This window comes from Callorhinus ursinus, unplaced genomic scaffold, assembly GCF_003265705.2.
Source record: "Callorhinus ursinus isolate GAN/ISIS: 27379988/994484 unplaced genomic scaffold, GSC_fseal_2.0 scaffold10, whole genome shotgun sequence".
Lineage (NCBI taxonomy): Eukaryota > Metazoa > Chordata > Mammalia > Carnivora > Otariidae > Callorhinus > Callorhinus ursinus.
In genome coordinates this window covers 31,990,377-32,060,559 of record NW_027397072.1, presented here as the reverse complement: position 1 = coordinate 32,060,559, position 70,183 = coordinate 31,990,377, and the positions used below count along the sequence as shown (strand labels likewise).

Genomic DNA, 70,183 nt, shown 5'->3' with positions numbered 1-70,183 from the left:
ATCACAAGGTAATAGAAAGTAAGTTCTGAGCTGGGTGTTCTGCATCCATTGAGAGTGAACACTAACCACTGTGGGCTCAGTGAGGAACTAAGGGGACCAGAGCAGAAATGTAAGTAGGGAAAACTAGACAATGTCACAGCACCTTGAGTGGGTGTCCAAAGTAAACTGTATTTTTTGCTGTCCTAAGAATTGCTGGTAAAGTCAGATCTACCCCAATTCTGATGAACGTGTTTTTAAAAACTGTGATTTAGAGTTAAATAAATGATCCTTAGGTTTTCTGAAATTGGTTGAATTTCTGTATAACTCTTTCATTCTGTCTGCTGTTTGTCAAAGTAAAAAGTGCCCTTCTGGAAATGACCAGACAAGATAATCTTCATACCTCTCTGTTGACCCATAGGAGCCTCACCACTATCCACTGACCCTGCACTTACCTTTAATTTGCTGCTGCCTAGCCTTAAAGAATTTTTTCCATTTCTTTCAGGAAATGGCCAGCCTCAAACGACAATTCACTGAACTGTTATCAGATATAGGCTTTGTAAAGGAGGGACTCAGAGCAAGGGAAATTGAGAAAAGGGCCCAAGGAGGAGATGGTATCTTGGGCGCCACAGGAGAAGAGGTAAAGAATGTATAGTTAGTTCTTTTATTTCTCTTTAATTAGCACATGGATAGTATATTAACTCACTTAGTTTTTACTTAAGCCTGCTGAGCAGTGGGCTTAGTGAAATTCTTGATTTTCTTTCCACAAATAAGTGTCAGGAAACACTCCTAAAAACAGAAGGGTTTTTCTATTAATTGTTGCTATTATTGTTTTGTTTTTTTTAATTTCACACCAGTTCTTTTTTTTTTTTTAAGATTTATTTATTTATTTGAGAGAGAGGGAGCACAAGCGGGAGGGGCAGAGGGAGAGGGAGAGAGCAACTCAGGGCTTGATCTCACCACCCTGAGATCACGACCTGAGCTGAAACCAAGAGTCGGATGCTTAAGCAACTGCTCCGCCCAGGCATCCCCAAACCGGTTCTTGATAAGCTTGTGAGACGTAAAATAGATGTTTCAATAATGTCTTCTTAAATCACACCAGCCTTTTTCCAACCAAGAATAGTTTTTTTATATGACCAAAGGAAGAACGCTTCTTCAAGATGAACCTGATGTTCCTCTGTTCTCAGTGCAGTTAGTACTTTCTGCAGATCATGAGCATCTCATGAGCAAGAAACTCTGTCCACTGATCCTTAGGAACACTGGCTTTGTAACTGCTTTGCAGAGACCCAGAGTTACTGTGGGCTTCTTGGAGTGGGTCCTATGTGAATATGGTCTGGTAGACTTATTTTTTACTTAGAAAGAAAGAATTTTTCTAGCAAAAAGATAGAAATTAGGTATTTTAATTTAGTTTTGTTTTGTTTTAGGATAGAAATCCAATGAAATATAATGGTAAATTCCAGGGTACAAACAGAAGTAGCCACATTACTTATAAGATCAATGCTGTCTTTCTCCCATAGGCAAACTCAAATGCTGAGAACCCCAAGCTGATATCAGCAATGCTGTGCGCTGCTCTTTATCCAAATGTAGTGCAGGTAACCAAACGTTTTCCTAGTTCCTCCCACTTCTTGTTTGGTCTGTAGCCAAGGGACATAAGTTAAGACATACACGTTAATCATCTTGAAGAGATACATACAAAGACACACAGAGCCTTTTAAACTTTGTATACATTTCCAGTCCTTCAGTTCCCCAAATCTGTTCAGATAACATTGTTCAAGAACACATTTATTGTATAAAATGAGGTGCCTTTTTAATCGTTCTGACATGACATTCTAGAAATTTAAATGGACATAGATGTCACCCTGCCAGCTAACATGTGCATAACCAGCCTTCTATATTAGATAGAAGCTTAATTCTACTACAGTTTCCGTTATGGCCTCTGCTCTGGACTACAGTTAGGTAAGAACAAAATCAAACAAGCCAGGGCTCTGCCACAGGACCACCTGTGGCCAGCCTTCTGGAAAACCCTTCTATATGTGCTGTTGAACTTTTACCTAAGTTTTAATTATCCAGTCCTTGTCAAACTTAGAAAGACTATGAATTTGTCAGAGTGCTAAATTGTTTCTCATTTAACATTTTGTTAAATGCTCGGTTGACATCTGCGGATGAATTTCTGGCACATTTTCTGCTCAGTACTTGCATGCTTTTCAAACCATTTGAAATTTATTTTAGAAAATCATTTGAAGCAACAGTATGGAGACAGGAAAAAAAACAAAACAAGGATTGGGAAGAACAAATAGGCAGAGCACAGACAATTTTTAGAGCAGCCAAAAAGACTGCATGATACCATTGTAATATGTGCATGTCATTATACATTTGCATAAACCCATAGAATATACACCACCAAGAGTGAACCCCTAAGGTAAACTATGGGCTTTGGGTGATTACAATGTGACACAAGTTTTTAAAAATTTTAATACTGGTGCTGTCAGAAGCCCCTCACAATGAACCCTCTCACTCTTAGTGGGAGTATAAATTGATACACCCATTCTAGATTTCATTTCTGAGGCCTTATTGATTAGGAAATAATTGCATGTATGCATAAAAATACAGGTAGGAGAATGTTCATTCTAGCTCTGTTTATAATTGCAAACAATCTAAGGTACCAATAATAGGGAATTTATTAGTAAAATTATTATAGATCCTAACTAGGTATAGCCATTTAGAATTATGTTCTAAGAAAATATTTAACAACATGGAAAGATGTTCTCAATGTATTAAGTTTAAAAAGTAGATTGTAGAAAATGATCCTATATTAGTTTCAATATGTGTATATTTTTATTTATATTATATGTTTATAGTTTTCTTTGTGTATATAAACAAATCTAGCACCGAAAACTAAAATATTCATCAAATATAGTGCTAGTTATCTCTTAATCCTGTGGTTACAGGATATCTTTATTTTCTTCTTTTTTCCTAATATGTTACTTTCTATAGTAACAGTGCATTATTTTTGCAAAACACATATATGGATAATTCATATGTATGTATATGTGCACATAAACTTTTTTTTTCAAATGAAACAGTATGTTTATTCATATAATTCTTTCCCTCTTTTGGAAAGAAATACATTTGGAAAAGTTGAATTAGGTTTGAAGCAGGGTCCTGCTCCACTGTTCTCGGCTGGACCTCTGCAGCTGAGACTCGACACAGACCTCCAGGAGCAACGTCCGTCCACCGCCATGTGGCTGGTGTGCGGTATAGTCTCCCAGAGCTGCTGCACTTCATCCACACTTCTTGGTGGTTCAAAAAAAGAAAAGGGGGAAAAGTATGCTTATACTGCTTCCAAAAGGAAATAGGGTAGAAACAGCAAAAGCATTCAGACAAGACTGGTTTTGTGCCAAGGGATGCTTCCTCTCATGAAAAAATATATAATATATATATATATATATATCCCCCCTACCCCAAAATACCTGCTGTTTAGGTGAAAAGCCCAGAAGGGAAATTTCAGAAGACCAGTACCGGAGCTGTCAGAATGCAACCCAAATCAGATGAGTTGAAGTTTGTCACCAAGAACGATGGATATGTGCACATTCACCCTTCCTCAGTGAACTATCAGGTTGGAATGGTGGGGTACACCTATATTCACATATGGCAGGTCTTGCAGGGGTCAGCACAGTCCCTTCAAGTCAGCCAAACCTCCTTCTATTGTTCTCTGTCCCCAGCAGCACCACTGACTTGGGGAAGGTTGAATAAGCATGAACAAACTAGAAATTGGACGTTTGGGGAAAGACTGTTTCCATTTTAAGAAAATTCTACTGGATACCAAAAAAATGCTCAAACCTGCTTTCAGATGTAAAATTGTTTCTGTGCAGTGGTGATTGAAGAAGTCAGGATGTAACTGCATCACTAAATGTGTGCCTTAAATGACCTGAACTCACCGATGGCACTGCCTCGGTGCTCCTTCCTCCTGCAGCTGCCAGGCTCTGCTCCCGCCGCTCCGCTCACCTCCCCACAGGTTACGCATCGCCTCCTTGTTGTCAAACCCAGAGAACATGCCCTGGTCCTCTTCAGACTTGACTCTTGTGTAGTATTTGACAGCATTAACCTCCCGTCCTCCTGAAACCATCTTTGATGCAGTTTTGCTCCTGAAATGCCACTTTCTTCTCGTTCTCTCTGATCATCCCCTGACATCTCTTTAACTGGTTCCTTTGCTCTGAAATAGTGGTTCTGTCCTTAGTCCTCATTTTCTCCCTACAGCGCACTTACCTCTCCCGAAGCACCAGAGCATGGCACTGTGGTTCTAACGGCCACCTACAAGCGGCCACAGAGCCCCAGATCTCTCTCTGGCCTGGGCTTCTTCAGAGCTCTCCTGCTGGAGATCATCAGCCAGACGCCTGCCACTCACCTCAGACTCTATCTCCCACTTCCCTCTTCTCTTCCCATCTTCCGTGTCTTGGTGAACGGCACCCTCCCAACCAGAACCCTGTGCTCACAGAGACTCTGCCGCTCTTCTCCTTACTCCGGTCCATTTGGACCCCAGGTCCCAGCAGTTGCCCCTAACGACACTCTCGGATGGGCCTCCTCCCCTTCTCCCTTCCTCAGTTCAAACCCTGAAAGTGCTGTCATGATCTGACTCTGGTCCTTCCTCTCCAGTCTTTTACGGTCCTGCTGCCAGAAGTAACTTAGCAAAACACACATTCGGTCACGTCATTCCCTGGCTTAGAACTCTTCCTGCATGGAGTCTCCTGCAAACACTCCCGGGAATCCTGCGCGCCTGGCCCCTCCTGTACCACGTCCCCCCCCCCCCCCTTTGGTCCTTCTGTGTGCCATGACGTCGGACACACTTCCTTAGAACCTGGAATGATGTTCTCATTCTCAGCAGGCTCCTAGCCTTCGGGCTTCCATGAAGAAGCTCTCCCTCAAAGTTGCTCTTTATTTCTGGTTCCACCATCGTGTGGCATGCATTTTATCCACTGTTGCGCTTATCACATTGTTTTATGGTTTGTGGTACATCTCCTGTGTGGAATTGTGAAATTCCTAAAGACAGGAATTGCATGGTATACACTTTTATATTCTCCATGTCTAGCGTGGCGCCTAGCTGAAAGCAGATGCTCAATAAAACTTCGAGAGGAGATGGAGCAAAAGAGGAGAGGAGGATGGAGGAAGAGAATTTGAAGTGTTAGGGCTGGTCAGCCCTCTGCAACTACTGAGTAACATGTCAGCAGAGCGTGAAAAGGATCTCCTTAAGCCCAGAAGAATCTGAGGCCCGGGAGGTCATCTGGTCTCTCAGCCGCACACATACTTTGGAACTAGAGGGCTGAGTTAGCTCCACTCCTCCTCTGCTGAGTTTACCATGACATTCATGCAATGAATCCACATTATTCATGCATCCATCCAGTGTCTACTCACAACTCCTCTGTGCCAGGCACGGTTGTGGGCCATGGAGGGCAGTGGATGAACTAGACAGACAAGGTCTCTGTCCTCAGGGAGCTTCTGTTCTGCTGAGGAAGACAGGCAAGTAAGTAAACAATAAGTAAACAGATCACCTCAGGTTAGTGACAAATGCTCTCAAGAAAAAGAAAACCGAGTAAGAGGTTGAGAGTGACAGGAGAGGGGCCATTTTGCCAAGAGTGGTCAGGGAAGAACCTTCGGAGGAGAAAACGACTGAGCAGATTCTAAATGCAGAGAAGGGCGAGCCATGGAGATATCTAAGGAGAGAACACTCCGGCAGAGGAAACGAGACGGGAGCACACTGGCGTGCTCCGGGGGTGCAGGCCAGTGGCCGGGACAGGTGGGGTGCGCTGTGAGGTGCCAGAGGAGCCGCTGCACTGGGCCAGGTTGTGTGGGGCCTCAGAGGCCACGGGAAGGGTCTCAGATTTTATTCTCCAAGTCCCTGCAGGCTTTTGCGCATGTGTTTTTAAAAGATCACAGTGGCTGCTGGGGGGGAAGAGACCGTGAAGGGGTAAAACAGAAGACAGGCGAGCGCTTAGGAAGCCATGACCGTGGTCCATGCGAGTCGGTGGTGCTCTGAGCTGAGGTGGTAACTGTCACGGCGGGGAGACTATGTCAGTTCGTTATGTATTTAGAAAAGAGAACCGACAGGCCCTAGTGATAATTTCGATGGAGTGAGGGGAAAGAGCAGTCGAGGACGGCTTCTAAATTGGGGACGTGTGCGGCGAGGTGAATGGGAACATCATGTACTGAGCGGGAAGGGAATACCGTAAAGGGGAAAATCAAGAATTCCTTTTGAATGAAAGTCCGAGATGCTTATTAGAGATCCAAAGTGAGATGTCAAGAAGGCGATTGCACGTGGAAGCCTGGACTCGGGGGACAGGTACCGGCTGGAGAGAATTTGGGGAGTCGTTCATGGACAGATGGTACTTCAATCCGTGGAATGGGGGGAGCTCCCCTCCGGCTGCCAGTGTCGTCATCTGAGGTTTTCTGTTCTAGGTCAGACACTTTGACAGCCCCTACCTGGTGTACCACGAAAAGATCAAAACTAGTCGGGTGTTCATCCGAGACTGCAGTATGGTGTCCGTGTACCCACTGGTCTTGTTCGGGGGAGGCCAAGTGAGTGTGCAGCTTCAGAGAGGGGAGTTTGTTGTGTCCTTGGATGATGGTTGGATCCGTTTTGCAGCTGCTTCCCATCAGGTAAGGGCTAGCGGGCCTGTCTATGAGGCGCAGGCCCTGAGGGGCTTTGATGCTGTGAAGTCGAGGGCATTCCTTCAGGCACCACAGACAACAGAGCTGAGGAAGAGTGAACTATGGGGCGGGGTGGGGGTGGGGGGGACACGGAGCACGATCCAGGCTGGAGGGAGGCCAGGGCTGGGGGCTCAGTGAGAGACTGGGCAGTCCACGGGGAGGGGAGCCCAGGATGGGCTGGTGTGAAGGGCTCGGGACAGAAGCCGTGAGTGAGATGTTGGACCTTCCTAATTGTTGTACAAATAACACATGTTCACCAAAGAAAAATCAGAAAATATAGACGAGCAAAAATAAAAATCACCCTGATTCTACCACTACCATTAAGGAAAAAAAAAGGAAATGGGTCTGAATTCCTTTATTCTCAGGTCTCACATATTCACTATTGGAATCTGCAGAAACATTTATTTATTTTTTTTTTAAGATTTTATTTATTTATTTGAGAGAGAGAGAGAGAATGAGAGATACAGAGCACGAGAAGGAAGAGGGTCAGGGGGAGAAGCAGACTCCCTGCTGAGCGGGGAGCCCGATGCGGGACTCGATCCCAGGACTCCAGGATCACGACCTGAGCCGAAGGCAGTCGCTTAACCAACTGAGCCACCCAGGCGCCCGTCTGCAGAAACATTTAAAGGGAATATATGTTTAGGAAAGAAAAATTCATTTTAACATTTGCATCTGGCAGAAAGGTAGCAAGAAGCAGAAACACCAACTCAGGGGCGCCTGGGTGGCTCAGTTGGTTAAGCAACTGCCTTCGGCTCAGGTCATGATCCTGGAGTCCCGGGATCAAGTCCCACTTCGGGCTTCCTGCTCAACAGGGAGTCTGCTTCTCCCTCTGACCCTCCCCCCTCTCATGTGCTCTCTCTTTCTCTCTTTCTCTCTCTCATTTTCTCTCTTTCAAATAAATAAATCAATCTTAAAAAAAAAGATACCAATTCAAACATTAAAGAGAATTTATCGGCACATTTAACTATAAAGTCTAAAGCAGCATAGTCCAATAAAAATATGTGAGGCATATATGTAATTTCAATTTTTCTAGTAGCCACATGTAAAAAATAGGTGAAATTAATTTTATTTAACCTAATATAGGTAAAAAGTTTTAATTTCAACATGTAAGCAGTATAAGAATTTATTGAGATTTTTTTTATATTAAATCTTTAAAATCTGGGGTGTATTTTACACTCACAGCACATCTGTTTGAACTGGCCATTAGATTAGCCACGTGTGACGGGTGGCTGCCGTATTGCACGGAACAGGTCAGGAACGCCAGGCAGGGTTGGTTTAATTCAGCAGCTCAAGGACAACAAAAGCCTGATGGCTGCCGTAGCCCCAGGCCTCACATCTGTGTGGCAGCATACTGTCCAGGAGGGGAGACAAGAAACTTCCTCTCCTAAATCAATTTCTCTGGCCAAAGGAATGTCATAAACTCTAAGGCCCAGATGATCTGAGCCATCACTCTGGCAAAGCTCATGGCATGAGCCTAGTTTGAGTTAGGTCAGGGTGCAAACTGCATGGTTGCCAAATGATGGGGGAGCAGCAAACCATGTTGGGAGGACATCTCCAGTGCCCACCACACATCAGAATAAGAAAATGCCATAAAAAATGTGGAGCTGTTTCTTCCCATGAAAGCATCAAATGTATCCCAAAGCTACAGATTTTTTTGGTTTAATATCCAGCATTTTTAATTCTCCGTTTTCCTGCTTCTCCTCTTGGAGCAAATTGTAAACGTTGACCAGGCTTTAATATGCAGAACACTACGTAGAAGCCATTTTCCCAGATTTAATCTTTTCTTTAAATGAGATGTGATAGAGGGGCCTTTTTATAATAGACCCCATTGGGGCGCCTGGGTGGCTCAGTCGTTAAGCGTCTGCCTTCCACTCAGGTCATGATCCCAGGGTCCTGGGATCGAGCCCCACATCGGGCTCCCTGCTCGGTGGGAAGCCTGCTTCTCCTTCCACTGCCCCTGCTTGTGTTCCCTCTCTTGCTATGTCTCTCTCTGTCAAATAAATAAATAAAATCTTTAAATATATATATATATATATATATATATAATAGACCCCATTTATTATATTGCAGAGCTGACATTGAATAAATATTCTTATAGCTGCATCAAGAAATTTTAGAAGCCCTTTTAGAATAAAAATGTATTTAGTTTCTCCTCCACTCCACCCCCCCCCCCCCCCCCCCCCGCTGCATGGAGTTAAAATTACTACCAGAAATCTAGAATAATGATAATCATCAGTGGGACATTTCCTTTAATAACCTTTCCTCCCCTGTTGACCCAATCACTGCTCACATTGCAACTTTCATTTTAGGTGGCTGAACTAGTAAAGGAACTCCGCTGCGAACTTGACCAGCTTCTCCAGGATAAGATAAAAAACCCAAGCATAGATCTGTGTACATGTCCTCGAGGATCCCGGATCATCAGCATGATTGTGAAACTTGTCACCACACAGTAAAGACCAGTCTTAGGAGAGTGCTTGCTACTCCCCTGCTTCTTGCTCACCTGGGAAATAAGAGCAGCACCTCTACCTCCAACCAGGCTCTGTGCTTGGGCTGCCCTGCTGAAGGAGCCCAGGGCAGGCACTGTGCAGTCAGCTGAGGCCCCACACACCCTTAGGGAAGGTTCCCAGACCTTCTGTATTTCGGACAGAACAGGGACACTCCCAGCACAATTTGGAGCGTCCGTGCGAGGCAGTCTAAAAACCAGCTTGCCTGTCTTTTTCTCTGTGACTATCCCGGAGTGAATGAAATTCACCTCATCATACAAAAGTGAATGTTTAATACGATTCTGTTTTAATCTATGTATTTTTTTTTCTCCTGCTTTTTTACTGGGGTGATATAGGAGCATGAGAAATACTGAATGTTTTTTTCTATCATAAAGGCTCATCTGAAAGAACTTAGAACAGAGAAGGACAAAAAAAAATCATGTGAGCAAGAAAAATTAAAATTTCATTTTAGGCTATTGGCTACAAAGTAAACTTAATCTGTGAGGGATTTTTATTTTTACTCATTAAAGTTCAGCCTAAAAAAAAAAAAAAACTTGAAGAGCTCTTGTTTGTTATTAAAATGCAAGCTGGTTTTATCCTTACCATTCTTATTCTCAAAAGCAGAACAGTCTAGGTGTCTTTGTTTAGTTTTCGGTTTTCCATTTAGGAGTCTCTGCTCTCTCTTAGGAACACACCCAGATCTCATGGCCACATTTCACGTTACCCAGCAGGGAATTTTGATGGTCTTCTCAGAGTGGACTTGGCACAGTTGAGGTAGAAAAGGTTGCTGTGCTAGTGTCAGATTTACAGCCATAAAAATATCTTATAGGAGGCCACTTGTTTTCACCTGCCACTTAGGTGAATGGGGAGCTAGCATTTTGAAAAACTGTCAGTACATTTACATTTTCTCTGGACATTTATCCATGTGGCCAGGAAACATCCCAAAGAGCTGAGTAGAAAAAAATATTCTTATGTTTGGCGCTCAGGTAGAGTCACTGCAGATTTCATACTATAGATGGAATTCAAACTAATCAGCAGAACCACCTCAGTGAAGGGAGTTCACTTTTCACAGTATTATTTCAGTTAAATTTTCAGGAAACCTCCTAGACTGTCCAAAATGGTCATTATCAAGTGTGTTTAAGCTTTGGCACACTTGAAGAGCTTAGACTCTAAATAGTATTTTTAAAAGGCATTAATTCATGTCATCACCTTAAATAAAAAACATGCATATGCATAGCACCCACAGTATTCAAGTTCTGACTTGCTACCAAAACAAGGCTCACATTACAAAACTGCTCAGGAGAAATGAAGAAGACCACACTCACCCGCTAAGACATTTCTTTGAACCAGTTTTGACTCTCGGTGCTATAGTGGAGTTGATGCTGGCCGCCCTAGCTGGAGCCATCTGCCCAACTGGACCCGCAGCCTTCCACACAGGTTTGCAGCAGAGATACAGGGAGGAGCTCAACAAGAGAACTTTCCATCCAGAGTGGTGAGAAATCGCTCCTCTTGGGGAAGTTATTCTTGGGCTGGTCACTTGCAACCACATACAAATGCACAACTCATTCCACAGATGTGCCACGATGTGGAAAAGATCGGGAAGCCTTCACTGAAGACACTGAATAAGAAAATCCTCCCCACCAAAACTGAACTTAAGCCCCCTCATTAAAATTACCAAGTAAGTGAAACAGGATTACTTCTTTGCAATTGAAGATCAGCATGCTGTAGAGCATTTTAAGGTGAAACCAGATTTCTAAGCCCCAGCAAGATGGTCAGCATTTAATGTTAATTTTACGGAGAATTCTGTAAATGTTTCTGAAGTATTTGTTTTGCTGGAATCTAGCTGGGAAACAATATTGGTAAAGTACTTGCTACAAAATTAGTCTGCGTTAGGGTTTTGTAGTCTGTATCTTTGGGGAGTTCTCAGGAAATGAGAATAGGTAAACATTCTTTCTTGCAGAGGTGGTCATAGGTTGGCAGAGCATTAGCTTTGTCTTCTTCCTCCTTGAGTTCCGTATCTGAATGTTATAATTCAGACTCCCTGACAAGTATTGAACTTTGGTCTTTATCCTCCCATTCTGTTATTCGAGCAGTTTAACTAATACACCAAAGCACACAACCTGTGGCTCTGTAGGCATATGGTAAATGTTCTTTTTCCTTTCTAGGCAGTGGTTTGAATATGTCCCTAAGAGGTTATCCTAAAATAAGACCTTGTGAAAGTACTTCGTAAAATTAAAATGTAGAAATGTAAGCAAATTGGGACCGAGGGTGTGGTTTTCAGATGCAGCCCAGGCTGGCTTTTTGAGAACTGCACTGTTGTGTTTCTCAATGGCTGGGCTGAGCTGGGGAGCTCAGGCGTCACTCGGAGGGTGCCTTGTGGGTGTCACCTAGTTGCCACAGAAATGAGGATCCCTGGGGGCAGCAGAATTATGCTCACACTGCCATTTTGCTTAAACAAGCCTAGGCAGATGCTGGCTTCTTTCCTCCTAAGTCATGCTAGAATTAAGCGGAATCCCTAGGGCTTATTTTCTCCCAAATGCAGGGGAGGAAGTTGGCTTAAAATATTTAGCCAGTTAATAAAACACAGGGTGAGCTACTGTTTTCAGAAGTTAGATCTTGATCATGAAACTGTGTTAGTCAATACTTGAGTACACACAGTATGGTGCCTCAGGTGGAAACAATATAGAAACAGCTAATCCAATGTATTGTCACAGCAATAGTTTCAGACTGTTCCAGAGTGACCGGCTTCCGTGTCTTTTTAAGTCTCACACATGTAAAGCTGTGTAATGACTGTGTAAACCATTAACCACGATGAGTCATTACCAGGAGAGACTTTTTTCTTGCCATTTCTAAGTTATCCGTCCCCCCAAAACACATGTATCAAAGAGATTGGTCTTAAATAAGATTTATAGCCAATCACTAATCCTTACGGTGCTTTAAAATCTTAGATGTCTTAATAATTTGCTTTGTCAAAGAGCAGAGAAAGAGTTGTGTTGGAAATCACTCGCCTGATGCATGAGCCATGAGGAATGGGTGACATCGATATTTCATAAAGATACAGGACAGCAGCCCAAACGTGAACTCATTCCCACAGACGTTTCAGCCTCTGCCCCGTCTTTGCCGAACGGGGGCCATCCCCGAGTCTACTTCTGAGTCAGTTCCAACCCAGCTAACTGAGTAAATAAGCCAGGACACAGTGCCCCAGTGAGAGCTAGGAGGATGGCTTAGAATCCATTTACTGCATTTCTCCACCTGTATTTCAACTTTTTAGGAAAGAAAACAAATCGCAACAAAAGACGATTTGTATGAGGGGTTCTTTTGAAAAGGCAACATCCCAGGGGCGCCTGGGTGGCTCAGGTCCAACTCTTGATTTCGGCTCAGGTCACAATCTCGGCGTGGTGATATCGAGCCCCATGTCGGGCTCCACGTTTAGCGGGGAGTCGGCTTAAGATTCTCTCCCTCTGCCCATCCCCCTGCTCATGGGCTCTTTCTCGCTCACTCGCTCTCACTCTCTCAATAAATAAATAAATTCTTTTTTTTTTTTAAAGGTAACTTCCCATAAATACCAACAATGAAAATCAGCGTTTAGGATGATAACCCTGACATTACAAATATACTATTCCAAAATATGGTATAATAATGTATTTAATAAACATTTTCAACAGAAGCATTTCAAACAGTGAGGGTTTTTGTTATTATTATTTCTTACGTAGAAAAATGCAGTTACTGCTACCTCTTCCAACCTAGGTTTTACTGAGAATGGCCTGAAGGAGTTAATTTTCCTTCCAAGTCAAATGAGCTTATATTTATAAAGGGGAGATTATCCATGGCCAGTTTTCTTCTACAATGATTCAAGACAGGATAACATAGACAAAAAGACTCATTTACTTCCTGAGAGTCCCCTCTTAATAAGTTTTGCCTTATTCCATCCTTAAGTTTCAAATGTATTAAAACAAAAGAATGTTAACCGTTCAAGTAAGACTTTATTTGTCCATAGAGGTTGATTAACTACAATACAGGATCTTACCATGTACAAAGACTATAAAGAAGTTTCCTCACAGGACAAAATGTATATTTTGCTTGTTTTAAATCAGTGGTTCTCAAATGGAGGCAATTTTGCCCACCAGGGGACATTTAGCAATATCTGGAGACGTCCCAACTGAGTGGGGATTGGGGTGTGCTCCTGGCATCTAGTGGTTAGAAGCCAGAGATGCTGCTAAATATCCTACAATGCATAGGATCCTCCTCGAACAAAAATTTATCCAGTTCGAAATGTCAGTAGTGCCAAAGTGGAGAAAACCTATTCAAACAAAATGAGATAGGGGCGCCTGGGTGGCTCAGATGGTTAAGTGTCTGCCTTCAGCTCAGGTCATGATCCAAGGGTCCTGGGATTGAGTCCTGCATCGGGCTCCCTGCTAGGCGGGGAGCCTGCTTCCCTCTCTGCCTCTGCCTCTCTCTTTCTCTGACTCTCATGAATAAATAAATAAAACATTAAAAAAAAAAACAAAATGAGATAGGTGACTACTTAAAAAGTCTAGCTATTAGTTACTAATCAGATATAAATTATGCCCACAGTGGTCTCTGAAACTTGTGCCTAAATCAACTCTGATAAACATGTATTATGTGAATAAGAGCGTTTGAGTCCAATGGAGAGTACTTAAGAATCTGAGGAAATTATATGTACAAATGGGAAAAGCCATGTACAGATGGGTAGGGATATATTTACTTTAAAAACATGTTCTAGCATTAAATTTCATTTTTGTAAATACCACTTATTTTGAAAATGTGAAAATAAGTTAAAACATGTGTTTTGAAAATAACAATTTGTATGTGAAACTAATACTGTTAACATTTTCCACGGCAGAACTCAAGGTCTCACACTTAGGCCCACATTAAGATGTCTGAAATACACACACACTTACTTTATCTTTCTGTTATTTGAACAGAGTCCAACCTAGTAGACTTTGGCCAATATGGTATAATACAAATAGGGTTTTAAGAAGGGGGAAGGGAGTATATAGCTCTATAGGTAGGTAACTGTAAAATGTTGAAATCTAACATGAAACCTAATTGGGAACGATAATTTCTAGGCCCAGTAACCCTTCTCCTATTGTTTGAACTGGAAAAAAAAATCAGTTTGTTTTAGGACTTGATTATTAGCAAGATTACCAGACTGAAAGTCAAAGATGTGTTATGCTCTTTAAAAGACAGATGTCTTTACAAATCAGGGGCCATGTTATACCATGGGCACCAAGGGACAATCCCATATGAGGAGGAAACAAATCCATCTATTATAGACGAGCACGAAATAATCCGTAATTATAGACGTTTCTGTTAATGCCGCCCTTCTGTCTCTGAAATTCACCTGTGCACGTTCCCATTTAAGCTCCAGCTGTCCCCATTATTTCTGGCCCATAAATCTTTATACCATCCTTTTCCACAATAAGCATGGCTAAGATGGATTAATTGAAGCATGCAATCTGATTAATTAACAGGGAGGCTGATTGTCCAGTTTATAACTAATGTGTACTACACGGCTAGTTTGAGACCTATATTGGGATTGCAGAAATTCCTCCCACATTTATGCTCATAATTTCAATATAACCAACATTTTAAGCAGGTGCTATGTATCAGCCACGCTAGGAACTCAGAATACAAAAATAAATTGGGACACAGGAGAAACAGGACGATAAAGAAATAAAGTTTACTTGAATAAATTCAGTCAGGAGCATAATTTACCCCCTGCAAGAGGCTTTGAAGGTTCTAAAGAAACTAGATGCCTGTATGTTGAAATTAAAATGAAGGATACTAATGGCTTTGACCAAGTCTTTTAATTCTGCTTTTTAAGGATCTCATCTCATTCAGCAATTAGGTGTGCCCTTTTTTAAGATTTTATTTATTTACTTGAGAGAGAGAGAGCAAGTGAGAAAGAGGGAGCATGAGCTGTGGGGAGGGGCAGAGGGAGTGGGAGAGAGATAAGCAGACTCCCTGCTGAGCAGGGAGCCCAACGTGGGGCTCAGTCCCAGGGTCCTGGGATCATGACCTGAGCTGAAGGCAGATGCTTAACCGACTGAGCCACCCAGGCACCCCTAGGTGTGTTTCTTTAAACATTGTTAAGGGGAAGCAGGTGGAGGAAGAAGGGGGAGAAAAAAAATAAACATTGTGAGCAAACGTCTGCATATCACCAGAGAAGTAGCTGTAGGGAATACATTTATGGTCTACTCTCTCTTGAAAATGTATTTGGAGGGCGCCTGGGTGGCTCAGTCGGTTAAGTGTCCGACTCTTGGTTTTGGCTCAGGTCGTGGGTTGTCGGATGGAGCCCCATCTAAGGCTCTGCGCTAGGGGTGGCGGGGAGTCTGTTTGAGACTCTCTCCCTCTGCCCCTCCCCCGCAATTGCACGCACTCTATAAAATAAACTTTAAAAATTAAAAAAAGAGGAAAAAAAAATCCCAGAAAATCTATGTGACCTTAAGTTAGGCAGAGTTCTTAGCTACAAACACCAAAAGCATGATCCATGACAGAAAGAAAAAAAAATTGGTAAATCGGGGCAGCTGGGTGGCTCAGTCGTTAAGCGTCTGCCTTCGGCTCAGGTCATGATCCCAGGGTCCTGGGATCGAGCCCCGCATCGGGCTCCCTGCTCCGCGGGAAGCCTGTTTCTCCCTCTCCCACTCCCCCTGCTTGCTGTGTTCCTGTTCTCGCTCTGTCAAATAAATAAAAAATATTTTTTAAAAAATTTGGTAAATCATAGTCAATTTCTTAAACTTCTGCAGCTCAAAAACATCATTAAGAAAATACAAGACAAGGGTGCCTGGGTGGCTCAGTTGGTTAAGCGACTGCCTTTGGCTCAGGTCATGATCCTGGAGTTCCGGGATCGAGTCCCGCATCGGGCTCCCTGCTCAGCAGGGAGTCTGCTTCTCCCTCTGACCCTCTTCCCTCTCGTGCTGTCTCTCATTCTCTCTTTCTCAAATAAATAAACAAAATCTTTAAAAAAGAAAATACAAGACAAGGGGCGCCTGGGTGGCTCAGTCGTTAAGCGTCTGCCTTCGGCTCAGGTCATGATCCCAGGGTCCTGGGATCGAGCCCCGCATCGGGCTCCCCACTCAGCAGGAAGCCTGCTTCTCCCTCTCCCACTCCCCCTGCTTGTGTTCCCTCTCTCGCTGTGTCTCTCTCTTGTCAAATAAATAAATAAAATCTTTAAAAAAAAATACAAGACAAACCACAGACTGGGAGGAAATATTTGCAAATTATATTTCGATAAAGCACTTGTATCTAGAATATATTAAGACTTCTTAGAACTCAAGTAGACAACTCAGTTTTAAAAACGGGCAAAAGACTTGAGTAAACATTTCACCAAGGATATACAGATGGCTTAAGAAGCACATGAAGAGATGCTCAACATCATTAGTCATCAGAGAAATGCAAATGAAAACCACAGTGAGATACTACTTCATAACCTCTAGAATCACATACAGTACCACATACTCATAAGGGTGCAGAGAAATTAGAGCCCTCATACATTGCTGATGGAATGTAAAATGGTATGGCTATATTAGAAAATAGCTTGAGTTTCTTAAAAAGACATAATTTATCACGTAATCCAATACCTCCACTCATGGGTATTTCACATAAGAGAAATGAAAATATACAGAGACTTCTCACAAATGTTCACAGCAGCATTTTTCATAATAGTTCCAAACTGGGAACAATCCCAATATCTGTGGTAAATGAATAAACAAAAAGTATATTCACAATGGAATATTATTAAGAAAAATGAGCCTGTGATACATGCTACAACATGGATAAACTTCAGAAACATAATGCTAAGTGAAAGAAGCCAGACACAGAGACCACATATGGTATGATTCCATTTATATGAAATATACAGAAATGTCAAACCAATAGATACAAAAAGATTAGTGGTTGCCTGGGACTGAGGGTGGGAATGGGAATTCACTGCAAATGAGATACAGAATCTTATGGGGATGGAAATGTTTTAAAAAATAAAGGATTATGGTGATGGCTGCACAACTCTAAATTTACTAAAGATCACTGAATTATGTGCTTCAAGTGGATGAATTTTACGATACATTAATAATACCTCAATAAAGTTCTTTTTTAAAAAAAAGATTTTATTTATTCATTTGAGACAGAGAGAGAGAGCATGAGCAGGGGGAGAGGGAGAGGGAGAAACAGACTCCCCACCAAGCAAGGAGCCCTATGCGGGACTCGATCCCAGGACCCTGAGATCTTGACCTGAGCCGAAGGCAGACGCTTAACCATCTGAGCCATCCAGGTGCCCCTAAAGTTCTTTTTTAAAAAATATGTTGGGTGGGGACACCTGGGTGCCTCAGTCGTTAAGCGTCTGCCTTCGGCTCAGGTCGTGGTCCCGGGGTCCTGTGATCGAGTCCCGCATCGGGCTCCTTGCTCAGTGGGGAGCCTGCTTCTCCCTCTCCCTCTACTGCTCCCCCTGCTTGTGCTCTCTCTCTGACAAATAAATAAATAAACATCTTTAAAAAAAAATATGTTGGGTGCCTGGGGTGCCTGGATGGCTCAGTCACTTAAACGTCTGCCTTTGGCTCATGTCAGGATCCCAGGGTCCTGGGATTGAGTCCCGCCTCAGGCTCCCTGCTTCTCCCTCTGCCTGCCACTCTCCCTGCTTGTGCTCGCTCTCTCTAACAAATAAATAAACAAAATCTTAAAAAAAAAAAAAGGTATGCACACTTAAAAAAAAAACATTGTCTCCCCTCACCGTCACCCCCGCCCCAGCTGGCGCACATGCGCTCACTCTTAAAAAAAAAAAATACACTGCGCCCCTGGCTGGCTCAATCGGTAGAGCATATGACTCTTGATCTCAGGGTTGTTGAGTTGGAGTCCCATGTTGGGTATAGAGATTACTTAAAATCTTTAAAAATAAATAAATAAAAATTTGTTGAAAGATTCCTTTAACTAAAAAAAAAAAAAAAATAGTGGGGCACCTGGCTGGCTCAGTCAGAAGAGCGTGTGACTCTTGATCTTGAGGTCATGAATTCAAGCCCCACCCTGGGTGTAGCAATGACAAAAAATAAACAAAAAAAAATAGTCACTTTACAGTGGAGAAACTTGACAAACCACCTTCACCTAATGATCACAGTTAACATCACCAGAAATGGGACAAATCAATATTATGTGCCTCCTGATATGATGTATTGAGAACACACTATCATTTCCAGAGTATTCCTACCCAAAAGAATCCTATCAAATTGAAACAAAACAAAACATCAGACAAACTCAAATTGAGGATTATTCCACAAAACAAACGTCAATGTCCTAAAAATCAAAGAAAGACTGAGGAACTCTTTCCAATTAAAGGAAGGGACATGACTGAACATGATTCACAGTCCAAATTTTAAAAATCATTTGTGTTTTGTTTTTTCAGTACAGGACATTGAGACGCTCTGGATAAGGTGTGTATTAAATCACAGCACTGTATCAATGTTACTACCTGATTTTGATGACTGTACTGTGCTTATTTAAGAGAATGTCCTCATTCTTCCATCGTGTCCGTGATTTACTCTCAAACAGTTCAGGGAGAGAAAATGAACACACACACACATAGATGGAAAATACAAATGTGGTCAAATGTTGACATTTGCTGAGAGGATATATGGGAATTCTTTGTCCTATTCTTGCAAATTTCCTATAAATCTGAAATTACGTTAAAATAAGTTAAAAGCGGTGCATGTATACATAATTAGAATATATTTCCATTTGAGTAAATATTAGAAACACATGGGGCGCCTGGGTGGCTCAGTCGTTAAGCGTCTGCCTTGGGCTCAGGTCATGACCCCAGGGTCCTGGGATGGAGCCCCACGTGGGGCTCCCTGCTCCATGGGAGTCCTGCTTCTCCCTCCCAGACTCCCCTCGCTTGTGTTCCCTCTCTCGCTGTGTCTCTGTCAAATAAATAAAATCTTTAAAAAAAAAATTAGAAACACAAAGAAATAGATATGACAAAATGATAAGAATATAAGGTTTCCATGGCAGAGCCAGATCATTTACCCTCTTCGTCACTCAGCTTTTGTTTGCAGGCACATTGTTTAAACAGAGGACTCAGTTGCCAAGAAACAGTCTCTCTCCCCAGCTCATTAGTCTGACAGCAAACAAATCTACCAACACCAATGCACCTGTCTCTGGGCCAGGGCTCAAGCCCAACTGATGCTTTGGGCAATTTCCTACATGGCTTCTCTCATCTCAAGGCCTCCCCATATTTTGCCAAAATCATTTCCACACTAAATTTGTTCTTACTCCCCTTCCCCTATTTGCCTTCCAAAGACATTCCAGGATTTGAATGGGAGGGTCTTAGTCACAAGGAGCAAGGCTATGCACTAAATCTTTTTAGGATCATGGGAACTTTATAAAGTTGTGAGGGATGGGCTGTTTCCCCAAAGTTTCTGAACTGCTTTTGCAAGTGTGGCCTGAGACAGGTAGCATCACCATTATCTGGGAGTTTGTTAGAAATGCAAATGCCTGGGACCCACCCTGGACCTCCTGAGACAGAATCCATTGGGAGTAGGGTCCTGCAATCCGTTTTAACAAGCTCTAGGACTGATTCTGATGCTTACTGAAGTGTGAGGAGTGTGAGGCTACATCCTGTCACTAGACAACTATGCAGGAAAATAGCGCTGATACGGGGTGCATTCAAAGACCCCCTAAAAGCTGACTATTTTAAAGTATTTCTTGCAAAAGGTACCGCTTCTCTTTTTGTATGAGTAAGGGACACACATGAGGACTGAAAGGGCTGTTTGCACAGCTGAATACCTGTGGACAGACTAGGAAGAAGTTAAGAGTTCTGAGTTTAGCCCTGTAGCAGCCCACATGGCCTATCTAGTTCAAAACAGCCTTTGGAAGTCTGCCCCAAGCCCTGACACACCAGGCTGCTTCAAGGATTTCCTAAAGCAAACTTTCTGTAAAGGCCTATATATATACGTATATATATTTAAGGACCTTATTTGAGAGACAGATAGTGACAGAGATAGTTGGTCTTTTTTTTTTTTCTTAAGATTTATTTTGACAGAGAGAGGGACAGCAGAGAGGGAACACGAGCAAGGGGAGTGGCAGGCAGAGGGAGAGGCAAGCTTTCCGCCGAGCAGGGAGCCCAAAGGGGCTCGATCCCAGGACCCCGGGATCATGACCTGAGCCGAAGGCAGACGCCACCCAGGCACCCCAGGGTTGGTCTTTTATAGAAAGCTAACCAGGGAACTTAAGTCCTTTTAACATCTTTATTGATAACGGCTTCAATGGCTTACTTCATTTTAGGGTCTGGTTATTCTTTGTTAGTCACAGGTAATTATCATAAAGACACCCACCCCACACGCCTAGGGCAGGGCTATATTTTTCCGTAAATATAAGCCATATAGTTTCTGTTCAGATCTGCCACTATGGCTCAAAAGCAGCCACAGAAAATACATAAACCAGTGGGTACGGCTGTGTTCCAGTAAAACTTTTATCAGATGGAGGCAGCAGGCTGCATTTGTCCCAAAGGCTCAAAGTTTGCTGACCCTTGTCCTAGGGAGTCAGAGGCCTGGGGTTCTAATCTGACCTGCCCCCGAGAAGACACCCAACCGGCAATCTGAGGTACCTCCCTCGGTTTCTAGGCCAGAAACCTCCATATCAAGTCCTGGCCCCTGCCTGGCTTCCAAGGGGTAGGGCCATGTATAGTGAGGCATGCTTCCTGCATTCTCTCCCCTCAGTGAAGCCTGACCCGGGAATGGGGGCTACAGGCAGAAAACAGCATGGGCTGAAGGCCTTGGCTGAATCCACCAGGCACGGGAACTGGGTTCAGTGCAGGAGCAGAATACTTGTCACATTTACCTTTTTCTTCAGAGGTATTAGCCAGGGCTCACTGTAAAGGCTTTGAAAGTTAAACAGCTTATGTGTTAAGATTTTACAAATAGTTAAAACTTTTCAAGTTTCAACCAAAAAAGCATATATTCCAATATATTCTGATTCAAAAGTGATTTCATCCTTACACAATCAATATTTTAAAACAGACACATACAGTTAGTGCAAGGGACTTAACAAGACATTTTATATTGAATCTAACATGTCGTGTTTCTTGCCTAACAAAAATGGAGGTGTACTCCCGCCAACAAAAGACTCTTACAATTCTAATGTCCTTGTGCTATTTTGTTGCATGTGATGCTATCCTTGCCATAGTTCGATTATTAGCACTTATAATCCACATCTTTGATTTTACCAAAACAGAGAATTAAAACTCAAACACACACAAACAGCGCCTTTGAAGTCTTGTAATATGATGGATTTAACATTCAAAACATTTTATGAAGGAAAAAATAAAAATGAAGTGTTATTTCAATCGATGCATCCATAGTTCTTGGCCTCTCACTGGCAAGCTGCAAGATGTCCTTGAATAAGATCCTGAACACGGGAGAGAATAATCTCATTAGAACTGCTGCAATTTTCTGGACCATATGGTGGGTCTATAGTCAGAACCCCAGCCACACACAGAGTCCTTCGTGAATCTCCCTGTTCTGTGATGGGGATGTGGTTCTTCTCGAGCCATTTCTTTAGGCTGTTCTTTCTCTTCTCCAGATCCTCGGGGTTGTAGGCCTTGCAGTCTCCAGACATGAACAAATTCATCAGCTTCTCTCTCACTCTATGGTCCCCTTCGTTCACAGTTTCAACGGTCTGCACAGCATGGCCCATAATTCCAGTCACAGACATGCTGCCATCTTCCAGGAAGTTCACAAGGACAATACTTGGGAGGAAAAGTTAAGTTCAGAGCAGATTTGCAAAAGAAAAATGTAAAGGCCCATAAAGCTACGGAAGAAGCAATGGAATGAAGAGGCATTACCAGCCCCAACAGGCAATTAGAAATTGGGAATAAGAACTTCCCTGTTTAAAATTAATCCCCTCACCACCAAATGTTTGTACTCATTCAATAAGTATTCACTGAGGGTCCTACACATCTAAACTTTTTTGTCTAGCCTAAAACCAATCATTGTGGGATGTAGTTAAAGCGCTTTCAGTGCTTTATACTTATTATATTTATGTTATATTTAACAGTTATAAATGGCTTAAATGTGTATTAGACATCAAGAAAGGGTACAGACTTAATTTTAGAGTTAAACTGAATAACTTCCCTTCAAAGCAGACCAAAGAAAATAACAAAGCACAAAATCAATGAAAGAGAAAACAAAAGAGTTAATAACAAGATCAAAGCCAAATGTTGGTTTTTTAAAAAACAAAAACAAAAAATGTAAAATTCACAAAACTCAGGCAAAACTGATTAGAACAGAGAAAAAAGGCACATACAAATAATATTAGGAAGAAGGCAGCAAAGATTGGCAATTTAAAGTATTAGGAACAAATTTATGCCAAGAGTTTTGAAAACTAAAATAGAAAGCTTCCCAGAAAATATAAATTTCTACTACTGAGTCAAAAAAAAAGAGACTATAAATAGTCCTATAATCCTTCATAAAAACTGAGTATTTTAAAATATTTTCCCATGGGGGGAAGGCCCAATTTTACTAACAAATTATATACAATTTTCAAGGTTCAAGCTTTTTTTTTTTAAGATTTATTTATTTATTTGTGAGAGAGAGAGAGAGAGAGAGAGAGAGAGAGAGAGAGAGAGAGACAGTATGAGAGGGGAGAAGGCCAGAGTTGGAGAAGCAGGCTCCCCACTGAGCTGGGAGCCCGATGTGGGACTCGATCCCAGGATTCCGGGATCATGACCTGAGCCAAAGGCAGTTGCTTAACCAACTGAGCCACCCAGGCGCCCCAAGCATTTTTTTTAAGATTTTTTTTTTTTAAGATTTTATTTATTCATTTTGAGACACACAGATACAGAGAGAGAGCAAGCATGAGCAGTGGGAGAGGCAGAGGGAGAGGGGGAAGCAGACTCCCCACTGAGTCAGGAGCCCGATGTGGGGCTCGATCCCAGGATCCTGGGATCAGGACCTGAGCTGAAGGCAGACGCTTAACCATCTGAGCCACCCAGGCGCCCCAAGATTTTATTTTTAAGTAATCTCCACACCCAATGTGGGGCTCAAACCCACAATCCCAAGATCAAGAGTTGCACGCTCCACCGACTAAGCCAGCCAGGCACCCCAAGGTTCAAACATTTCTAATCTAACCAAATTCTTCTAGAGACTATAAAAGGGGGACTGTGCCTTAACTTGTTTAATGAGGTTAATATAATCTTGATACCAAGAGCAGAGGAGAAGATGATTAAAATATAAAACTACAAACTAATCTCATTCATGAATACAAATGCAAAAATCCTAACTAAATAAAATAAATGACGTGGTGTGGTGTGATGTGATGTGAATTTCACTTTGTTGGTACTCCTCCCAAAACCTAAAATCCCAGGCTACTTATGAGAAAGCATCACAGAAACTCAAATTGAGAGACATTCTATGAAATACCTCACTCACCAGAACTCTTCAAAAGTGTCAAGGTCATGAAATACAAGGAAGGACTGAAAAATTCTCACTCTAGAGGAGACTAAGGACACAGGACAATTAAATGAATGTCAGATCCTAGATTGGATCCTGGAATAGAAAAAGGCAAACAATTAGTGGAAACACTGTTAAAATCCAAATGATTGCAGTTTATGTAAAGTTTTAGTTTCAAGGAATGTACCATGGTTAGGTAAGATGCCAACATTAGGGGAAGCTGGGTAGATGGGTCCTCTCTGTATTCTTTTCTGTAAATCTAAAATCATTCCAAAATAAAAAGTGTGTGTGTGTATCATCACCTTTAAAGTAGTCTTGCAAGGGGCACCTGGGTGGCTCAGTTGTTAAGTGTCTACCTTCGGCTCAGGTCATGATCCCAGGATTCTGGGATAGAGCCCTGCATGGGGCTCCCTGCTCGGCAGGGAGCCTGCTTCTCTCTCCCCCACTCCCCCCTGCTTGTGGTCCCTCTCTCACTGTCTCTCTCTCTCTGTCAAATGAATAAATAAATCTTAAAGATAAATAAAGTAGTCTTGCAAAAAACAAATCTGATCCTAATCAAACCTCTAGATAGGCATACCAGTTTATAGGAAATACGGATATAAGAACATGTTAAGCTACACCATGCACAATGCAATAAGCTAAATCCAGAACGTGTTCAATTCTGTAAGACAAATGATTCCATTTCTTCAACAAATGACATGGAAAACTAAAAAGAGAAAGTGCAGTCATTAAGATACTTAAGAGACATACCAACCAAACTGATAAACCAATTAAAGAGATATTCTGAGACAACCAGGCAAATCTAAAAGCGGACTGTTAATAATAAAGTTATTATTACTTTTGTTAGGTATTATAATGTTATTGTGGTTATTAAAGAGTCCTTATCTGCTAAAAGATATTGAGGTATTTATGGACAAAATTATAGGATATCTGCAACTGGCTTAAAGATATTTAGAAAGGGAAGGAAAGGCTAGTGTCTGTTATGCTATTCTCTCTACATTTATGAGATTGAGACTGTCTAATAAAAACGTAGTAACAAGGGGCGCCTGGGTGGCTCAGTCAGTTGGACGTCTGCCTTAGGCTCAGGTCATGATCGCGGAGTCCTGGGGTGGAGCACCGCGTCCGGCTCCCAGCTCAGCGGGGAGTCGGATCCTCCCTCTCCCTCTGCTCCTCCCCCTCCCTCGCGCTTGCTCTGTGTCTCCCTCAAATAAATAAGAAAGAAAATGTAGTAACAAAAAAAGTGCCTCACTTTTCCAAACTTGGCTTGTCTGCCAAGGTAATCCATAGTTAGAACAACACTTCGACTCAAAAGCAACACAATTCTTATGTGTGAATAACTAGCCTTTCATTTATCTACTTCCTTAGTTTGGATATAACATACAAGCAGCACAAAGGGGTGTCATTATTATTTCTGGGGAGAAGGAGCCATACTCACTTGGCAGAAACTGGGTCTGTGGTTAAAACCCATCCTTTATACTCCTTCTCACTGGCTGTCACTCTGACTTCTTTGTACGTGTAATCTTGCCATTCTAAGGGGCCTTTCCTCATCCATTCATTCATGGCTGCCAGCTGGCTAGATCTAAAACCACCACCAGTTCGGGTTAATACATGTTCCACTCAAGCAAGTGCCATCCTAGAGATAGAGAACATCTGCGATTTGCCTCAAGCTCCATTATCAGGAAAATAGCTGATGATCAGCTAAGGAGACACCGCGCTGCCATGAGGCCCAGCCCGGGGTAACTCATCCGGCTTACTTCTATTCCACCACCCAGTACCATTCCAAATCGCCTTCACCCTGGCTTTGAACTCGGTCAGCAAATGCTCAAACCTTTTAACTCTGATCTCCTGCGATCAAAGTAACTCACTCCACACCACATTTGGCCAAAACTGAAGAGGAAAACTCCTTTGATACCCACCCACTTGCTCTCTCTAGCTCTTTCTCCGCTGGATCCCGCCAGGGAGAGGCCCCGCATTTGACAATTTCCTCTTATTTGTTTGGAGGATGCACAAGCCAGGGAGCAGCAGCGAAGGCTCTAGAGCGCAGATTCCGTGGCCTAGCTTGCAGCTGCACGATACTTAAAACGGTACTCAAACCTGGTGGTACTAAACGTTTAAGTCCCACAAACGAGAGAAATACCAGCAAGAACTCCTCGCAGCGACGGGTACACAGTAACCACGCGGTGAGGAAAGAGTCACTCCAAGGGCGCCCATCTGAGCCCAGCAGGCTTTGCGCCACGTCGTCACTTCCTTCCCCCAGAATTCTCTGTTTTGTAGTCCTTGGCCTTGGTCACACCTAGAGGTCTGAGAGTCACCGGGCGTGGCGGGGTAAAGGCCGGGTGCGGGCAGGGCCTGAGATTTTTGTGTAGTAATAATAAGGTTCCTTGTTTGCTAGGACCACCCCTCTTCACTGTCACGATGGACATTTCAACCTTTCGTTTTTCGTGCCAAGTTCCTCGTTGAGAGTAGACCTGGAAATGCACCCTTGCGGTGGGATCAAAGCTCAAGAACCCTCTAAGTAAATCCTAAAGTGGGAAGTGTGAGGTGAAAGTGCCTTGGAGAAAAGCGATAGAGCCAAGATATTTATTTGTTTGGCTAGTGTAAGGCAATTAATACGTCTGCTCCTTTGGGATGTGCCCTTGCTACAGTCCTGCAGGAGGTGCAGAAGCCAGAAAGAAAAAGCACAGAATTGGGATGATTTCCACCTAGCAGACCACTCACTAGTGAGGGGTGCCTCACTCACTAGGAAAGCCCGGGCCTCTCCCCCGCAACCCCTCATCACCCGCGCAGTGGAAAAGGGCAAAAGACTCGCTTCTGCCACAGATTTCGGTTCAGGTATGTAGTCGGCTCCTGGCATGGTCCAAATAAACTGTGATCCTGAAAAATGGTACAAGGTGTTAAACGTTGAGTTTCTGCAAATGTGAACACCAAGGGAGATTTACAGAAACCGAATTAGAGGACTATCAAACCACGATGTAGAAAACCTTGAAAATTAGTCAGCTTTTCCCTTACAATTTGGGATCTGAGTTCACATAATCCTTGAAGTACATTGTTTCTTATTGCCATCATTTTAAATAATCCTTTGGCAACCTTCACTCGAGTGATTGGCTGATTATATTAATGTGGCTTTCGTAGATTAAATTAGATTATGCCAGTTAAGTCCTCTATAAATCTACAAAGAACTAATATAAATACCAGTTGGGGGCGCCTGACTGGCTCAGTCAGAAAAGCATGCAACTCTTGATCCCCAGGTGGTGAGTCCGAGCCCCACATTGGGTATAGAGATTACTTCAATAAATAAACATATAAATACATACATACCAATTGTTAAAATGTGAAGCTAAACATATGACCTCATAAAAATTCAGTCCAAAAGAGCTTCAAAACAATTGTGACAACTGGCCATTTGCATTTTAAGCCTTCTATCTGTACTGCAGAATCAAAGACTTTGGAAGCTAGCTCCAAGCTTAACTTAAATGACCCCTTTTAAAGTGATGAGCCTGGGGCAAATTCCTTCCTTTCTCTCCCCTCTCCCTTTAGTCTCCCAGATAATCATTTCCAGCATCTGCTGATGTGAATCACTGATTTATAACAGACTGAGCCCAACCCACTCCATATTGCAGGTTTACAGAAAGACCCTCTCCTGTAGTCCACCCTCAAGTTCAGATGGTGCCATTTCCTCTTCCTTACCCTTGTCCCCCTGGTGCCTCCCTCAGACCAGTTGATGTCCCTTCTCTCATTTTCTACTTTTCTTCCTCTCTTCCCTTTCCCTCTCCATCTCCTTCGTAATGTCTACCTCCCCCTCAAACTTTCACACACACACACACACACACACACACACACACACTTAACCCTTTCCTCTGCCAAGTGAAAAATTGTTTATTCTAGATTTTGGAGTACATTTTAATGTACTCCATTTAATTTTAGCAAGACTTTTTTTTTTTTAAGTAATCTCTACACCCAACTTGGGGTTTAAACTCATGACCCTGAGATTAAGAATTGCATGCTCTGGGGCACCTGGGTGGCTCAGTCGGTTAACCTCCTCCTTCTGCAGGATCCCGGGGTCCTGGGATGGAGTCCCACATCAGCTCCCTGCTCGGCATGGAGCCTGCTTCTCCCTCTCCCTTTGCCTGCTACTCCCCCTCCTTGTGCCCTCCCTCCCTCTCTTCTGTCTCTCTCTCTCTGTCAAATAAATAAATGAAATCTTAAAAGGCACCAGCCAGGTGCCCAGCAAGAAACACTTTTTTAAAAAAGCTTTTCTTAATTTCCCTGAACAACATCAGAAGTTTAAAAAAGTTGTCAATACTTTTACCACTGTTCTTCATCATGGTGCAAAGATAAACCTGCCCTGCCCTGGCCAGACAATCACAATTTTCAATTCACAGTGTTGGATCATAATAGTAGGTAGATAAAGAGTGTACTTATCATGAAAAAAAAGGTAGAAAATGAGTGGGGGTGGGATAGTAATTTGCTGAGTATATTTCATGCAAGGTAAGGTCAGAAAAAAATGGTCATTTTGGCCCAAGATTTTTTTTTTTTAATGTTCTGGTGTTTTCATTCATTCAGTGAGCCCGTTAAAAGTGTCTATTCATTATTTCTGCATTTATTCATCAAGCATATATTGTGTACCTACACATGCACTTTCTGTTAACAACTAGGAATTACAAAACTAATTTCAAAAATCTCTTCCCTTTGGGAAGCTGATAATGTCTCCTCTACCTAACTTGGTAATAAATGGGAAGAGTTGGGGAAGGGGTTCTTAAAAACCTTCTTAAGGGCGCCTGGGTGGTTCAGTGGTTAAGCGTCTGCCTTCAGCTCGGGTCATGATCCCAGGGTCCTGGGATTGAGCCCCACATCGGGCCCTCTGCTAGGCAGGAAGCCTGCTTCTCCCTCTCCCGCTCCCGTGCTTGTGTTCCTGCTCTCGCTATCTCTCTCTCTGTCAAATAAATAAATAAAATCTTTAAAAAAAAGAAAAGAAAACCTTCTTAAAGAGGTAGCGCTTGAACTTGATTTATAAGTAATGAACCAACCACAAAAAATTCTGTGTCTATGGGACGCAGAACCTAATCAAAGGAGGTGTAGGTTGGAGTGAAAAGCAGTGGGCAGGGAGTTTTAGCAACCTTGGTTTCACTTGATTAAATCTGTAGTGTCCTGGTAAACTGGTTCTCCTGAAAAAAAAAGGAGGTTTGATTTATACCGTTTGCTGATTCCTATGGTGTAAATATTCCTACCATGGCTGATTTCAAGGTACAAATGATTTAACAACTGGCTCAAAAAATTCCTGAATATTTAACAAAGGGCTCCTTTAAGACAATTTAAACTGGTGCTTTATGACTTTGGATGTCATTTGCCTTCTTAGATTTCAGTTTCCTCATTTATAAGTGAAAATGTGGGATTAGATGACCTAACATCCTGTCAGCAATAAATGTTCATGATGAAGCCATACAGTCACTTAGAAGCACTGTAAACCTTCTAAGGGCAAGGGCTATGTCTGTTTTATTTACTACCATATACCCCACCTCTACCACATTGCCTGGCATATAGTAGGTGCTCAATTTGAACTGAATTTTCATTTCTTAAGCAGTTATATATCACCTAGTATGTGCCAGGCACTACTTTAAGAACTTTCAGATATTACCTCATTTTGAGTGAATATACCAAAGAGAATGGAAAAAATTTCAGTGATGGAATAACATGATTAAATCAGTGTATTAGCAAGGATGCAGAGAAATGAGAGGTGGAGAAAACAGTATATATACACAGCATAAAACTTTATGTAAAATATAGCCTCTCTATCCAAACAAAGCAGTGGTATCAGGACAAAAAAATTCCAGAACCACTTTCCAAACGGAAAGCGGATTTAGGGAGGCAGTGTCTCTAAATTGATTATCTGCTCTGCCCAGTGCTGCCCAGGCCTGCCCAGAGGGGAGATTTTTACCACCTCAGAGAAAATTGGTTTCCCTAGCAGTAAGGTGAAGATAGGATTGTTTTCCCTGGATGAAAATGCTTTGAACAGACTTTGCGAACTCTAAAGCACTAAACCCATGTAAGGCATGAGGGTTTAGCAAACTGCTTCTGTAATTGTTGCTGTTCAAATATGCTCAGCTAATATCTTTATACTGGCTAAAAATCAGTGCCATTTTTTTCCTTGAGTTCCTCTTAGTCAATGATATAATCAGTCTAAGCAGTACAAAAATACATGTTTTACATAGATTTTATTTTGTTTTGAAAAAAAATAAAGTGGAGTTCACTATTTTTATTTTTCCCTGGAATTGCCTTGAAACAACAAAAGATGTTGACTGCTGAGCTCCTGAAAATTGGTGCAGTGGCCCAGACAGGACATAATAAAGTCCTAGCCGAAGCTGATGGCAGTGGAAATGAAAAAGAGGAGAAAAAAGGAGTAGAATTGACAAATATTTTGAAGGAAAAATCAACAGGATTTAGTGATTGATCGGATTGGGGCAAGGGCATGTTGAGAACTTTGATCTGTTCTTTTGTTCATTCATAACCCCCTTTTCCTCTTTGTTTTTTCAGGATCTCAGGCCTCCAAATAGTTATTATATTTACTAATTAGATAAGAATTTTTTTCCTGGAATAAAATATGCTTCATTAACACTTTATTTGTGTTTATGGCACAGGAAGGCCACAGTGAGGTCTCTCTGCCAAGCTCTTATAAACTAACCCTAAATGTTAAGTAAAAATGGATGTGATTCAATCTGTGATTTGTTTGTACAAAGAGACCATCTATAATCTGGATCACCAGAAAATGTGGGAATGACCAAAATTCCAAACTAAGTGACCTGGTTGTATTCTTTGGACACAGGACTGGAATGGGATTTTATAGCAGCAAATGGAAACTTGATTGTTATGACACCCTACTGGGACATGCAGTACCCCAGGGATGGCAGCAGAAGACATGGGAGAAGAAAGGTCAGTTAGCAAAAGATTGGGAGGTATTTCTCAGAGACCCTGGATCTGTAAGGCAGAAACTTTCCAGAGATATATACATATTGTGGGGAACGGATGCTTCATCACATCTCACCCTGGCCTGGAATAGACGTTCCTAAAACCATATGCCTCCTTATATTCTGATTCCATGCTCACCATGCTGCCTTGTGACTCCTCCACACTGGGAGGAGAGTGTTTATCAGGAGAGGTGATTCCTGACAAGGAAACATGAGCACTTTCTAGTCAATAGAAAGGAATAGACCAGAAATCACAAACTAGGGGTCATATCAGGACATGCAGATAGTTTAATATCTGCACAGTTTAAAATTTTTTTAATTAAAAAATTTTTTAGGGGCGCCTGGGTGGCTCAGATGGTTAAGCGTCTCCCTTCACTTGGGTCATGATTCCGGGGTCCTGGGATCAAGTCCCACATCGGGCTCCTTGCTCAGCAGGGAGTCTGCTTCTCCCTCTCCCCCTGCTCATGCTCTAACTCTGTCTCAAATAAATAAAATCTTTATTAAAATTTTTTTTTTAATTTGAAAGCTTTATTTTTTTTTGAAGATTTTGTTTATTTATTTGACAGAGAGAGACACAGCGAGAGAGGGAACACAAGCAGAGGGAGTGGGAGAGGGAGAAGCAGGCTTCCCACAGAGCCGGGAGCCCGATGAGGGGCTCGATCCCAGGATCTTGGGATCATGACCTGAGCTGAGGGCAGACGCTTAAAGACTGAGCCACCCAGGCATCCCTTAATTTGAAAGCTTTTAGATAGGTTTCCTCTCTCTTCACAACTAGTTTCAACTACTTTTATTGTTTTATGTTTGGCTGCTTTATATTATTTACATTAACTGCCTGATCCCACAAGAAATTGAGTTTGCAACTCTGGAATAGTCCCTACTATAAATAAAGAAATTTGCAGAGTAAATTATACCTTAACCTCTTATGAGTTTGCAGGGTAAGATTCAGCCTCGATGTGTCTAGTCAACCCTTGGGCCAGTTAAGGACCAGAAAGCTGGGGTACGGGTAGCAACTTCACCAAGGAAATGCCAGTTGCAAGATTTCCTGTTGGAGTCCCATAGAGTCTTCTGCAGGTGATTCCTTGGTCTCATTGTTGCCTTGCTCATTTTTCAACGGTGCCCCTTCTATACCATTTTGTAGCATCTTGTTATTTATGTATGTGTGGAGGCAGTTACTGGAGGTTGGGTCATTTAACAGTCCTTTCCCACAACATCCTAATGAGGCTGGAAACCTACCACTCAATCTTCAGCTTCCCTTGCAGGTAGAAGTGGCCATATGAATATTCCTGGCCATGAGATCCCGTGAGATCCACATGGAAATCCCTGAGAAGGCTGTCCCTTCTGAAACAAAAAGGCAAACCTCCTAAAAGGAGAAATCCTTTTTTTCTTCCTTAACCATTCCTCCTCCAGCCTGCCTGGCTTGGACATAAGGCCTAGAGATGAGGTAGCTCTTTCCACTGAGTGAGGAGACACGTACGAGAAGACCGGTGTACCACGCAGAAAAATAAAAGAGCCATACCAGACCTGAGCTACCTACCTTCAGATTTTTGTGTTTGAGACCAACTCCTACCTGTTTAAGCAACTGTTTTAAGTTTCCACCCCAAAAAATCCTCTTCTAACTTGTCTCCCTGATAAAGCCCTCAGGAGAGAGAACATGCTTTATCTTTACATCCTCAATACCCTGTTCAGTGCTGCAAATCGTAGGCATTCAACATGTTTATTTAACCAATTAATAAATTTGCTCTTCATTGGAAGAAGCTGGGACAAAAGACAAAACCATAATGTAGACAGAGTTACTTATTTCATAAGTGACCGAGATAAATGAAGAACAGAAAAAACAAATTAACAGGTCAAATTTCAGATTGGCAAAGCAGTAACAAAGGCACCTTTGCTTTTTGTAAAAAATTTAAGTCCTCTGCACTAACAATGTATTCTTCTTATTACTACTGGTAATAGTAGTAGTAGGAATAACACATTTGTATTAACTCAAAATATTAATTAACACAGAAAAAACATGAAAGAGGAACTATTAACCCTGCTTTTACAGCCAGGGACATTGAGGCACAGAGGCCCAAGAGCACGCGACTAGCTAGTGCCAGAGCCTGCCCTCTTAACCACACTATCGTACTAATTAAATAATGGAGGAAAACCTAAGCACAGTTGTTCACCTGAAAATCTATTTTTAGTTACTGAAGAACGTGCTTGTCAAAGTAAGCATTTTTAAATCTGAAATACTAGCTCCTCGTTGTGCTCCAGTTGATTGCTTGGACGCCCAAAGCATTAAAAATAATGTGTTTCACTCATGAGTTTTAGCAAACCAGACTTCCCCAGCAAGGTCTGTTTCCAAGGGTGACTTTCTAAGGGAGGATACACTCAGCCAGATTTAATGGTCTGGAAATTAAATGGTCTAGGTACTGATTTTACCCCCAAGGCAGGGAAAGCAATACCCCATGCCTACAGCTGCTATTTACTCTCAGATTAGCCCAATAACAATGGCAACTGGATAGATGCAGCGTTTAATTATATTATAGCTCCTTACACCTGAGGGAGGGTAACTAAGGGAGGGCCCAGCAGTAACTCAAGTCTCCCTCCATAGGCCTAACCTGTTTTTTCCTACCCAGTGAATCTATCCTCCTGGCTTCCTCCAATTATCTTCAAAGGGTTTACCTCTGTGTGTGTGTGAAGGGGGTGGGGGGCTTTTTCTTCTCTACCCTGTGGCAAATTATAGACCCATAGTTGAGCTTCCTCGTAAGAAAGGTAAAAGGCAAAATAGACACGGGGGAAAATATCTTCTCTGATATAAAAAGCCAATAAAAATTACTATATAAGAGGGAAAAATATTCAGAGTCTATGCTGTTCAGTGCATCATTGTTTTGAAATGTCAGTAAGACCTTAAAGGTTTTTTTCTTTTAACAGTAAAAACATTTATAGGGCACTGGGATTCCTGGTGCAACTACTTTTCCTATTTTATTTGCAAGGTGTATACATTATCGAGGGAGATGTTAAAAAATTTTTTATGAGTTTTTGAAAATGTCTAACATAATTGAAAAATCCATAACATATATGAGAGAGTATATTTCATAATATACAGTTGACCCTTGAACAACATGGGTTTGAACTGGCAGGTTAACTTATACATGGATTTTTTTTTGCTATGGTACAGTACTGTGAAAGTATTTTCTCTTATTATGATTTTAATGACGTTTTTCTCTAGCTTCCTTTATTATAAGAACACAGTATGTAATACATGCAACATACAAAATATATGTTAGTCGACTGTTATTGATAAGGCTTCTGGTCAATAATAGGCTATTAGTGGTTAAGTTTTTGGGGAGTCAAAAGTTATACGCAGATTTTTGACTGCGCAGGGGTCAGCACCCATAATCTCCGTGTTGTTCAAGGGTCAACTGTACATCATTTGCCTTTTCTTTTTCAAGAATGTGCATCACTCCATTTGCCAGTCTAAGACATTCCATTTTATAGGTAAGAAGAAGGAAAGAGGGAAGAGTAATGGCCAATTCCTTTCTTACTTGTTACTGATCAGATTCTTAGCAGCTGCCTCTTCTTGGATTTCTTCCACAAAGAAATGATTTTTCTAACTATTAATTACCTTGCCGATTGCAGATACTTCACTCATAATAAACAAAACCACACTTTGTGTCAAAACCATCACTTTTCTTTAGCTATTTGTTCAAGAGCTACGTGAGCCCTAAACTGTAATCGGGCTTCCATGGAATAGTCCTTGTAGTTTTTTATGCTGTCTAGGTTTTTTGTTGCACTGTCATAATCTCCTTTTAGATAGTGAAGAATTCCTAGTTCATAGTAAGTATACGGCACCAAGTAGTGGTCATATTTTAACAATTTCTCCTTTTGAATGACACGATTAAAGTAATGCTCAGCTGTCGAATATCTGCCTAAGTGTTTCAGGCATAGACCTTTCAGTAAATTTAACAAACTGATGTCATCTGTGCCATACTCCTTATTTGGATTTTCTCGTAAAAGGTCTTGTCCTCTATTAATTATCGAGAGCCAGCTTGAAATAAGGTCTAGTTTTTTGCTCATGACTCGGAAACCACTACAGGCATAAATGAATTCCAGAATGGGCTGTGCTGTGAACCAGCCCGTGGTCGTGCCATAGCGCTGACCCTTCTCAGCAACAAACTTTTCTATTGGCACAGAAGTTCCCAAGATTTTGATTCTCAGGCTATCCACTTTTAAGAAGAGAGAGTTTATGTCCTCGCTCCCTGATTTGACAGAATCAGAAGGAAGCAGGGCGAGTAGCATAGTTTTACTGTACATGTATATTGCCTTGGACCACCTGCTGTTATGATACAGTAGATCGGCATAGCGGTAAGCTCGCTTCCAATTCCGCATAAAAATGTGGCACCACATGAGTTCCCAGTAACAGAGGTGATGAATCTGCTTCCATTCGTTTTGAATCAAAATGCACTCCTCTAATACTAACTGTGCATTTTCAAAATTTCCTTTCAGCATACTAAGACGCGCATGAAAAAATTTAAGTATGACACAGTTTGGAAATTTCTGGAGGTATATTAGGAAGAGGTCCTCTGCAGCAGAATTGTGACCCTTTTCAACACCAACAGCTATATAGATATAACTGTAATAAAAGAGGAGAGTCAAAACACTTAAGATATTATTTATATGGGATTCAGATGCACTCTCATAAAGCAAAGTCAGGCCCACCTCTTTATTACCGGAATATCCAGCAATATTGAGTAGTTTAAGGGTCTTTGGTGGCAAAAGCGATAATATCAGATTGAATGCTCCAAGTCCAAATTTCACTCCTCCAACTAGGTGTCGGTAGGTTTTGCTGTGGTTATGAGGTATCTGTGTTAATACTTGTTGACAGTCTTTGTATATTTGATAACTTAACCCGATGTTGATTGCGCTTTTAAGAAAACCAAACATACTGTCATCCTGTATAAATGTGATGGTGGATTTCAGAATCAAACACTCAGCATAGCAGACTTCCGCATGCAGTTCCTCTTCTTTGATAGCCTTTATTCCCTGTTTACTCACTAGATGAGAAAAACTTGTCATCCTAGATTTTCTTCGGAAACTGTTACAGGTTTTCAAAGCCTCCTTTGTGGCAGTCATTCCAATCTGTAGATCCAGGGGATCAAAAGTCAAGATGGCCTTGACAACCATAAGGATATTATAAATTAGAGCATGGTATATGCTGTTTTTTGACCACGGATGAATGAGATCTATGGCCTCTGAGAATCTGTTATTTAGAAATAAATATGATCCAGTTGTGCATTCTTCCAGGGAAGATGTTAGATTCATTGTTGATGCCATAGGGATAACTTCATAGGCGTCTTCAAACTTGTCCTCTTCACTTTCTGCCTTACTTAGAGTGACTGATGTAAAGTTACTCCCCTTATCATTTTCTCTTCTACTTACAGTAAATGACATATTTGCTCTCCTACTTTAGAGACAGGCGGTATCTGAAGGGAAGAGGCGTAGCGGCAATAAGGGTAGGTCCTGCTCTCCCGACTAGGCTCACTTCTGCAGCCTGAGGTGTCACTGTTACAATGAAGGCAGACAAACTAATAGTGTGGGTACAGCATTAGGAGATCCTCATCTATACCAGACAAAGAGGGAGGGGGAGAGAAAGAGAATTTTATTTGCCTAAGAGGTATTTCTGAGAAGTTCAAATCATTTGTAGTACATAGAAAACATATGATGTAAAACCAAAAATTCTTTCATCAATAACATACATTTTCAGAAATGTTGATGGGGCAAGGCTTATTCCCTTTAAAAAAATTTTTTTTGTTTGAGTATAGTTGACACACTCCCTATTCTTCACCCCTCCCCCCAGCTTCATTGAGATAAAATTGACAAAACTTTAAGATATTTAAAATCTATAACATGTTGGTTTGGGGGGGATAAGAACATTTTTCTACTCCAGCAAATTTCAATTATACAATACAGTATTATCAGCTATAGTCACCATGTTATATATTAGATCCTCAGACCTTATTCATCTTATAACTGAAAATTTGTGTCCTTTTATCAACCTCTCCTCATCCCCCCCACCCCCAGTCCTTGTTCTTAATGTTCCCATAAGGGGACTTTTCTGCTAGAGGAATACTCTGGGCTGACTTCTGGCTGGGAGCTGATAAAAGAACCTGGAAGAGTATTGCTCTGTGCCTTCTGAATTCCTCCTTTTTGAATTGGCCTGTTCAGAGTCTGAAACCAAAAACCAGGAAGAGGGGCACCTGGGTGGCTCAGTCCTTAAGCATCTGCCTTCGGTTCAGGTCATGATCCCAGGGTCCTGGGATCGAGCCCCACATCAGGCTCCCTGCTAGATTGATCCTTTAAAAAGTAGGAAGCCCGCTTCTCCCTCTCCCTCTGCCTCTCCCCGTACGTGTGCTTTCTCTCTGTATCTCTGTGTCTCAAATGAATAAATAAAATCTTAAAAAAAAAACAGGAACAGTTTTCTGCTCTCTAGCTGTGCCAGGGACCAGGTGGGTAAATGTTTAATTAGGGGCTGAAGCATCAGTGAGCCCACTTGGCAGCACATCACATCTGAAATCATAGTAACTATCAACTTAATCAAAAAGGTCATGTTTTGGTGTCGTTCTGCCTCTTGCATCTATATCCTATTGGTTCTGAACTCAGGCAGGAAAAGGCATGTTATTTATTGACCCCTAAGGCCATCTCCTCCTCCTCCAACTCTTGCATTCCCTCTTTAGATGATTGGTACCATCATCCACACTAGATCTCTTTTTTTCCCCCTCCTCTCATATCCGTCAGTGACCAAACCCTGTCAGATCTGCTTTGCTGAATGCAGTACCTCTCTCTTGTGCTCCAAATCACCCTGGACATTCTTCTTTAACAAGGTTATAATATGGTAAAATGGTATAAAATGGTAAAATGCACAGACTGTGAAGTTAGACTGGTTAGGTTTGAATCTGGCTTCTCCACTTGCTTGGCTTTACTGTGCCTCTGTTTCTGCAAATAGGGAATAACAGTACTTCTACCAAAGAGTGGTTGGGAAAATTAGGTAAATTAATATATGTAAAGGGGTCAGGAGAGTACCTGGCATCCATAGTAAATACTCAATATATTATTCTATACACATCCCCCCATAGCCTGGCATATAGCAGGTGCATGCTGAATTGTTTTAAATGGGGTTTGGGATGCAGACTGCTGTGTGTAGGAGTCCCATAGCTTTTGGTGATAGAAGTGGAGTCATTCTGCCATTCTTTTGCTTAAAATGCTTTGTCTGAAATGTCTTCTTTTCCTCTGTCTGCTTGTCTACCTTTTTTTTTTTAAGATTTTATTTATTTGACAGAGAGAGATACAGCGAGAGGAGGAACACAAGCAAGGGGAGTGGGAGAGGGAGAAGCAGGCTTCCCGCCAAGCAAGGAGCCCAATGCAGGGCTCGACCCCAGGACCCTGGGACCATGACCTGGGCCAAAGGCAGATGCTTAACGACTGAGCCACCCAGGCGCCCTGTCTGCTTGTCTACTTTTGAAAGGATCAATCTAGCAGGGTGCCTGGCTGGTTCCATTGCTAGAGCATGCAACTCGATCTCAGAGTTACAAGTTTCAGCCCCACGCTGGGTGTAGAGATTACTTAAAAGTATAATCTCTAAAAAAAAAAAAAAAAAAAAAAAAGATCAGTCTAGTAAGAATGGATTAGGGAACACTAACACAGAGCTGGGAAGATCAGTCAAGTAGGGGCTTGAGTAAAAGAGAGAGGGAGAAGTTGAAGGTTCAGAAAGGAATATTCAAGGAAAAAGAGGCAGAGAGGGATGCACAGAGCACAGGTGCAGGGAGGTAAAGCCTTAAACAAGATGAGGAAAAACCTCTTGCGCTAACAGAGAAGAGCCTTCCTTTCTGTCATTCATTTACTACAGATTGAATTGAGCTCCTTCAATATACTGAGCACTCTTCTTGGTGCTGGGGATACAGCAGTGAACAAAACAAAGACCTGGCTCCCATGGATTTGGTTTTCTTAGGGGAGGGGCATTCTGGCAGGGAGAGGGATGTTGTGATGGGGAGGAAAATGATAAATAGATGAATAAGTAACGTGTCAGCAGTTGAGGGGCACCTAGTGGCTCAGTCGTTAAGCGTCTGCCTTTGGCTCAGGTCGTGATCCCAGGGTTCTGGGATCAAGCCCCGCATCAGGCTCCCTACTCTGTGGGGAACCTGCTTCTCCCTCTCCCTCTCCCCCTGCTTGTGTTCCCTCTCTCACCGTGTCTCTCTCTGTCAAATAAATAAATAAAATCTAAAAAAAAAATGTCAGCAGTTGATATACCACTATGAAGAAGAATAAGACAGATTAAGACAGAATAAGAATTTAAAGAGTAATGGGGTGTGAGGTACTTGGTATTTTATGTAGGGTAGTCAGGGAAATCCTCCCACCCCAGTAAGGTGACATTTGGGCAGAGATGTAGATGTGAGAATCTCTTGATCTCTTCTTTCAGTCTAAGATAAGTGAACATCCTATGTGTTCCCATGATGCCTTGTGCTTACCTCTATGCCAGCACTTGCTATATATATATTTTTAAACATCTATCTTCTTCCTGCATCTTTTATTTTTTTTTAAAGATTTTATTTATTTATTCATGAAAGAGAGAGAGAGGCAGAGGGAGAAGCAGGCTCCCAAGGAGCAGGGAGCCCAATGCGGGACTCGATCCCAGGACCCTGGGATCATGACCTGAGCCAAAGGCAGATACTTAACCATCTGAGCCACCCAGGCGCCCCTGCATCTTTTATATCTATCTTCATCACCAAGTACAATGACTGGCACTTAGTCATTAAAATAAATTAGCATTTATTGAATGGCTATAACAGTTTTCAATTTACATATACTAAGATAAATTCAAGATGAAGTAATCATTTAACTGTTAAAACTATGAGACAAAAAAATATAACAGTGAATACTACAAAGAATTGATGTCCTTAATATAGTAAGAGATCCTAAGAATCACTAAGCTAGAAAAAAACACCCCAACAGAAAAGTCAACAAAGGACATAAACGAATTGCCAGTAAGCGTAATGTTGAATCTCACTGTAAATAACAAAATGCAAATTAAAAAAAATAGCTATCTTAAAAATGAAATTTGGCAGATTAAAAAAATTCATCCAGTGTTAATGAAGGTGCAGAAAACCAAGTACCTTTGTGGACTTGTTGGTGGGTATACAAGTGGCTGCAACCATTTTGGAGAGCTATTTGGCAACATGTTTTAAAAGCTTTTACATTTTTTTAAAGATTTATTTATTTTAGAGGGGGGGAGGAGGGGCAGACGGAGAGGGTGAGAATCCCAAAGCTGACTCCCCGCTAAGCATGAAACCTGACGGCTGGGTGGGGGGGCGGCTTTCCTGTGGGGTTTGTCATGGGGCTTGATCTCACAACCCTGAAATCAAGAATCAGTCACTGAACTGACCGAGCTACCCTGGTGCCCCAGCTTTTACATTTTTTTTACACTCTTTGACCGAGTAATTTCACTTATGGAATTATTCTAAGGAAATAATCAGGGTTATACATAAATATCTATCAAAGGTATATATACTTCAGCATTATTTATAATACAAAAAAATGAAAAGAATCTAAATTTCTTACAATAGTAGATACTGATGAAATGGAATACCACTGCAAACATTATAATGTTGTAGAATATTTAATAACGGGAAATTGTTTATGGTGTAATACACTGTATTAGTCGGGGTTCTCCAGAGAAGCATAACTAATGCCAGATATATACAAAATAATATATAAAATAAGGAATTGGTTCATGGAATTCTGGAGGCTGAGAAGTCTCAAGATCTGTAATTGACAAGCTGAAGACCCAGGAGCCAATGGTATAAATTCTAACCCGAAAGCCGGCAGGCTCAAAATCCAGGAAGAGCCAATTTTTCAGTTACAGCCCTAAGGCAGGAAGAGACTGGTGTCCTGGCTCAGGCAGTCATACAGGAGGAATTCTATCTTGCTCAGCCTTTTGTTCTGTTCTATTCAGGTCTTCAATTGATTGGATGAGGCCCACCCATAATAGCGGAGGCAATCTGCTTTACTCAGTCTATTGATTCAAACGTTAATCTCACCCAAACACCCTCACCAACACACCCAGAATAATATTTGGCCAAATGTCTGGTCCTGTGGACCAGTCACGTTGAGTCATAAAATTAACCATCATATATACTAAGTAAAAAGAAAAGGTTTTTACAAAACTATATCATATAATTTTTTTCCAAAGTGATATATGCATAGGTAAAAATTGGAACTATAAATTTCAGATTATTAATAATGGTTATATCTGAGTGGTTGGATTATGGATAACATTTATATTCTTTATTTAACAACATTCAGTAAATACTGAGCACCTACTATGTGATAAGGACTATGCTAGGAACTAGGCATACCATAGTTAATGAGATAGCTTTGGACCCTGCCCTCACAAAATTCACAGCCTGGTATTTGTGCTATTATATAATTTCCACAATCAACATGTTACTTATAATCAGGGAAAAAAAGCCTGTGATAGTTTTGCGGGCTTATCTCATGTAATTCTCACAACTGGATGAGGTGGATATTATTGTCATTTCTCTTTTATGTATGGGGAAACTAAGTCCAAGTGAAGTTAAGTTACTTGTCCAAAATTATAGTTGGTGTGTGTAGGGAGAACAGGATTCAAACCCAGGTAGTTGGACTGCAGAGCTTATAGTCCTAGTCAACATTACAACATGAGCTAACTTATTTATTTGTTTATTTATTTACTTTTATTTAATTTTTAAAAATTTATTTAATCTCTACACCCAGTGTGGGGCTTGAACTCACAACCCCAAGATCAGGAGTCACATGCTTTTCTGACTGGGCCAGTCAGGTGCCCCAAACTTCTTCTTCTTTTTTTTTTTTTTTTTAAGATTTTATTTATTTATTTGAGAGAGAGAGATCATGAGCAGTGGGGAAGGATAGAGGGAGAAGCAGACTCCCTGCTGAGCAAGGAGCCCATACAGGACTCAATCCCAGGACCTTGGGATCATGACCTGAGCCAAACGCAGATGCTTAACTGACTGAGCCACCCAGGGGCCCCCCAAAAATTAAGCGTCTGCCCTTGGCTCTGGTTTGGCTCCCTGCTCAGTGGGGAGCCTGCTTCTCCCTCTGCCTCTCCCCCTGCTTGTGCTCTCTCTCTTTGTCAAATAAGTAAATAAAATCTTAAAAAATAAATAAAGTCATTTGGCAATTACTTATTGAACATCTCCTTTGTACCTGGCACTGTTCTAAGATGCTTGGTCTACAACAGTGAATAAGACAAGTATTTTACTGGGAAAGTTAAACCATGTAGGATTATTGTTTTTTTTTTTTATTCTGCTTTTCATATTTTCCATTTTCTGCAGCAAAAGTAAATTATTTTTATAATTAAAGTTTTTACATTCCCAATTTAATATCACATGAATAATAATTTTTTTAAAAGATTTTATTTGAGAGAGAGGGAGAGAGCACACAGAGGGAAAGGGAAGAAGCAGACTCCCCACTGAGTAGAGAGGCCAACACAGGGCCCAATCCCAGGACCCCGAGATCATGACCTGAGCTGAAGGCAGATGCTTAACTGACTGAGCCAACCAGGTGCCCCTGGAAAATTAATAATCTTATCCATATAACCCAACGAAATAATTGAGCTAAGTACAGAAGAACATACAACACTGCGGTCCAAAATAACTCAAAATTTTTAATTGGATTATGATTATTAGCTTTAAATCATTTTTCAAAGTATGCTTGAATGTATATCACATGAATGAATACAAATGAGACAACAAATGTCTAAAACATTAAGTGGTTTTTCTAAAACCAAGTAGTAAATTGCAGAGACAGGATTCAATTTCAAGTCTTCTAAGTCCCAGGTCATTGCTCTTTTCATTAACTCAGACTGTATTCATCAAAGAGGTAGCTGGATGGCCTTGGGCAAATAATTTTATTTCTCTGATTCTAGGAAGTGATACATTTAAGCTAAGCTTTTAAATATAAGTAGGACTTTCATAGATAGGACTGTTCATAGAAACAATGAAGGATATTAATATAAGGATAATGGCATAAGGAAAGGGGCAGAGGTTTGTTCAAAAATGAGCAGTTTACTTTTATTTGTAAAGTGAAAAAAAGAGTTAACATATGTAAAACACTTAGTATAGTGTATGGCACATAGTAAATACTCAGTGAATACTCCATCCCCACGTTGGGCATGGAGCCTCGTTAAAATAAAAAAATTAAAAAATTATATACTAATTATAAATGTTATATCTGAGTTAGTGAAAAGTTAAAGGATATTTTGGAAGAATTAAATTTTATATATTCTAAAGTTTGTGCGTGGGGGTGTATATAGGCTATAAAAGTGCTTCATTAAAGAAGGAAACAACATATTGATAAATTGACCCTCAAATATGTGGTATTATTTCACATTCCCATTACTGTGTATAAGTGCCAATTTCACTGCACTCCTGACAAAAACAGCATATTGTTTTAATTTGCATTTTTAGTAAGGATAGACATGTTTTTTTCTTTGTGGTTCTTCTTTTCTTGTTTGTTTCTGTGGGTTTGTTGTTTTTTTTTCTATTTTTTACCGGGTGAAGTCATTCTTTTTTTTTTAAAGTAAGCTCTGTGCCCAAGGTGGGACTTGAAGTCAAGACCCTGAGGTAAGAGTCACATGTTCTACCGACTGAGCCAGCCAGGAACCCTGTCATACTTTGTTCTTAGCTAGAGATTCCAGACTTGGATTTTGGGAACTAGGTAGATCTGAAAAACTTTTTCCTTTTTTTTTTAAGATTTTATTTATTTATTTATTTGACAGAGAGAGAGAGCACAAGAAGGGGGGAGAGATAGGCCAGAGGGAGAGGGAGAAGCAGGCTTCCCGCCGAGCAAGGACCCCCAAATGTGGGGCTCAATCCCAGGGTCCCGGGATCACGACCCAAGCTGAAGGCAGACGCCCAACCGACTGAGCCACCCAAGTGCCCCCACAAATTTTTTTCTATCAAAAAACCATGAAGAGGAGTGCTGGGCTGGCTCAGTCAGAGGATCATACTGACTCTTGATCTCACGGTTGTGAGTTGGAGCCCCATGTTGGGTGTAGAGATTACTAAAAATAAACAAACAAACTTAAAGGAAGAAAAAGAAAACATGAGATTTTTTAAAAAATTACTCTTAGCATCCTTTCATTGGGGGCGTCTGGGTGGCTTAGATGGTTAAGCCTCTGCCTTTGGCTCAGGTCAAGATCTCCAGGTCCTGGGATTGAGCCCCATATTGGGCTCCCAGCTCAGTGGGGAGTCTGCTTCTCCCTCTCCCTCTGCCTCTCCCCCTGCTTGTGCTGAGTCTCTCTCAAATGAATAAATAAATTTTAAAAAGGGGGGGAGGAACATTTAAAAAAATAAGACATATTCACAGAATAAAGATGGTTCTTCCCAAGAAAGAGTGGTTGGCAATAGTTCCTAGTTTTCTGGAATTGGAGATATTTTTATCAAAGTTCTGATAGTCCTCGTGGCAAGATTTGGGTACCACTGCACTCACTGTGTTATAATTCTAAGTCTTAGTCTCATTTGAAAAATGAGGTAGTTAAACTGATTTAATAAAATTCCTCATTTCTCTATGTGTTTCAAACCACTTCTTTATTTTTTTAAAAAAGATTTTATTTATTTGAGAGAGAGAGAGAGAGCACAAGCTGGGCAGGGGGAGAGGGAGAAGCAGACTCCCCATTGAAGAGGGAGCCCGACCTGGGACTTGATCCCAGTACGCTGGGATCAGGGCCCCAGCCAAATGCAGCCACTCAGTTGACTGAGCCACATAGGCACCCCTCAAACTGCTCCTTTCTTACGAAGTCTGAACCTACCTCTTTGAGTCATGGTGTATGTATCCATTTGTCATTGGCTTGGGAATAGGTTTTCTATTTGCTTTTTTAAAAAAGGTATACTTAGAAATTAGCTTCAAAGGGGCACCTGGGTGGCTCAGTTGGTTAGGGGTCTGATGCAATTTCAGCTCAGGTCATGATTTCAGGGTCATGAGATCGAGCCCCGAGTTGGGCTCCAAGCTGGGCATGGAACCTGCTTAAGATTCTCTCTCTCCCTCACCCTCTGCTCCTCCCTCTCTCTCTCTTTCTCTCAAAAAAAAAAAAAAGCTTCAAAGACTTTGTAATAAAAAGCAACACCTTCCCCGTTGTTCATGAACATGTATCTCCCCATTCCGTAGGCAAATGCCATAGAACCTTAAAGAAGGTTTTAGCATTTGATTTTGGGATTCCTGTAAATTCTCTTTTCATGAAGAAAATTTCTTTTTCTGCCTTGTTGCTTTTTATAAGTGTCAGATTGTTTTTGTCTGTGTGGATAGGGTCAAAGAAGAAAAGTGACAATTTCACGTAGAAGTCAATGAGTGAAGAGACAAAGATGTCTTAGGAGTGGCCACATAAGGCTAGTTACTGTGTTTCAGGGTCTAGTCCCCAGCTTTGCAGAAACAAAACTTCACTTTTATCAGTGTACCTAGGTCATATCAAATTTTTAGCAACTGACAAAGGTTAGTCAAAACACTGCTACTCCCGTCCCTCTTCATTCTCCTAACAGCTAACATTTATTAAATACTCAGTTGTGCTAGACGCTGGGCAATGTTAATTGCTTGATTTACCTCATCTAATCCTAACAACAACTCTCTAAGATGGGTAGTCTTGCAAACCCCATTTTGCAGATGAGGAAGCTGAAGTACCAGGAGATTAACAACTTGATCAAGGGTAGGCAGCTATTAAATAGTGGAGCCAAGCTTCAAACCCAACTGTCACACTCCATGAGCTTATGCTCTAAATCATTATACTATACTATACTATACTATACTATACTATACTATACTATACTATACCTACCTAAAAGTATATACCACCTGTTTTAAGGAAATAATTCATAAACAGAAATCGTTTTTATTAATTTACAGTAGAGGATATTCATTTCCAGGGACTAAAAGATCAGTATCAAAACATCAAATAAGGGAAGTCAACGGTCTTGAGCAGTAATCTTTAAGTACAGCTGAGGGCTGGCTAATAACATAGGTTCTCTCCTAAGATAGTGCTGAATGAACTGCTAAACTCTATCCAAGCCAGTCTAGCTCTCTAGTGAAGACAACAAGCTGACCAAGTCCCTTTCACTGATATTCTTTCTTTAGATAAGGAACAACATAATTGAACTGGGGATTGATGGTTTTACAGTTCCACACTTTTTAATACAATCAGGCATTCCTCAGAAACCCTCATTTTTCCTAGATTGTTTTATACTCCTAAACCACCCATTTAGGTAATATTTGTATCAGTGGATCACTCTTGCATCACATTTTCACTCTTCCTAGTTTCACCCTTTGAGGTTGGTGAAGGCACGGGCATTCTTAATGAGCCACCGTTGCTCCCCCACCCCCATATTCACACTTCAGTACTGATCATAGTCCAGTACTTGACTAATGAAAAGTTAATTTCTTTATACAATATGGAAGAATTATAAACATGATTCTGAGAATTTTTCCTTCCTAGAATTTTCTAAGAGCATTCTAGAGGGAATTGGGGATTATGAAATGTCGAGAAAAGAAAAGCAAATTGTAGTTGAATATAGCTGTTTGGACTGACCCACAGTACATACATGTATAAAGCAGATATATAAATACATATGAAAAGACTAGTGTTTAGAAGTACAGACTATTTCTTTACATTAAAAATAGATACATGTGCAAAAGGTCTAAATTTGTTTTTGTTTTAAGGTTTTCACATATAAGCTAAAATAGTGACAATGATTTAAAAGTGAAACTAAAATGGAGAAGAAAATAAGAGAAAGAGTGAACTTTTTCTTTAATGCTTCTCTGGAAAAACTGAATCTGGGAAATGCAGATAAATTTTGAAAGCTGCTATCAAGGATTAAGAATTAACCCACCTTCTCCTAAACTAATAATATAATCAATATTTAACAACAGTAATATATCAAGAATTACTTAAAAATTTCGTATTAGGAAATCTTAGAATATTCGTTGAATTAAGTAGCTTTTATATTCCACTTGAATCTGGGAAGGTGATCTTAATTTAACTCACAATGCTATAGGCAGAAATTTATTGGCTGAAACTGATTTCAAAAGAATCAATGGGAATAAAAGTACACTGTACAATAATATCTCCCTGATTTGGACTGACATTTAGTGAAAAGAATTCGTTATGTGTTCTTAGAGAAAGAGTGTACAGTAGAATAGTGTATGGAAATACTATGCGGAACTGTTGTTTTTTCATGGTACCAGCCTAGAATTGGCCCTCCTCTAATAGAGATAAAAACCTGTCATTAGCTTATCAAAGCACCTGTCTCTAGAGAGGTAGCCAAGCCAGTCGGGGTTTATCCCTTTTCCTTTAATGTGCTTGAAAGCAGTTTGTTACAAGTTGGAAAACTGCTTCTTTTAATATTTTTTACAGTATTACATCCTTCAAAATTCTCTTTAGTACAACAGACTTTGTATTCAAAGACAAAAAACATTTATTGAGGCCTAATAGTATACTAAGTACTATCTTTCAATAAGTTACTTATGCTTTGTGCAACAGCACTTCTCACAAATTCTTTTTTTTTTTTTGAGAGGGAGGACGGAGGGGTAGAGGGAGCAAGAGAATCTGAAGCAGGCTTCTCACCCAGTGTGGAGCCTGAAGTGGGGCTTGATCTCACAACTCCGAGAGCATGACATGAGGCAAAATCAAGAGTTGGATGCTTAATAGACCAAGCCACTCAAGCGCCCCCATAAATTCATAATAGAAGAAAGTCAAATTAGTGAGCCTTTACAGAACTGATACTCTGTCTTCCAGGAAGTATATAAAAAGATCTTTATCATTTAATCCTTTGAGAAGAACCCAGTTAAGTGGAAAACAAAAATCAATAAAACTGAAAGGAGAACTGGGATGCCTGGGTGGCTCAGTCAGTTAAATGTCTGCATTCAGCTCAAGTCATGATCCCAGAGTCCTGGGGTTAAGTCCCGCATCAGGCTTCTTGCTCAGCGGGGAGCCTGCTTCTTCCTCTGCCTGTGGCTCCTCCTGCTTGTGCTCTCTCTCTGACAAATAAATAAAATCTTAAAAAAAAAAAAAAACCTGAGAACAAATATAACATATCCTATAGAACTTCTATTTTCTTGCTAGAATTTTTTTGCAATGGGTGTATTCCATAATTTGATAAATCTGAAAAAAAATGTGTGTGAATTTGTAGCATTGTCAAGAGAGGATTCCTACTTCACCAACTAAATTTCCTTTCTCCTATACATCATGTGCCGTTTACAGATGATAAACATAGAGATACAAATATCTAAGGATTTCATCTTTCATTTGCAACAATTCCACTCATATATTCCAAGTATTTATGGTGTAATGTCTTTTTTTGTGTGTATGGCTGGTGAAAAAGAAGTTAAATCTGTATTTGTAGACTTGGTGTTTGGCAAATATTTGATTGTATAAAATCAAAGCTGGAAAGTATAGCATAGGAAATATAGTCAATAATATTGTAATAATGTTGAATGGGTGACAGATGGTGACTACACTTATGGTGAACATAGAGTAATGTAAAGAATTTTTGAAACACTAGGTTGCACATGTAAAACTAACATTGTCAACTATACTTACTACAAATAAAAAATAAAATCAAAACTGAATTCTAAGTGATTCTATCTAAAGAAAAGGTTTACATTTATTTTATATAGAGAATGGCTGAGCTGCAAGGCTGTTACTCAAAGACAACTTAAAGTCCCAGTCTTCAGGATGAGTATTAGTGGATGAGATGTGGTACTACAATACAAAGCAGAAAGCACTAGAAAGGAAGCACAAGTAAATAAGTCTGTGCTTCAAATGCAAATAATTTCATAATTGCCACTAGCTAGAATGCTTTAAGGATTTAGGGTTTTTGCACAATTTCATAACCGCAAAACGAAACAAAATTCTATTCCTTTGTCCCCCAAGAACTCGTATGGTGTTGGAGAAAATTGGTTCTGAAGGGGCCGGAGGGTCAGTGCAGTCCCTGGGGGCGTCATTCTTTTTGAGGCCCAGGGGCAGTGACCACTACTCAGAATGGCGGGGTTCATGGAGTTCTCACCCTGGCCAAGCTCCGGATTACCTCTGATGCGCCCCAAAGATGACTGAGTATCAGTCTAGGCCAGGTTCCCCAGCAGAAAGGCGGCGATAGCTGCAACATCAGCGGTTAAATTTTACAGCCTTTCATAAGGCCGGTCTAATGTACCTGTAGTAAGATTACTAGAGCTGAGGGTCCCTAGATAGGGGTAAATGAAAGGGGGGAGGGAGAAGGGGAGGAAAATGAGGAGGGTACAGGAAAAGGGGGAGGGAAGGGGGCGGGACACCGCAGGGAAGTCCACAGGTTTACAGGCGCGGTCTGGCGTTCCCATGGAAACGTATCCCTCCGCCCGTGCCTAGCGTCTTAGCCTCTTCAGTTCCCTCCGCGCCGCTTCTCCACTGTTTCCGCCCAGCTCCTTTGTGCCGCGCAGAACGTCGAAATGACGCATGCGCAGAGAGACACAGCCGCCGCATATATAAACGCGAACCCAGCCTCTTCCTCGTAGTGCCGCCGGGACCGTTGGCCACGGACTAGGTTTTGCAGCTTTTGTATTTCACGCTCCCTGGGCTCTGCGAGCTGAAAGAGCCGAGCTCGCGGGCCAGTCATCATGTCGCGTTACGGGCGGTATGGAGGAGGTAAGAGGCCAGGGCCCGGTAAGGGACGTTGCTGTGGATGTAGTGAGTATTGCGAGGCCGTGGGGTTGGCGCGGCGGTTGGGAGACGGTTATTCCGCGTGCGTAATGGCGGCTTCGGCGCACACCATACGAAGCCGGAGGCCGCGGGGGCGGGGTATCGAGGGCAGCCGGGGGATGGCGGGTGCAGGTCTGTGGTGGGTTCCGTATTCATTCTTGGGCGATTTCGTTTCCCACCGCAGCCCGAGGCAGGCCCACGATCACTGTTTCCCTGTTGCCCTTCCTCGAGGCGCCCGCCTGTCCCCCCCCTCCCCCCCCCCCCCCCCCCCCCCCCCCCTCTCGGCTGCCATTTTGCGCACATTGACGACCATGGTGGCGCATTTCCTTGGCGCTTTCCCGCCACTTTAGCAGACAGATCTGGTCGCAGCCGTAAAATCAGGAGTGAATTTGAGACTGAACAAAAGCGTGGCAGCCTCGAGCTGCGCATTCTCGTCAGACAATCGGTCGAATGAGGAGTGGGAATGGAGACATAATCTTTTCGTCTGGCGGCTGGTTTCTTTTCTCTTTTAGCTCTTTCGAGCGCGGTTTATGGCTCTGGGGCGGGGAGCTGGAGTCTGGGCGAGCCTGCGCCTAGGGCGGTTGCCGCGGAGGACGAGAGCCGGCGCAGCCCCGCTCTCCCGGTCCGGCCCCTGCCGGGGCCCGCCCGCTGCCGACGCTGCCGGCCCGCGCGCTCCCCGCGCGCCCGGGGCTGCCGGGACTCGGGGGCGGGGCCGGGGCGGAGCCCGCCCCACGCCTCGGAATATCCTACCACGTGTCTGTGCTTCTGTTTTGGAGGTCGTTTCCTTACTAGAATGTAAAGATCTTTGTCATACACGTAGCTTCTCAAAATGTATGGGCTTTGCTGGGTTTAAGGCTAAAGTAAATCTTTGATAAAGCATTAAACGTGCTTTGCACAAGATTAAGGATGGCCTGTTTGGGGCACAGAATTCACTCAGACTTAGGCAAAATTTTGCATAACATGGTTATTCTATTTGCGTTTTTAAACAGAAACCAAGGTGTATGTTGGTAATCTGGGAACCGGTGCCGGCAAAGGAGAGTTAGAAAGGGCTTTCAGTTATTATGGTCCCTTAAGAACTGTGTGGATTGCGAGAAATCCTCCAGGATTTGCCTTTGTGGAATTTGAAGATCCTAGAGATGCAGAAGATGCAGTGCGAGGCCTGGATGGGAAGTAAGTAAGATGTTGGTTATGGGAAATTGACGTCTATTAGAATATTCCTGTGGGCTGGGTAGTGAGCTAGGTGATAAGCTTGGATTCTGTAGTCTGGAGGAGACTAGCTAATCGTAATTCTGTATATTTAAGATATGAAGGGGGCGCAAAGGTGGGAGTTGGAAGGGTTTAGAAAGATAGCTGAAGTTTGTGAGGAAAAAGAGTGGTTGGAAAGTTCTAAATCTAGAAGTGATGTGTATTCTTAGCATTAGAATTTTGTTTATTCTCTTTTATAGGGTGATTTGTGGTTCCCGAGTGAGAGTTGAATTATCAACAGGCATGCCTCGGAGATCTCGTTTTGATAGACCACCCGCCCGACGTCCCTTTGATCCCAATGATAGATGCTATGAGTGTGGCGAAAAGGGACATTATGCTTATGATTGTCATCGTTATAGCCGGCGGCGGCGAAGCAGGTATTTATTTTAATAAAGGAATGGTTGGTATACTAGTTAATCAAGTAATTTTTTTATTAGCAAGGCAGAAACTAGTATTTTTCTATAAACTTGAATGTTAATTGTACAGGTGTATTTTACAATTTTTGTTTAATTAAACAAATGTTAATATATTAATAATCAACCTGGTCAAAACCTTTCAGGTTTCTTCGTTTGAGTCAGTCGCCTTGATTCAGAATGTCACGAGCCTTATGATATCATGCTGAGGCGCCTTGCAAATCCGACAATTAAGATCCTCCTAGACCTTGAGGTGATCAGCATAAGAGGCCAGATCCCCTCGAGTCATCTACACCTAGCTTCACCTTATTCTTTAAAGGGCAGAAAATTTGAGACGGTGATCGCCGTAACAGTAAATTTGGCTTACAATTGGGGCCCCCTCCGGTTTAGAAAGAGGAACACCAGATTGACCACATTCCCAACTAGAAAAATCTTCTTGCGTCAATCAAGCCTCACCTGGCTCATTTGGCTGTCAGTTTGATCGTCGTTAGATTGAAGAAAACATCTAGATGCAGCGATCGGCTATAGATACTTCTAGATCGTCTAGATCTACTAGACCATGGGCCAAAGAGGGTCGACCTGCAAACTTGCAAGGTTTATTTTAAATACACATTATAGTGTTTTATATTATGTAATTCTAAGATGTAATTCAGCTTTTAACAAATCTTTTTTTAGGTAGTAAAAAAAAAAAAAAAAACTTAATAGGCCCAGAGTTTATTTCCGAATGAGACACTAAATTTAAATAGCTTTGAGATTTGATTTCAGCAGAGGCACACGAACTCTAAAAACGAGTTACCATCTAACATTTTGTGTTTTTCTAACTTAAAAAAATAGGTCACGGTCTAGATCACATTCGAGGTCCAGGGGTAGGCGATACTCTCGCTCACGAAGCAGGAGCAGGGGAAGGAGGTGAGAAATACTGCTTAATTTAAGCTTTAACAAGTGATAAACTAATTGGACATAAGACTTAAACTTGGATTTATGTTTTAGATCAAGATCAGCATCTCCACGACGATCAAGATCGGTGTCTCTTCGTAGATCAAGATCAGCTTCACTCAGACGATCTAGGTCTGGTTCTATAAAAGGATCGAGGTATTTCCAGTATGTAACACTTTTTTTCCCTTATTTGTATTTGGATTGTCACGTCTTAATGACTGCACTTTAAGACAATGAGTGTCTTAAAGACATAATTGAAATGGGATTGCTTCAAAAATAATTTTGAGACCTAGAAGTTGAATTTATACATGACCTATAAATGGATATTACTGTAATTGTACAGATAAAGAAAAGCCCAATCAAAGATTTTTAGAGGGTTGAGAGGCCATGGTAGAGGATGGTCCAAAGCACAAATCCTCAAGTCATTCCAGTGAACACTCTGGGTAGACGTATTGCTGAACTCTAGTCAGATTATGTCTGTCTAGGTAAATGATGCTACCTCTAAAAGGTGGTAATTGCTGGATCTCTGATCAGGAGGCCCACTAGAACAAGGAGGATAAGGGTGCCTGGGTGGCTCAGTTGGTTAAGCGACTCCCTTTGGCTCAGGTCATGATCCTGGGGTCCCAGGATCGAGTCCCACATCGGGCTCCCTGCTCAGTGGGGAGTATGTTTCTCCCTCTGACCCTACCCCTCTTGTGTACTCTCTCTCAAATAAATAGATAAAATCTTTAAAAAGAACGAGGAGGATACTTAGAAGCAAGTTTAAACATAAAAATTTCTCCTTTTTTGAACAATGGGTGAATTTGAGACCATGGGAAGTTGTTTACAGTAGTGTAACTGTGGGTGAATGTGGCCTGTTTTTAACCAGAGACTTAACACTGAAACGTAAGAAGTTAAAAATCAAACTACAAACCTTATTTTTTTTACTCCTTTTATAGAAGTCCTTTAAAGGTGATTGAAATGGTTAAGATTCTAGAAAATGAAGAGTTGACAATACTACAGTTGAGTCACTAGTAGGGAATGCCACTGGGAGTTAAATAATAGCACAAAATCTCTAAATGCAGGGATTCTACAATTTTAGTCCACTTGAGAAAGCTCTGGACTCTAGACGAATGCATTGCAGGACCCCAATTTGTGTATTTTAGAGCCAGATTTAGTTTGTATGACAAATCGATGGTCCTGAACTATGAAAGCTTGTTAATCTTGAGAATAGTCTTTTAAGATCCAGTTGTGACATTATATACTGATATATCACCAGAAGTATTGAAATGTCTTTTTAGGGGCTGATGTTGGTTTGATTCTTTGAAGGTAAAGCAGTCTTAAATGAAAACCATTTATTTCTCTTGAATACGATATAGTCTAAGAATATCATACCTCTCTCTAGGAACTGTGACAATCAACCCAGATCAATGAGTATGATAGAACCAAGTAATTGAAGTGGTGGTTCTTTATTCAGAGTGTCGTTTGTCCAGTCATAGGCCGATATAAGGAAAGAGTTGTCTGCTTAGTTTTGGGTTTTTGTTTTTTTTTTTTTGTAATACTTAATTGAAAAACTTTTTTAGGGGCACCTGGGTGTCTCAGTCGTTAAGGTCTGCATTTGGCTCAGGTCATGATTCCAGGGTCCTGGGATGGAGCCCCACATCGGGCTCCCTGTTCAGCGGGAAGCTTGCTCCTCCCTCTCCCACTCCCCCTGCTTGTGTTCCCTCTCTCACTGTATCTTTCTGTCAATTTTATAATAAAATCTTTAAAAAAACAACACAATTTTTTTAATCTTTACACCCAGCCTGGGCTCTTAACTCCTAACCCCTGAGATCGAGAGTCACATACTACCTACTGAGTCAGCCAAGCACCCTGTGTCTTGCTTAATTTTAGTTTCTCTATTCTTAGTTTACCTAAAAGTGCTCAGTAGGTTTTTGGAGAGATTATTCCTATGAACTAATTGGTATAATTGTTTTTCTTTTTATTAAGATCACGGTCAAGGTCAAGATCAAGATCCAGGTCTCTTTCACGACCACGAAGCAGGTAGGGTAAAAATCTGATGAATGCTCTTCTAGTTATATGGCACCAATATCCAAAGAGTTCAAAGTGTTTTGAATTGTTGATTAAGCTTAGGTGTTAGTGGAACACAGTACTTTCTTAGTAAATCAAACTTTAGAACTTCAGCCACAATAGGCCTATTGACTTCCTGGACAAGAAAATGTCAAGCTATAGTGCGAAGTTTCTGGCTTTGGGGTTACATGAAGAGGCCTTGTTAGAACTGATGGGCGCATGGAGAAGCATTCTGAGATACCGTGCTTAAAGCAGATGTAAAGATTGTGATGCAATGAAGCAGTTCATTTTATGAAGAACAGTTGTTGGAAGATTGGCTTTTGTTTGCAAAAACTGCAAGGCTCTTTCTCAGTTTAATTGTGGCCTGACCTTTTAATTTTAAGCTCAGGGCAACTTGGGGGTTCATTTCATGATACTGTGATTATAAGAAAGGGATTGGTTAGTACTTTTTCTTAATAGAATTTCTCATGTTTTGACAGCCGATCAAAGTCCAGATCTCCATCTCCAAAAAGAAGGTAAGCTAAATAATTTGTTGGCAAATCTTAACTGTCAAGTGTGGCCTCCGCAGAATTTGTTTTGCTTACTGCTTACTTTTGCAGGCTTTGAGCTCTTTGGAGAATTGGTGCTATATATATTACTAGATACTAAGTTTCTTAGGTGATTGCTTTTCCTACTTCAACATTAGTTTGTAGTTTGGGTAGATACTTAGTCATAAAATATTAGGGTGATTATTAAGATGTTTAGTGCTGTGAACCTTTAACTGTATAATTTCATGTTAAGAAACCTTTTTCCTCCACATGGGACGATAGGTAAATGAAGTACCCACATGAAGGAAAAACCTCCCAGAATTCAAAATAGTTCTCGTAGTAAGGCTATTAAACTAATCTTAAGCAGAGACAAAGGATTTATATGTTAATCTTGGGATTTTTAGCTTTCTGCCATAAAGTACTTTTGGCCACTTTCGAGTTTGTTGAAATTGAGTTTTGCCCTGACATGTACATGAGAAGAGTAAATTTCAGTAAATACTAATCAGTGCCGAACTTAATTTTTTTTTTTTTTTAGTCGTTCCCCATCAGGAAGTCCGCGAAGAAGTGCAAGTCCTGAAAGAGTGGACTGAAGTTCTCAAGTTCACCTTTTAGGGAAAAGTTATTTTGTTTACATTATTATAAGGGATTTGTGGTGTCAAAGTGTAACCTAGGAAGGGTATTTCAACCATCTAATCAAAGTGGATCTGGATTATTACTCTGTAAATTCACAGCAGTAAGATAATATAAAATTTTTGTTGAATGTATTAACATCCTATGGTCTGAAAATGTGGGTTTTTATTTGGCACATTTAAATAAAATGTTTCTAACTAGATTTTTGATTTGTGTTCAATATTAATATTCAGTTTGTTAAGCTTCAGGGGTGAACCTTGATATTAACCATATTCATACAGACTTAACATTTCAAAGTTTAATGGTGTTGAGTTGTCAACATCATTAGCTGTAGTATACATACACTTTGAAAATTCCTTTTTATCCTTAGAGCTTTGGGTGAGGTAACTCAAGTCCCCTTAATAGCATAAGTGTATATGACAAGTCCCTACATTAATCTATTGGAGTTGGTGTTACTAGATATCAAGCTCTAATCTCAATCTGTCAACCTAGAGGGACCAATGATTCCAAAGGCTATTTAGTTAAGTATCGTAACTGAGGTTTTCAGGCTATTAGATGGGATGGTGTCAAACTAGAACTCCTGATTTTATTAAGTTCTACCCAATGTTTTTGTTTTTTCGACATTTTATACCACAACTTCTGCATGTTCGAGGAATTGTCTGAATTTGGGACAAAACATCTTCATGTAAACCAGCTTTGCAAAATTTTCCAGTCTGGATAATCTGTCTCTTGAAATGGATTGCCATATTCTGAGCAGAGATCTGTTAATTCCCAATCTAGGTTTTTCAGTTTCTGACTACCAACATCTTATTTTGCCAGGCTGGTGCAAAAGTAATTAAAGATGTCAATCAGAGAAAAGAAAAAAGATGTCAATCAGAAATGTTAATGAGACTAAAGCAGTTTTGTAAATCTCACCTACATTTAGCAACACCTTATGTAGTTGTTTTGGTAGCATCTGGTAGATCTTAGAATATAGCCAGTAGATTCTTTATTGAGACTTTATCTTTAGTAGGGCAATAGTAGTTAATTTTGAGTTTTCCGGTCAAGCTTTTACCAGGTATTCACTAGCATTGGTGCAAAAAAAGGGGAATACTGGTCTGCATCAAATTTTATTTGGTCTGATCACTAGTGCGTTGAAAGATTGGATGCTTTGTTTTCAGAATTTTGACAACTGGCTGAATTATAATGGTGTAAAGCTGTGTATAATTGGCAGGCTTATTTGTTCCACTTGGTCAGCTTTAATTGTTCTGTATTATATAAAGATAAGTTCACTTAATAAATCTGCAGAGAACAAACAATCCTGATATCAATTTTTGGAAGTGGGAGTTCTGAGCCAAGAGTAGGAATCACCTGTAGCTTGGGGATGGATTGCTAGCTGCATCCTAGAGATTAGTACAAAAGAATGAGAAGGATATAGAGGAGGGGTAGGGGCAAAAATGGGTTTAAGAAACCAGCACGGAAAGTTCTGCCCTTAATGGGAAAGGGAATGCTGGGTATCTAGGCTAGTACCTTTCACATGCTTCACAGCAACTACTTCTATGATTAGTATACATCTTAAAATGGTAACACTTTGATGCAGTGTACTTTTGTTTACAATTTAAGATGTTAGGAATGCTAAATTTATGTGACTGACTTGATAAGGTGCTAGTCTAGGCTCATTCCTTACAAATTTTAAACCTGGCACTACCTGGTAGCTAATTAAACACATCAGACACAGTACTTTGGACATAAAATCTTATTTTGGTCCTCTCACCTACCGAGAGGTGTTGAAAGGTAGGTAATGCATACCCCTGACTTCACAGTGGTAGTTTTCCTTTGGACTTGGAGCTAGGCTAAGTATTGAGTGAAAGTTCCTACCACCTTGCCATATTCCCTCCTGAGATGAAATCTGAGGGAGTTTGGAAACACCATCAAACTTTGAGAATTGGTTAAATGAATGGTGGTATAGGATTGTGATTTCTCATCTTCATGTAGCCTATCTTGAAGTCTAAAGAGCACGGTGATTTCCAAGATAATATTAAAAGGAAGTGGAAGCTCTTAACAGCTTGGCGAAGAGTAATAGCGAAGAATTCATTAGATCTGGCTATCCTTGAGCAACCGTTATTTGGAGGACTTTGGAAGGGAGGGCTGTACAACCTCGATGTAAATAATTGCATAGCTGGAAAGACATGTTGGAGTAAAAGTCGAAGTAACATACTAGGGGCCTGGCTGGTCTTGGAGTGTTTGGAGGGTGGTGAAAACTGGTGACAAGCCAAAGAAATGGGATGAAGATGCCTAGGTTTAAGGTATGGTAGTATTAAAGCTGTTCTATCCAGAATTATCTTAAGGGACAGTGGCAGGGAACACCAGTAGGCAGCTTTAAAGCCAGATAGGTTATTTTTTCCACACCTTAGGGGTTCCTGTTATCATTCTAGTAAAAATACCAAATTTTTGATATTTTTGTCAATCCCCACAACAAAATAGTGCTCGCAGAAGAGGAAATGGGTTCAGAAAGATTAATACTGTACTATTATCCTGTTAGGAGGTAGGAAACGTTGAATCCTACATACCATTCCAAAACCCTTACTTTTTTTTTTTTTTTTTAAGGATTTTATTTTGACAGAGCACAAGCAGGCAGAGCAGCAGAGGGAGAGGGAGAGGGAGAAGCAGGCTTCCCGTGGAGCAGGGAGCCCGATGCGGGGCTCGATCCCAGGACCCTGGGATCATGACCTGAGCCAAAGGCAGACACTTAACGACTGAGCCACCCAGGCACCCAAAGCCCTTACTTTTCTTACTTTTCTAATCAATAAAGCACCTTATTGCTCCTTTAAAACAAAACCATATGGGAAAATCAGAAAATAAAATCTATGATTCTATCCATTGTAGATTATGCCATTGCTAATAATTTGGCTATTTTGTTTCCAGACTTAATGAGGAAAAGATGCTGGTTAGAAGGATAACAAACATGTGGAATGCAGTAGCTAATTAACTGTTACTCCCTCAAGGCCAGTTCTCAGATCTAGTGCTTTTTCCCTTTCCCATAGGCCATTGGCCCAACTTATTTTCCATTTTATCTCATTTTTTGACTTGGTAATATATATTCAAGGTGTATACAGTAAGAAGGCTCCCTACCCCTAACTAAGCAGCACAGTTCTCTCCCCAAAGATAACCACTGTTAACCAATTATATAGCCTGAGCACACATACATACTTTCTCCTTTTTCCTTTTAACACAAAAGAGATAGACCTTGTTTTTCTCACTTAACATTTTGGAGTTCTTTTATGTAGGTAAAAATGGCACTTGCTCATTTTTTTATGCTGCATACTATTTAGTTCCTGGATATTGCATAATTTATGCAGTTAACTTTTGTGCCCCTTCAATGTGCCAGGTTCTGCTAGCCTTGGAAAACAGGTGAACAAAGTCCGTCTTCATGGAGCTTAAGTTCTGGAGAGACAAATGAACAAACAGGTGGGTAATGATGGATATGCACAACCATGAAGCTGGGGGAGAGAGAGGGAGTTGGTTGGTGTTGAGTAAAGGGTGTCTAAGTAAGGCCTCTGATGGTGACATTTGCACAAGTGAGGGAGTAAGGTACATCAACTCTGGGCAGAGGGCACAGTAACTGTGAAGGCCCTGAAGAGTTTTCAGTTGGGTAAGGAGACCACAATGAAGTGAACAGAAGGGAGAACCGGGAAGAGATGGCATAGGAAGGGAGAGGGCTGTAGGACATAGATCATACAGGACCTTGTATACTTTGGAGAGTGCTTGCTTTTTTTCCACTGAGCGTTTTTGAGCAGAGTTAACAGGAACTGAATCAGTTCCTTATCACCTGTGAGGGTTGTTTCTAATTACTGTAACAATGCTGTAGTGAATCACCTTGCACAATACATTACATGTGACCCTGCATATCTTGGATAATCCCTAGAAGTTGAATTGCTGGTCAAAGGATATGTGCATTTATATTTTTGCTAGATATTGTTAGTTTGCCCTGGTAACTAGATATATATCTGTTTCTCTCCTATTGCCTACATGGTATACTTTGTGTAACATGGTGGGCTATCACTTGTTAATTTTACCAATCTTGTGTTGGAAAATGGTGTCTCAGCATAGTTTTTTTTGTTTTAATTGTGGCAGAATGCATATTTTCCCCCTATTCTGGAAAGTTTCCACATATTCAAAAGTCTGGTTGACGTTCCCTTGCTTTCAACACCGTGAACTTCTATAGTCGGATTCCTATTCACACTGTAATTGCCTATTTACTTCTCTGCAGGTATGCTGCCAAGTCTAATTGGGACAGGATGTACCAGGCCTTATTCCATTTCCTCACTGCCTAGTACTTGATGAAGGAAAAGTTAGTTAATGGATGAATTAATGAATTCTAATCTATTAAATCAAGCATATAAAATTGGAACCTCCTCTCTTGTCTGAGACCTTTACAATCACCATTTCAATGAAAAGTTCCCATTTCCTTTCAGCTACCTCTAAGACTGACTCTGACCCTGTCTGACTCCGCCTGCAGAGGATCTGGATCCATAGGCCGCTGTTAATGTCCAGCTCCACTCTGCAGCTGTAGTGCAAGGTTTTTTTCTCATTTGGGTTAAACTCCCAAGAGTTCTCCTCAGAAAGGGTGTGGAAGATTTCTGTGCAGACAGTTCTCTGAGAAGGGTGGGGACTTACCTACCACTCCAAGAGCTGGTGAGCCCAGATGAGTCCACCTATCCCATGTGAGAAACGTTAATAACGTCATTGGACCCACAGCAGCCATTTCATATGACTATCAGCTGCCTAAGGTTATAGCCTGTAATCCTATCCAGTTCTCTGCAGATTCCCTGGGGTAGTTCTCGGTAACCAAAGCTTGCAGGAGGCTGAATGTGATCCTATAGGAAGACCTTGTTAGTTTTTATTTGGGGTTATAGCATATCTTGAAGAAATCTGGATTCTAGAAAATGAATCTGTTCAATGCCAAGAATAAAAAATCTGGCTGTAAAGAAAATATATATAGCAGAGGTAAAGTTAGATGGGCTAGTTTATCTCAGTCATTGTCAAAATGACCATCACCAGAGTTCCTGGGCTCCTATAATAAGAACATACTGCCTTCTTTAACTAAGGATGGTTATACTATGCTTTACTGTTTATATTCTTTCAGAGTGCAGGCTATTTAGACCAGGATTTAGGAAGTGATGGCCCACAGGCCAGATCTGGCCCACTGCTGTTTTCATACAGCTAATGAGCTAAGATGGTTTCTACATTTTTATGTGGTTGAAAAAATTAAAAGTGTAATAATACTTAATGACATGAAAATGATGTGAAATTCAAATTGCAGCATCCATAAAGTTTTACTGGAACGCAGCCAAGGCTTATTTGTTTACCTATCATCTCTTGACTTTTTGTGTTATAGGGGCAGAATTGAGTAATTGTGACAGATTGTACATCACAAAACCATTACAGAAAATGTTTGCCATCCCTGGTTTAGACGTTTATCTTCAACTGTTCACAGTCTTCAATATAATTATTTCTGAAGATCTTAGGTGCCATTACTGGTAGGGTTGCAACAGCCTTACTGAGACACACTTTTGGTCTGGGAAGATTGTTTCTCTGTGACTCATTCTTGAGGAAGTGCTTCCTGAAGCTACGGGGCAAATTCTAGCTAAACATTTATGCACTTAGAATATTAGTGAAAGCTTTTACTCTAGGGTGGTGGTTTTCCCTAGTTACATATTAGGATCACCCAGAAGCCTTAGAAACATTCCAATGAAGTCAAAATTGCTGAGGGTGATGCCTGAGCATTAATATTCTAAAAATCTTCCTGGTGATTCTAATATATAACCAGAATATTGCAGTTGGGGCTAGTAATGGCCCACCTAGTTCACTAGTTACTGGACAGATTGGCCTGGCTTATTACTATTATAATAAAGTTTGCAATACTCATTCAAAGGAAGGTTCTAATATGTATTCTTTATGTTTCTCTGATCCTTTCTCTGAGCAAATGACCTTAAGCTGGAATGGAACCTTTCTTTCTTTCTTTTTTTTTTTTTTTAAAGAATTTATTCATTTGAGACAGCATGAGCAGGGGAGAGGCAGAGGGAGAGGGAGAAGCAGAGTCCCCACTGAGCTGGAAGCCCGATGTGGGACTCGGTGTGGGGCTCGATCCCAGGACCTGGAGATCATGACCTGAGCCAAAGGCAGAGGCTTAACCATCCAAGCCACCCAGGCGCCCCTGGAGTAGAACCTTTCTATGAAAATGGTAGAAACTGCATTTTAGTTTATATAAATACCAGCAGAGGTCACTGTGCTCAGAGAAATATTCATCTAAAAGAAAGTTAACGTGCTGTTCAGGAAATTTGAAGCTGTATTTACTAGAACTATTGGTTTTACCCAACACTAAGGTGACTCCAGGAGTGGCCTCTGGTCACAATTATTGCTTCAAAGCCTCTGTGGCTCTTCTAGCTGCATACATACATTTATAATTGTATCTTTCTGATATGATGATGCTTTTACTATAAAGTATTTTTGTCTCTACGAATACTTCTTGTTTTAAAGTCTATTTTGTCTGATAGTAATATAGCCACTCCAGCTCTGTTTTTTTTTTAAGATTTTATTTATTTATTTGACACAGAAAGAGAAGAGAGCGCAAGCAGGGGGGAATGGCAGGCAGAGGGAGAGGGAGAAGCAGACTCCCTGCCAAGTGGGGAGCCTGATGCGGGGCTCCATCCCAGGACACCAAGACCATGACCTGAGCTGAAGGCAGACGTCCAACCGACTGAGCCCCCCAGGCGCCCCTCCAGCTCTCTATTGATGACTGTTTTGTATGGTACATTTTTTCCATCCACTTAATTTCAGCCTATTGGTGCATGTAGTTAGTTGCTATATCTTGCTTTTTAATTTCAGTCTGACAAAACTGCCTTTTGGGGTATTTAAGCCATCTACAGTTAATACAATCATTGCTATGGTTGGATTTACAATTCCCATTTTTTTTTTTGTATTTCCCATTTTTGTTGTTTTCTATATGTTTTCCGTCTTTTTTCCCCTCTTCCCCTTGGACCTGCCTTCTTTTGTATTAAGTGTTGTTTTGCTGTATCATTTTAATTCCTCTTCATTTTATTTTTTACTGTATTTGTGAGTTATTTCCTTAGTTGTTATATCTTCATTTATCACAATCTACTTCACATTAATATTCTAGTAAAATACAGAAATTTTGCTCCAGGGTATTTCCTTTTCCTGGATTTCCTTCTCGTGTGCTGTAGGTATCATAAACTCAGTGATACAGTGTCATAATCTTTGCTTTATACAGTCTTATGTCTTTTAAAAAAGAGATGAGAAAATACACAGGCCCTTTTTGTTACCCATAAATTTACTATATCTGATATTCTTCTTTCTTTCCAAGGATTCATGTTGCCATCTTAATTTCCTTTTAGCATGAAGGACTTCCTCTAGTATTTCTGGTGAGGCAGGTCTGCTAGCAATGAATTCTCTAATTCTTTATCTGGGAATGTTTTCATTTCATCTTTGCTTTTGAGTGGTAGTTTTGGGTGATACGGAATCCTTCGTTTTTAAGCACTTTGACTATGTCTTTCTGCTGCTTCCTGGACCCCACTGTTTCAGATGAGCAGTCAGATGTTAATTGTATTGGTAGTCCCGTGTAGTAATGAGTACTTTTTCTCTTTCCAATTTTCTTTGTTTTTTGGCATTCAGTAGTTTAAATATTATATAGCTAGGTGGGGATCTTTTTGTATTCTCTTGGAGTTATTTGAGCTTCTTGGTTGTATCGATTAATGGTTTTTGTCAAATTTGAGAGTTTTTGCCATTATTTTTTGAAATACTTTTCTGACCGTTTCCTCTTCTTTTTGTTCTTTTTTGTTTGTTTTGTTTTGTTTTTTGGTTCTCAAGTTTTATTCAAGAACTCATATAAAATATTCCAGATAAATGAGTTTTAATCCTCCTCTCCCTCATCCTGGTTAATCTGAAAGTAATGCAATTTGTAACTCTCTTTGCTGGTAGCAACTGTGTGTAACCAATCACATAGATTATTATTCTTCAAATATTTTTTGGTGAGATATTTCAAATACCTTTTGGGAAAAGGCACCTCAGAGGTTACAGTAATCTTGCTCTTGCTCCTTTCAATGGTTACAACCCCTCCACTGAGACTCCCAGTTTCTCCATTCACTTTGATTCTTTCTTGCAGAAACCGCTCAAAATTGGCAGCATCCATGATTCCATCCTCTACAGAGGGGGTGCGGTCAAGGGTTCTTTTTTTTGCCCCCGCTTCACCAGAAGCTTTTTCACAGGTGCCATGGCAGCAGTGGGCACAGAACGCATCCTCTCCTTCTTGGACTCTCACACATGTGTTGATGTGCTTGATGTCTTACATGTCTCCGAGGTTCTGTTCTGTTTTCCTCTTTTTTTAAGATATTTACTTATTTGAGAGCGCGCACACAAGCAGGGGGAGCGGCAGGCAGAGGGAGAGTGAGAAGCGGACACGTGGGACTCCATCCCGGGACCCTGAGATCATGGCCTGAGCCGAAGGCAGACGTTTAACCAACTGAGCCACCCAGGTGTCCCTGTTCTGTTTTCTCTATTTTTCAGTTGATGATTTCTATGGATTTATCTTCAGGTTCACTTATTTTTTTTCTTCTGTCATCTCAAATCCATTTCTTAGCTTCTCTAGTGTTATTTCATGTGTTGTTGTACGTTTCAACCCTACAGTTTTCACTTGGTTCTTTTTTATAATCTATCTCTATTCAACTTTTTGGTTATTTTTAAAAAACATTCTTGGGGCGCCTGGGTGGCTCAGGCGTTAAGCATCTGCCTTCGGCTTGGGTCATGATCCCAGGGTCCTGGGATCGAGTCCCACATCAGGCTCCCTGCTCAGTGGGAAGCCTGCTTCTCCCTCTCCCACTCCCCTGCTTGTGTTCCCTCTCTCGCTGTGTCTCTCTCTGTCAAACAAATAAATACAATCTTAAAAAAATAATAAAAAATAAAAACATTCTTGTGTTTATTTTTAAGTTTAGCTTTCTAGGGGGTTGCCCTGTGTCTGCATAGCTTAGTGGTGCTAAGAAACCCCAACCAGTCGGATTTCTGCCCTTTGCTGATGGATCTGTTTTAGATGGGGAGTGAATTCACTGTTTGGGCTGTTTTCAAGTCTGTCCTGGCTTATACTTTTTGCTGAACCCTTTTTAATTTCCTGTGCACGTGCATGCAGCCTCAGAGTTGGCCAGGAGTGTACAGCTTGGACCCTATCTGGTCTCTGCTATGCATGTGCGCAGCCTCTGATCATCCAGAAATCTGCATTTTCCAACCAGACTGCAATGTCAGGCTAGTAGGGCCATCAGCTGCCCCTGCTTGCATAGCAGAGAGAGATCATTGATAAAAATGTTGGGTATTGGTATCACCTGCTGCTCCAAATTGAGCGAACACCCCCTTCAGCCACAGCAACCTGCCGGCCCATATGTTCTGTTTTGTCCCGCAGAACCTCCACAGTGACTGAGCTGGGGGAGGAGGAGGGTGGGAGCAGCTCCAGGCAAAAATGCCACAGTCTCCCACGGTCCCTGCACAAAGTCTGCAGTTTTCCAAACATAAACACATGTCAGATTGTTGTATGCTTTTGGCCAGTTTCCAGAGCAGCAGAGTTGTTTGGTCAATTTTTTTTCCAGCATTATAGTTGCTTTTTTGAGGAGAGGATTTGCTGACCCCCTTCCTTGGCGATACCTAGAAGTGCTACCCAAAGCATCTGAGCCTTGAATTATGTTTTGAATAATTGGAGAGGTTGAGACTTGAAAAAGATAAATGCCTCAATTGGAAAAGGATTGCACTCCTACCAAAACTAAATAGCCCACTGCAAACTGGTGATCCAATTGTTTAAAATGGTTACAGCTGATAATGGGAACTGGCTAAGGAACAGGAGGTATGTGCTGTGTTTCCCTTCTGTCTTCTGCTGGTAGTTCTGAATTCTTTCACGCTCTGCTCTTCACGAACTATCCTTGTATTCGTTGACACTAACTTCCTTTAGTCCTTTGAGATTGGACGGTCATTGGTTACCTAGCGGTCACAACAGTTCAAACTCCACAGTATGCCATCTTAGTTTGGTCTTTACAGTGATGCCTGTGTAGTTGTTTAGTATCACATCTTACCTGGTTAGGCAAAATGTCTGGGAACTGGAAAAATGATAATCCCACAGCTAATGATAAGAACTTATATTCTAAGAATTTGAAACAGGAATCCATAGATCATTGAACTAAAGTCAGTGATAGGCTCACCTGTGAAGGGTCAGCACTGGGGTGTATGGTAAAGAAGGCATGGACTCCTGGACGCCTGGAGACTTATTCTTGTGGGGGTGGGGTAGGTTGTGTTGCATTTTAGTGGGTATTTGCATTTTCAACAAGGCTTTACTAGATCTGTGGTTGTGTGGTGTTTTTCATATTGAATACCATGTTTGTCTTCACCATCTCACATGAACTAAAATTGTCCTGTTATTAGACCGTAAAGTTTTGTTTCTTGCTGACACCGTCAGTGAGTTCGTCATCAAATGCCACAATTAAGCTCACATGTTGTCACACTCTACATGTCTCATATAGAAGGTCTTTTCTCAGGAAAATCAAAGTTCTCTTTTATGTGTGTATTTTATAAAAAAGGATAGATTGGTTGCCACCACAAAACATCAATTTCTCTAAGATTTTACTCTCATCGGATCTGTGGTTTGACATATAATTAGCCTTTTTATTGTCTTTCATAAAAACAATTAATTACCAGTATCTTCCTCCAACTGCCCCCCAAAGGTGCATATCCTTACTGGGGCTAAGTAACTCTTATTTATTTGTTTTTGTTTGTTTTATTTTGTTTATTTGTTTTGTTTTTATTTGTTTTGTTTTTGTTTTGATTTATTTACTTATATATTAGAGAGAGAGAGAGCACACTGGGGGAGAAGCAGGAGAGGGGACCCAGACTTCACGCTAAGTTAGGAGCCTGATGTGGGGCCGGAGATCCTACGACCCTGAGATCGTGACCTGAGCCGAAATCAAGAGTCAGACGCCTAACTGGCTAAGCCACCCAGGTGCCCTATTTATTTATTTTTAATTTTTTAAATTATTTTTTTTAATGAGTGGAAGATGTTACTTTATTTTTTCTTTGTAATTATTTTCTTTTTAAAGACAATTCTTTAGAACAGAGGAAAACCAAGTCCGGTTGAACAACATGGGTTTGAACTGCACAGGTGCACATATATGTGGGTTTTTTACAGTTCAGTACCTTAAGTGTATTTTCTCTTATGACTCTCTTAATAACATTTTCTTTTCTCTAGCTTATTTTACTGTAAGAACACAATATGCAATACATGTAACATGCAAAATATGTGTTAATCAACTGTTTATATGTTATTAGTACAGCTTTTGGTCAACAATAGGCTATTAGTAGTCAAGTTTTGGGGAGTCAAAAGTTATATGTGGATTTTTGACTGCATGGGGGTTGATGCCCTGAACCCCTGCATTGCTCAAGGGTCAACTATACTTGGGTAATAAATGTAATCTCAAACCTAGAAGCCACCAAATTGGGAACTAATTTGTAGTTGTTATGTTTCCTTGTGAGTAAGAAAATATTCTTTTTCTTTCTTCTCTAGGGTTTCCCAAATGATTTCTCACACCTAGAATATTACAACCCTGCATTGAACAGTTAATTAAACTAGTGGATAGGTTATAATTAGTTTAATATTTCATCTCTGAGGCCCCTTGGCTAAAGTATATATTAGTAGCTTTAGGGTGAAGAAACCTGGCAACCTTACCCAGGTGAACAAGGTTAACCTCATGGGTGAGAGGCCACACCCGGAACTTGGCATTACCTGAGAGGTGTGAAGAACAGCATTATTTCAGTGATAATCCTGCGAAAGATGTATGACGCCAATCTCATCAGGAAGAAACACCAGACAAATCCCAATGGAAGCACACTGTATAAAATAGTTTTCCTGCAACCCTCAAAAATATGAAAGTCATAAAGGTCAAGTCAAGGGAGGACTGAGGAATTGTGCTGGATTGAAGGAAACTGAAGAAACAAGTACAATTGTGCTCCTGGTTTGAACCCTTTTGCCAGGAAGGACGTTGAGACAGGTGCTGAAATTTGAATGGGATCTCTTGAGTGAGGGGTGTATGGAAATTTTTCTACTGTTGTTGCAACTTTTCTGTAAATTTGAAATATATTTTTTAAATGTCTTCCCCCCCTCACTTTGCAGACTTAAATTTTTATTTTTTATTAAAGATTTTTATTTATTTATTTGGCAGAGAGAGAGAGCACAAGCAGGGGGAGCGGCAGGCAGAGGGAGAGGGAGAAGCAGACTCCCTGCCAGAGCAGGGAGCCCTATACGGGGCTCGATCCCAGGACCCTGGGATCATGACCTGAGCTGAAGGCAGCTGCTTAACTGACTGAGCCACCCAGGCGTCCTAAACATTGGGTTTCTTATTGAAGGGCTTGTGTTCTAAATCTGCCACTTCCTGGCACTATTACTTTCTCCAGCTAGTGACCTCTTGTTTTTAATGAGGATTTTTCTACCTCATTACAGGTTGTAAGGGTCAGATGAAATAATTTCTTCAATCATACTTTTGGCAATCAATAAAATGAAGACGAGCCATTAAGGAGGAGAATCCTGGCAAGATGGTAGCAGTCTAAGAATTGTCCAGAGGGTCCTAGAAGAAGGATGTGTGATGGAAGCTCTAAACAGTAATGTAGTTAGACCTCCACTGCCTGCTCAAGCCCAACACGGGAAGAGAAATGGGACCACAGCTCCTAGCTCTCAGGCTCTGGCTGGCTTAATCACTTGCTGTCCACCTTCTCAGGTCCTTTGTCACGGCACAGGGATGGGCCTGTGGAAAAAGAATTTGACTAGTGGCCAGTTTTCGTTGTAGCCCTGCAGACATAGATTTACCTTCCAGATATTTTAAGTCTAATCCCTTTGCCTCACAGGTGAGAAAAATTGACTCCAAGTGAAATTAGATTGTTTGCCCATGTAGTAAATGCCAGTAGCAAAGTTAGTGCTCAGGGTTTGGTCCATCCTGGTGCAATTCTACATCACCTTATTGTCACTATTAGTCTTGTCTTCCCCAGAGAGACTGACAGATCCCTGAGGGAATACACTATATCTTAGACATTACTTCCTGAATTCCTTAAAAGACTCAGCAGAGAACTGTGGACACAACAGGGATCTGGAAAATCCATGATGAATTAAAAAATGATCACTATTTCTGATTTATTGTTGTTGCTAAGAAAGAGGGACTATGGGAAGGTCAACAAGCGGCCAGTTAGGTGGCTTTCTTCTAGAAAGATGCTGGTGCTTGGACTGGAGAGCACGGTGGAATCCAGAACACACCATATACTCGGTCAATTTCCCAAAGGTCCGTGTCTGACAGATTTAAAAATGAATGAAGACACGGGCAGTCTTCCGAAGGTGCAGCTTTTGGTTTTATTTCAACTGGCTGCCGGTATACAAAAGTATAAGATACATTTCTTTAAAAACCTAAACCAACCACCAACCCAAACCCATAACTGGTAATTCAATTGTTCAGGAAAGGGGGCAGCCCCGAGCTCATCTACATAACAAGACATCTTGCTCCAGGTACAATGTGCAGCCCTCAGGTGAGGCCCTGTCTCCACACTAACACAGCTCTGGTCTCCAGTGGCTTGCTGGCTTCCCATGCCTTGGCTGGGCTGGGACTTTTTCAACCCCAAAGGCAGAAAATCAAAATCACAGATTTTTTCTGGATATTTTGACCTGGCCCTTTAAGTGACATCTTTAAGACAGCTAAACTCAAACTCAGACTCATATAAACGTGAATCTGGGAAGAAAGGCCGGCCCAAAGAGAGGAGGGTCAGACCTACTCCTTTCCGCATCAGTGACCCCGCGAATGCCCTGGCAGACTGAAACGGAAGCAAAGAAGGGGACTCGAATGTGCATGACCTGATGTCAAGTCCTGGCTAAAATTGTCCCCAGCTGTGTGTTTTTACGAGGGTCGTTTACCCTCCTGAAGCCCCGGCTCCCTCCGTCTGTCATCTCCTGCCTTCTCAAGGCAGACAGGTCCATCTGCCAGCATGGTGCAGGAGCTAATGCGACTGAAATCCGAAGTGCTGCACGGGGGCGGGGGGGGGGGGGCAAGGGGGTCTGGGGGGGGGGGGGGGGGGGGGGGGGGGGGGGGGGGCAAGGTGGTCTGAGGAGGCGGCGGAGGAGGACGAAGAGAAGGAGAGAAAGTAGGATCAAAGAAAGGAAGGGTGGAGAGACGGAGCCAACACAGTACAAGGGGCGTGGGTGCCACTTCTGGGCTAGGCTTGGGCTTAGGTGATGACGTTAGCGGGTGGGTCCTCTTCACCACACAGAGGAGAGAGCTCGCTGCTCATTAGACCTGACCTGGAGCCAGTCACTGGGAAAGAAAATCAACACTCAGACTCACTACTATGAAGCTACCCTTCATATGGCTTCCATTCACAGGATCACTTGTAAAGCCTCTATCGCCTCTCTGGGCAGGAGACAGGCTGCTGAAGGGGCTCCCAGCCTGGCCCTGGAAGAGGTCACATCTTCACACTTCTTCAAGCCACAGAAAACTTGAACCAAGTGGTGTGGTCATACTCCTCCCCAGGCCTCAGCAGCACAGGAGGGAAGTGAGGCTGTGAAGGGAAAAAGAAGACAGGTTACACTTGCCAGCCCAGCTGCCCCCTTCACCATTCAGGATGGCTCTGGACTGGTCTCTAGAACCAGCTGCCAGGGTAACAACTGTTTACTATTGGTTTGCAGTGAGAGAGAACTCAAGCCACATCACTGAGCACTTTGTTACAGCAGGACTTTCCCGATGAAGGAGGCCGTGTATCAATTTACATTCTGGTGCAAGCTGCAGAGCTGGTGCTTTGGGGAGCACTACTCTAGGCAGTAGCTAGAAAAAGAAGTCATCAAAAAAGAAGTAAGCAAATAGGAAGAGAAGATGGGATCATTTTAAAAGTGTGGTTGGGGCGCCTGGGTGGCTCAGTTGTTAAGGATCTGCCTTTGGCTCAGGTCATGATCCCAGGGTCCTGGGATCGAGCCCCGCATCGGGCTCCCTGCTCGGCAGGGAGCC

The 70,183-nt window shown here is 41.4% G+C and overlaps 5 protein-coding genes and 1 pseudogene across 22 annotated transcripts in view; 2 read left to right on the top strand and 4 right to left on the bottom strand.

The window, feature by feature from the left end:
• DHX57 (DExH-box helicase 57) overlaps positions 1-13,932 on the top strand; it is a 58,579-nt gene extending 44,647 nt beyond the window's left edge. For 7 of the 8 annotated variants that reach the window (XM_025868104.2, XM_025868103.2, XM_073897314.1 and 4 more), the window contains 5 exons: positions 482-616; positions 1,494-1,568; positions 3,458-3,592; positions 6,427-6,627; positions 8,988-13,932. In XM_025868104.2, the coding sequence (XP_025723889.1) occupies positions 482-616; positions 1,494-1,568; positions 3,458-3,592; positions 6,427-6,627; positions 8,988-9,131 (690 nt within the window). In that variant the 3' untranslated portion in view covers positions 9,132-13,932. The remainder of the gene's footprint in view (positions 1-481; positions 617-1,493; positions 1,569-3,457; positions 3,593-6,426; positions 6,628-8,987) is intronic. The other variant, XR_012379697.1, reaches the window with a different exon arrangement.
• A 7,498-nt stretch (positions 13,933-21,430) lies between these two features.
• GEMIN6 (gem nuclear organelle associated protein 6) lies at positions 21,431-25,882 on the bottom strand. Of its 5 annotated transcripts, none has more exons than XM_025868099.2 (3): positions 25,755-25,882; positions 25,053-25,250; positions 21,431-21,915 (listed from the first exon to the last, which is right to left on the bottom strand). In XM_025868099.2, exons 2-3 carry the CDS (start codon positions 25,175-25,177, stop codon positions 21,540-21,542), a joined length of 501 nt encoding a protein of 166 aa, XP_025723884.1. In that variant the 5' UTR covers positions 25,178-25,250; positions 25,755-25,882; the 3' UTR covers positions 21,431-21,539. The 5 variants fall into 5 exon arrangements, with proteins under 5 accessions (XP_025723884.1, XP_025723885.1, XP_025723883.1 ...); XM_025868100.2 differs by having other exon boundaries at positions 25,053-25,196; positions 25,755-25,837; XM_025868098.2 differs by having other exon boundaries at positions 25,053-25,196; positions 25,534-25,825.
• Positions 25,883-34,230: 8,348 nt separating this feature from the next.
• Positions 34,231-48,985, bottom strand: LOC112820969 (tetratricopeptide repeat protein 39B-like). Of its 3 annotated transcripts, none has more exons than XM_025868095.2 (2): positions 48,663-48,985; positions 34,231-36,181 (listed from the first exon to the last, which is right to left on the bottom strand). In XM_025868095.2, exon 2 carries the CDS (start codon positions 36,010-36,012, stop codon positions 34,246-34,248), a length of 1,767 nt encoding a protein of 588 aa, XP_025723880.1. In that variant the 5' UTR covers positions 36,013-36,181; positions 48,663-48,985; the 3' UTR covers positions 34,231-34,245. The 3 variants fall into 3 exon arrangements, with proteins under 3 accessions (XP_025723880.1, XP_025723881.1, XP_025723879.1); XM_025868096.2 differs by having other exon boundaries at positions 48,684-48,985; XM_025868094.2 differs by having other exon boundaries at positions 48,807-48,985.
• Positions 48,986-49,103: 118 nt separating this feature from the next.
• Positions 49,104-55,329, top strand: SRSF7 (serine and arginine rich splicing factor 7). 4 transcript variants are annotated; one of them, XM_025868091.2, is made up of 8 exons: positions 49,107-49,273; positions 50,317-50,497; positions 50,773-50,949; positions 51,820-51,894; positions 51,976-52,077; positions 53,890-53,943; positions 54,450-54,485; positions 55,033-55,329. In XM_025868091.2, the coding sequence occupies exons 1-8, from the start codon at positions 49,246-49,248 to the stop codon at positions 55,085-55,087; spliced, it is 708 nt and encodes a 235-aa protein (XP_025723876.1). In that variant the 5' UTR covers positions 49,107-49,245; the 3' UTR covers positions 55,088-55,329. The 4 variants fall into 4 exon arrangements, with proteins under 4 accessions (XP_025723878.1, XP_025723876.1, XP_025723877.1 ...); XM_025868090.2 differs by having other exon boundaries at positions 49,114-49,273; positions 51,976-52,086; XM_025868093.2 differs by lacking the exon at positions 54,450-54,485 and having other exon boundaries at positions 49,104-49,273.
• A 7,707-nt stretch (positions 55,330-63,036) lies between these two features.
• On the bottom strand, positions 63,037-63,398 carry LOC112820619 (large ribosomal subunit protein eL22 pseudogene; annotated as a pseudogene).
• Positions 63,399-68,525: 5,127 nt separating this feature from the next.
• Positions 68,526-70,183, bottom strand: part of GALM (galactose mutarotase) — a 103,622-nt gene continuing 101,964 nt past the window's right edge. For both annotated transcript variants that reach the window (XM_073897311.1, XM_025868089.2), the window contains exon 7: positions 68,526-69,740. In XM_073897311.1, coding sequence (XP_073753412.1) covers positions 69,663-69,740 — 78 coding nt within the window. In that variant the 3' untranslated portion in view covers positions 68,526-69,662. The remainder of the gene's footprint in view (positions 69,741-70,183) is intronic.

What these genes read in the sequence shown, in the direction of transcription:
- GEMIN6 (XM_025868099.2), bottom strand. Translation starts at nt 25,177, where the DNA reads ATGAATGAATGGATGAGGAAAGGCCCCTTAGAATGGCAAGATTACACG. An exon ending in ACAGACCCAGTTTCTGCCAA is followed by an intron (nt 21,916 to 25,052) that starts GTGAGTATGGCT and finishes TTTCCTCCCAAG; the next exon opens with TATTGTCCTTGTGAACTTCC.
- LOC112820969 (XM_025868095.2), bottom strand. Translation starts at nt 36,012, where the DNA reads ATGTCATTTACTGTAAGTAGAAGAGAAAATGATAAGGGGAGTAACTTT.
- SRSF7 (XM_025868090.2), top strand. Translation starts at nt 49,246, where the DNA reads ATGTCGCGTTACGGGCGGTATGGAGGAG. An exon ending in AGCCGGCGGCGGCGAAGCAG is followed by an intron (nt 50,950 to 51,819) that starts GTATTTATTTTA and finishes TTAAAAAAATAG; the next exon opens with GTCACGGTCTAGATCACATT. An exon ending in CTTTCACGACCACGAAGCAG is followed by an intron (nt 53,944 to 54,449) that starts GTAGGGTAAAAA and finishes ATGTTTTGACAG; the next exon opens with CCGATCAAAGTCCAGATCTC.